Consider the following 55,450-nt stretch of genomic DNA (forward strand, 5'->3'; position numbering starts at 1 on the left):
TCAGGGTGTTCACCAACAGTTCAGACCTCAGAGCGGAAGCGCAGGCCTGATGGTAACTCGTGCTGAGTTGAGGGTGGAGGGGGGGTTGTCAAAGGAGGGGGGTTGCAAGTTGGATGTGGTGCAACACTGAAACAGGAAGTCAAAGCTGCAGAAGGAAGAGGTGTTCACTAATTTTATAGACTAGTTTTACTGACACACAGCAGGCACGAAAATATGTTATTTCCTGTTTGCATCTTAATGTTTATCTTAAAATACTGCAGAATGAACTAGTGGTCTTGTCAGTCAGAAGTCTTTTTATTTTCAAGATGACATGTATTCCAAATAGCCGAAATATCTTTAAATTCCTCACCTAGTAGACAGAAGTTTGATTTAAACAGACAGACATTACAGCATGATAGTAAATGAGCACACACACTGCACACAAGAGGGCTGAATTGCTTCTTTTAATGTAGTCTTCATTTGAACTGTTACAAACGACACGTTTCACCCACGGCTTCATCGAGTTTGTTCCAATGCACAGGTGTTTTTAACAAGGCTCCAGCTGCACTGAATCCAATCAGCCGCAGGGTGGATCATGTGCTGTGCATACTCAATATATGTTACTGTACACATGCCCACCACCCGAGAACACCCCATATTTGGTGTGGACACATTGCAGTGCAGACACCCCACAACAGACAATTTAATTTAATTATATCTCCAATTGTATCTGTCTACATTAAGGGGAAGGTAAGGTGCAGTGTAAGGTATTCTGACATGTATTTAAAGGTGTGGATGGGATCTTTACACAATGCAGGTTCAATGGAAATGTTTTATACAGAAATAAGTTTTGAGCCTAGACAATAAACACAATAGATTTTTAACTGAACACTGGGTGTGGGATAAATATAGTTTTAACAGTATTAAGTTGATTGTTTTCAGTGCATTGCCCCCAGCACACTAGTGTCATGTTAACTAGATCTAAATAAATAACTCAATAAATAGCCAGATTTTAAGTATGTTTTAATACATCAAGAATAAGTTGCTATATTTTAACTGTATGTGAGGATTTCTCAAATGAAGAAGGCCAGAGGAGGCTGCACAGAGCATGTGTCAGTGTGACAAAATTAATCAAATTTGATGTTTTCTAAACCTGTACATGTGATAGTGCATAAAACCACAAATGTGGTTTAGGTGCTTCACTCTTCAAGAAGCACATGGAAGGATACAAACTGAACATGTCAACACACACACACACACACACACACACAGACGTAAACATGAGAAACTGAGGTGTGGTCTCATGGTTTCAGAGTGCGTTCACCCGAAAACACAGCTGTCAATTTGCTCCTTAAATCAAAAACAGGATCCAGCCTTACATGTCAACAGGCAATGGAATACTTTTTATTAAATAATTCACAAGAACATAACATGCAATAATTACAGTGATGCAAAATATTAGGTACAGCTAACAGATTTCTTTCACATATTACAGTGTACACATTGCAATTAAATCAAATAAAGACAGAATGCAGGCTGCACTTATTGCACTGTGCTAAGAAGGTACAGTACGTAAAATAGAAGAAAATGCAGGGTTGGACTGATTGGAACAAGTTCTCTGCATTTTAAGGCATATACCATCCCACTCTATAAAGTACTAGAAATTGTCATTATTTATAAAAAAAAAAAGAAAAAAAAAAGAATTTCCTTAAATGTTTGAAAATTTATCTGTATTTACAAAATGAAGAATAAGCAACCGTCCTTAAATGACACCTAACCAGAACAGTACCGTATGATCTAGAGCTCTGGTGATCTACTGAGCAGTAAAGTAGTTTACTGTTACTTTACTTTCTGAGCCTTTTGAGAACTGTTAGGAAGCTGAGAAACGTCTTCCCTTTTTATATCATGCATACAGTTGATCTGACATCACATGCTTAATTTGTCCTCTTGATCCTAGAAACGTAATCTTGCGGAGCACAGATATCAACTAAAAAATCAACTTCTTGGACAGACACATTGACAAGTTCTACGTAGCTTGTTGTGCTGACAGTGAGAGCAACAAATATGAGTCAACATGTTCACCTTTGACACTGTTTTGTTCAGTCTGTAAAAAAGAGAAGTGGAAAGAGAAGTCCATCTTTTAGTCAAAGATCACAGACCAGAATCAGTGTCTAGTCTCCAGTGTCCCCTGCTCAGTTGTGTTGCGGGGTGTTAAATACAACTTAAAGTGGGGCTGAATCCCACTGTGGTGCAGTACTGTAAACGTCCATAGGGGGCGCTGGACAGTTCAGTCTTGAGGAGCTTGGTTTATCACCTTCTTCTTACGGACTGAAACCAAGTCGTAGAATGGATCCTTGGTGATACTCGCTCTGTTTAAAGTAAAGAAGAGCATCATTATAGAGAGGACCATTTCTTAGCTTTAAACCATCATAGTGAGGTCATGTCTGCATTGTGAGGACATTTTAGTTGGTCGTACTACAATAAAGGACTGTTTGAAGACTTGGTTTTGATATCGAAGAGGGCTAGGTTAGGTTTAGGTTAAGGTAAGGGTTAAGGGGGATTTATACTTGTGTGGCAGACCCTACGCCGTAGCCTACGTTGTTTTGAGCATTTATACATTAGCAGTGTTGTGTCTGTGTCGCTCTGCAGTTACACCTCCACAACACTAGTCGGCAGCGGAGGTTTCTGTGAAGTGCTGTAAAGTTTTGTTAATTCAAAACACACCCAAAACATACATTAAACATGGCTTAATAGAGAGAGATTTCAAACACACAGGGATCTCAAGTACACAAATCAGCTCCACTGCATCCACTCGCAGCATTCACAGACAAAACACTTATCTTATGCTGGACACATTTTCCCAACAAATATAACACGCTAACGTGATTAGCACAAGCCTATGGCATTTTACATTGTATAAATTAGCCTAGCAATGAGTGGAGATTTCCTCTGCTCATATGAAGCCAGGATAAATCCTGAAGTATAAATCTTTATTGTCTTTACAATTTAGTGTTTCTTATCTATGAAATTAAAGTAAACTAGTCCATACCCACTGGTAGCTTTGTCACTTTCTACCTATGCCAGTCCTCAATGCCTATGTGCAGTTTCACATAGATTGACCACGTCAGTGAGTAGAAAAACGTGGGACAGACAGAATAACTGACTGACAGTTTCCGTGATTATGTACAGCATACCATACCATGACTTAGTCATACCAAAAATTATGTTCACCCAGTTTCATGCAGATCGCTCAAACTTCCTAGGAAGAGATCAACTTTAAGTGTTTTTCAAAAAATTCAAAATGGCGGAAAATCTATGCAACCGGAAGTTATAGGTTCTTGAGGCAAATGTGTTCCTCGTGAGGAGAGGCATCTCTGTGCAAAGTTTCATGTCTCTACGACATACGGGGCATGAGATATGCCCATTCAAATTTTGCAATTTCAATCGGTTGCTATAGCGCCCCCCTTTGGCCAATTGATGTAATATTGCTTCATTCACATCCTCCCATGACCCTCTACCACTGTGCCAGGTTTCACATGGATTGACCAAGTCAGTGAGGAGAAAAACGTGGAACAGACACCCACACACACCCACAGACAGAGTTTTCGTCATTATATATTAAGATAAAAGCTTTGTTTCCACTGAGGGAAATGGTTTCAGCTTACAAGGTCCCCCTGCAGCCATGCCCATAGCTAACCCCCAGTGGGCCGCAGGCAAATTTTAACATCTTTTTATAGTGAGGATACTTGTCTTATTTTAAGCTCACAACAGGGGTATACTTTACGGGCCAGTAAGTTTTTTCTGTCCTGGGGACTTTCACTGCTATCTGTGGATCTGTGCATGCATTGTTACACAGTGTATTCTACTGAGTCTGGTTATGTACGTGATGCTGAATGTGTGGGCGTTTGCAAAACCATCCACATATTGGTGTACATGTGCGTGTGTTATCTGACCTGATGGCCTCGATCCAGGAGTCTCTCTCCTCTGCACTGGCAGCACAGATGGTGTAGGACTGGTGCTTCCCCTCCACCACTCTGCCGTCCGTCTCTGTTTTACATGCTTTGATCTTCTGTCCTCGACTGTTGGGGTTGTACAGCTCCAGACAGTACTAGATGACACGAGAACCGTGCGACAATCAGTCTATAAATCTAAAATCTACTGACCAAATGTAAGAATTAAGCTGGAGATATACTTTTAACTGCGCATTTGGATGTGCATGATTGTTGCCTCGCATATCCTGCTTCCATTTGGTGTGTTGGTCACGCATCACCTGAAATTGCTACACCGATTGTCCGACCGATAGGGATGGTGTTGGCAAGAGAATCATAGATAGATGGAAATTTGTCTTTGGCTTCTTTCAAACACATAAATTGTACAAACAGAGTATCGCCCTATTCGCACAAATCCAGAAGTTCTATACAATCTGAGTTCTCTAGTGTGCCCTCTAGTGGAATCCTCAAGTAACGCGTGTAATACATAGGCAAGTATGCTAAAAATCAAGTACATCTCCAGCCTCCGCAGGACGCCCCTTATTCAATACAATACACTATACCTTTAAACATGTCAGTGCTGACACAAATCACTGCTGACAATATCTTACCGGTTTGCGGGGATATGGCACTTCTCTCACACAGAGGTTCTCTAGAGGGATGATGCCTCTGGGCTCTTTGTCCTGCAGACAGATTTAAAAGACAGGGACTGAGTCAGGTGATGTATCAGGAGGGCAAGAAGGAAGAGCTCAGAATAAAAATGTCACTGGCGTCACAAAAAGATGGAAAGCGGAAGAGATAGAGAATCCCATATTGTAAATAAAACGTGAGCAGAGGAATGCTGAGGCTGGAAAGACTTTCAGATATACTGTGTCAAGGTAAAAGAAGCAGCGCGGGAGCCTTACAGTGGTGAACTCAAAGTAGTAGAGACAGTTGTCAGTCAGGATGAACCATCGCCTCTTCCATGTCTTAACCCGCCCTCCTGAAATACACAGAAAGCAAAAAAATGGAGATCTTTATATGTTCAGGTATTTGCTGTGCTGAAAACTAACAAGCATTAAAAAGTCTTACAACGTTACAACATGCTGACCAAGGTAATTTTTTTTTAGGTCATTTGAAGTTAAACTTCTGCATAACCTGAGGTTATGAGGTTTGCACGCAAACACGCAAGGGAATACTCCATCATTGGGTCATTGTCTGACTGCTTCCTCTGTACTTTCCTGTTTTTAGCATTAAGTAGCAGCTCATACGTAATGTTGCACGACAGCGTCAAGCTCACTTAAACCTTCCTTTTTTTGCTTTAGAAATTTTGGTGTTTAAATCTGTTTAACATCCAAAAATTAATCATAAAAACTACATATTGTGGAGAGGTGTTTTACCAAGTTTGAGGAGCCAGCCTTCTCTGTCAGGGTTGAAGAAGGTGTGAGTCAGATCATTTCCATCATCCTCTGGGATTTTGAAAGGCTCGTTGCGAATGCTCTCGTACAGTTTCTGAGTAGAGAGGAGTTGAACAGGTAAGGACAAAGAAGAAGGCTAGCATTTAACTCTTGAACCATCCCCCTGAACATAAATTTGAGCTAAAGCCTCCAACCAGAGAAATCACATTAAAAATATGACACAAATGTCTAAACAGGTCCAAATGTGTGGTCTTCTATTGACATATCAACGTCACAAATCACCAGCTAAAATGCATATTATTCCATACACTCAAACTGAGGCACCAAAGAACAAACATATCTCTACAGTATGTGTCTGCAGTTATGAGTGACACTGAATCGGTGGTTTTTGGTGAGACTGGGACGTTGTTATGTTCACACATCTTTTATCTAACACCAGCCCACAGTCTGTAGCACTGTAAAATGCCACCACCTCCTGCAGACTACTGTTAGTTATGACTGACCTGCAGCAGGGCCTGAGAACAACCTGAGGGTGGTTACCTAGGCGAGTTTCTGTTCCACAGGAGGTGGTGATTGTCAGGCAGTGAGGGTTATTTTACAAGCAGCGAAAGCACTGCATTGGTTTACAAAGTGCAGCAACATCCCGCGTTCCTATTTTTAACTTAATTTTCATTTTCATATTGGCATCTAACATCCCACAAAGAGTGATGTGTATGGCATGTATAAGCTCTTCTTGCGGTCCTGTATTGTACGGTAGGAAGAGATACCGTAAAGACCAGTCTGAAAAGGAGAAATCTGTTACAATGTACATGTGGGCACTGGAGTATTGTTCAAGATGGACTTGAAAAATACTAAACATATCCTTTAAAATACAGTTGTCCTTATACCGTGTATTATATTTCTAAAAAGAAAATCCACTGTATGTTGCAATGTTTTTAGGCTTTTTTTTACAATGAAGCTGTGGAGGTAAATAAATATTGCAAAAAAATCGTCTCAGATTTGGAGCCTAATATTATGAACATTCAGTGTGTCCCACAGAATTAAAGTCTAGTTGAGATAGTTGGGGGCAGGAACAGCTCAACACCGATGCTGCTATTTGAAGCAGGGCTGAAGCACCTTCTCCATCAGCTGTTCTCGTCCTGTCATCCTTCCACGGTTAGCACAAGCTAACACAGCAGCAGCGACTAACATCCAACACAGAGCTGACTTCTAACGGCCCCAACAACCTCACACCAACACTGAAACAGCTCGACTCCGTCTTAACCAATTAATAAATATTGGAGCTCACTCACTGAGGAGCGGTATCGTTCTGATTTAAGGGCTGGCTGCAGTAATCAAAGTCAAAGAGAGGGCCAATTTCAACCAGATAAAAAGTTCAGCTGTATTGGCATTTGGGATATTACTTCCTGGTGTCTCGTTTGAACAATGTGATTGGCCAGTTGTTCTCACCGAGAGCAGGTCATTGGGTAGATCCTCTCCGTTGTTGATGCCTCTGTTCATGGAGATGAATCGCTCCAGAGTGGTCTTGTCTTTCACATTGGGGTTGTGGAGGCTGGTGTTGAGCATGATGATGGCAAATGACAGGATGTAGCATGTGTCTGGTGTTACAGAGGAAGACGCACACACAAAGAATAAGAGACAGCAACATAATGTCATCCAGGTCATGGTAATCCTAAGTACTATGTCGTAGGCAACTGGACTTGCTTGAGTTTCTTGAATACATTGGAACTGAAGAAGCCTCTTGGATGAGATGAAACATCTTCAAGAAACTCAAGCAAGTCCAGTTGCCTATGATATAGCACTTAGTAATGCTCAGTGAAGAAGAGAAAGGTCTGGAAAGAAAACAGAGAGAGGTGATGTGGTCATTTAAACACATCCCCATACACACATATTCACACACATACACATGGCCCAGACAGGAAGTGGACAGATGTATATTCAGTGAAGCTCACCAGTGGACTGGAAGACATGAGTGTTGCAGTCACAGTAGCGCGTGGCGAAGGCCTCCATCATGCGGTCGATTTTCTGGGCTTCACCAGGCAGACGGAAACTCCACAGGAACTGTCTGTCACATAAAGACCACGCTCACGTTAACCTCTGTCTGTAAGGTGTGCATGTTCGTTTAGGTTTGTGACCTGCATGTGAATGGCAGATGAACCTCACATCTGGAGGGCGAGTGTGTGTTGGCGGCAGGTGCACAGTTTCCAAAGTGACAATCAAGACACAGACTGTTAGTCATTAGTGTGACCTTATGTGAGAATGCTAACATTATCCGTACTACTTACAGTTTTGACCTCCGTGCACTTAAACACGGATTTAGTGCTACCTGCTTCTACTTCACTATTGTTCCACTGTCCTCTGCATTCGGCTGTGTTGATTAAGGCGGCTATAGTTACTAGTTACTCTGCAAATTAATAATTTACATGCAAAGCATATGATCCGCTTATAAAATGACTCTTTTCAGAAAATACTTCTGTACTTTTTCCTTGACTCAGCAATTTAGAATTGCACTGCCATAAAGTTGGAGGACTTACAAGAAACTAAAGCTCAAAACACACTGGTGTCACTGTGATGCCTCATGATGTGAGTCAGGTTTTGCCCCCAGCAAGTGTCATACTGCAGCATGTCAACAGAAGACCACACACAGTCATTACTACCTTTAGTAAAGGAGCTGTGGGCCTACTTCTCCCACCTCTGATGTGTGGACACCCATTAATGATCTTCTCTGCCGCTGTTTCTATAATGACAGGATTGTGGCTCTTGTAGCTCGTGATATTTCTCAACTGCAACAAGTAGTCTCACTTTTAAGACACAGCAACAGCAACAAGTGAGGAGAGGAGTTGAGCTGCCATGGTAGCAGAGAAGAGCTGCTACGGGAGCTGGGAGCAGGGAGCAGGGAGTGTGTGGGGGCAGTGGGGAAAAAATGTGTTTGATTCAGAGGCGGTGAAGTCCCCCCAGCCCCCAGAGCCACAAACACCATCAAACAACTGTTTTCACAGGCTGAGTGGGACCCTCCATGACAAGTTAACAGATTTTTTTTTGTTTAAAATAGGTGAGACTGACTTCTGACTTCTTCCTTCTCTGCACCTTTCTGTCAGATAGTGCCACACTCAAACATGCCTCTGCCAGTCACTGACGCAGGCAGCAGTGTCACTTTCCACAGATGTGGCTGCTGATATTACAGTGCAAACAGCAGCCCCTCTCATACTCTGTCGGGAAACTCATTGTCACAAGTGTTGTGGCTGCTGGTTAGTCTGTTCAGTGTCGGTTAGTAACGCTAACGTAATATGGATTATGTTATACCACCTTTATAAAACCATGGTAGAATGGTTAGTTGGATAGTAGTTACATTTTGGTGATGATGTGAAGACTTTTAAGTTAACCATAACTGTTTTCCTTTTTAGCCACAAAAAGGCAAGTCAGTGGTGTCAAATTGTGTCTCTAAACTGTGCATCCAAAAAGCTGTACAATAACTAGAGTTACCGCGTCGCAGTTGTATGCCTCCGCAAGTTAGTTAAGCTACAGTTACTGTTTACATCCATGTATGTTCAGACACACATCTTCAACCCAGCAGCACAGAAGATCTGTACAATCACCACAGTTTAAAGGTGAAAGGATTAGTGTCACCAGTACAGCACTGACCAAATGTCTCCCCTCCTGTTCCTGAGTTAGTGGGTTTAATTATTATGATGTCACACTGATACTTAACCATCATAACTAATGTATGAATACTTGAGTTACGGCCAAAAACATGTTTTGTGAGGTCACAGTGACCTTTGACTTTTGATGACCAAAATCTAATCACTGTTTGTTTAGGTCAAGTGGACGTTTGTGCCAAATTTAAAGAAATTCCCCCTGAAGGTTCTTGAAATATTGCGTTCACAAGAAGGAGACAGACGAAAGGACACAGTGACCTTGACCTTTGACCACCAAAATCTAATCAGTTCATCCTCGAGTGCAAGTGGATGTTTGTGCCAAATTTGAAGAAATTTCCAAAAGGCATTCTTGAGATATCATGTTAACAAGAACAGAACGAAACGTTTTGTAAAACTTGTGAAATTTAAAAGTGCTGCAATTCTAAATGTATTCATAAACAAGTGAGACAATTTCCTGTCCAGCGTTAATCTAAGTCATTACTAATTTAATTGACAGTAAGTATAGTAACTGCATATTGCCATCTTTATCCAGATTAAGGCTATTATCACTTTCTCCTTTGCGCTTTGTCTTCTTAGCAGTCTTTTTCAATTATTGTCCGGGTTTCCACAGATATAAACATGGCAACCTAACCTTTTAAATTAGTGAAAATATACTGTTGATGCTCTTATAGAAAGAGCTACACGTGCATGTGTTGATGTGTGAGAGCAGTGTAGATGAGGCAGGAATGAGGACAAAGGGAACTGACCTGAGGGCCTGGACCAGGTTGAGGTCGGAGAATTCGTGCAGCTCCACGAAGGCCTTCAGGGTCTGGAGGTGAAGCTCCTCCCTGTGGGACAAAAGGGGGGAGGGAGGCACTTAAAACCAGAGGAAGGTATTAACTTTCTCTGTTGGAACCTGCCCTCAAATCTCTCGCTCCTCCTTCTGCTATTACGTGTATCCTTTTTGGCTCCTTCTTCCCCTCTTCCCCTCTTTTTTCTGTACAAGATGCCCCCTTTTACCACATCTTCCATCTGCCATGGCTGTTTTTCTTTTCTCCTTCCTTCCTTTCCATGTCTCTGTCATGAGTTTTACCTTTGTTTTTCCTTTGTCCCATCATTAACGTCCTCCTCCTTCTCCCTTCTCTACCTAATACCGTCTTTCTCTCTTCCTTGTACCCTTTTGTCTTAGTTCCCTCCTCATCCCTTTTACCTTACCTTCCCTTTTTCCTTCTCTATTGCTCTTGACCCCCTTGTCTTCCATCCTCATTCTGTTTTCCTACTGTACGTCCACTCCTCCTCACCTCTCTCCAAGAAATTCTCCAATGGCTGTCTTGTTGAGTCCCTCCTCCTTGTACAGGAACTCAGCGATGGACTGTGCACATCTATTTAGCAGTTTATTCTCCACCAGGTAATTGATACCCTGCACACACACACACAAAGTAGATAGTTTACAGGATGTACACATTTGTACGTTCGCATTATTTTCTGTTTATGACTTGTTATATTGCACCAATGGCTAAACTTGCATTTGTAAGAAGCACTTTTAGTTTATGACATAGTGCTTTAAACATATACACTAAACACACTAAACACACACACACACACACACACACACACACACACACACAAATGCCCACTGAGCTGGTGGCTAAATGTATTTAGTTTCATAATGATCTCATCTCCGGTTGGTAAGGCCGAGCAAGTTTGCAGTTTCTGTAATTCCGATTCCTTAAAACTAATTTCTCTTCCCCTTTCTCCTCCATCAGAGGTGTTAGAGAGGAAAAGGGGTGATTAAAAATACATTTGCAATGGAAGTAAACTAAACACAAACCATCTCCAAAAGTAGAAATCTCTAACGCAGCATATTTGCTTGTGCCAACCTAGGTTAAAAAGACACTTCTGTGGCAAATAAGGCACGCGAGTCAGTTTTCGAAATACTGAAATTGCTGTATGTTGAAAGCAAATTGCTGAAAAACTCCTGACTAAATATCTCACGACATCTATTTTCAATATCACACTTTAATGTTGGTTCTAAAACGTGTTATTTCCCTGTAATCTTGGTCTAGGAGTCTAATATAATGTATACATTACACATAAAAAGTTCATCTCTAAAGTCCATTTGCAGTTCAGCTAACTTCACTAACTACAGTTCAGAGCTGACTTATTCCAGTAAGCAGAAAAGGTCTAACTTTTATTGGTATTTACTGTTGCAAACATTTGCGTTCACCGCAGTGAGAAGCATGAAGTGCTATTGAAACCACAGAAACTGTGCTGTGGACCTGCATCAGTGTCAGTTCACAGACTCAAAGCAGCTCCACTGTGGTTAAAATAGAGGAAGTCCACGCAGTGACAAGCAAGAGCTGCTCGCTGGAGGTGTTAAAGCTCACACACACAAAGAGACATGTATAAGGTTTTTTTTTTTATAAACCATTCAAGAATAGCAAGGAGTCATTACTGACCAAATATTATGCTAATCATGCTTAAACATGTTCACTTCATGATAAGATCAACAGACACACACACTCCTGAGGTCACCTTTTTGGGGTCCATGTTGAATTTCTTCTTCCCATTTGAGAACTGTTTGCTCTTCTCTATGGTTTTGCTGCAGGGAAAGCAACATTGAAGAAAAAAAAATCAATTATGTTCAAAAGCAGTCTCACAAAACCAAATGGTTTGTATGGAAAAGTCTTAAGTTCACTCTTTATTATTTAAGTTATACTGTATTGTGGACTAGCCTCAACCCAACATACTTTGTCATTGAGGGTTTCTTTTATCTCTAATTTATGCCTTGACGAAAAGCTGCAACATTATACTATGGTTTTCAGTCTGTATTCTTAGTAGCCCATACTGTTATATACTGTGCTCAAGTAACGTAGGACCTGTTAAACGTAAATAAAACCAACAAAACAATGTACAAATGTGCAAAAACTTTTCCTCCCACGAGTTTTTGATAGTAGCCCATATACTCATGGGAGCTGCAGGTACTGGATCCCAACAAAATAATAGTTGCTCTATCTTTGCTGAAACATTGAGGAGCTCAAATGTAACTATCCAGTCCAGTCACAGCTTTGGCTTAAAGAATTAGTTCCTCGTTTTGAGAAACATGCTTATACGCTTTCTTTGTAAGGGTTAGATGAGATAATCAGCACCACTCAAGATACAACTAGCAGCCATGTAGCTTAGTTTAGCATAGCGTACAGACTGTGGTCGGGGAAACAACTAGCCTGGCTTTGTACACATGTAACAAAATCTACAAGCACCCCTTGAGCTCACGAATTAAAGGTTCAGTGGGTAGGATTTTGAGGGATATATTGGCAGTAATATCACAAGTATGTTTTCTTTGGTTTATAATCACCTAAAAATAAGAATTGTTATGTTTCTCAAGTGAGGGAGTTCAAGTATCTTGGGGTCTTGTTCACGAGTGAGGGTAGAATGGAGCGTGAGATGGATCAGCAGGTCGGTGTGGCTTCTGCAGTGATCCGGGCGCTTCGCCGGTCCATCGCAGTGAAGAGCGAGCTGAGCCGGAAAGCAAAACTTTAGATTTACTGGTCCATCTACGTCCCAACCCTCACCTATGGTCATGAACTCTGGGTAGCGACCGAAAGAATGAGATCGCGGATACAAGCGGTGGAAATGAGTTTCCTCTGTGGGGTGGCTGGGCTCAGCCTTAGAGATAGCTTAAGGAGCTCGGACATCCGGAGGGAGCTCGGAGTAGAGCTGCTGCTCCTTCGCATCGAAAGGGGTCAGTTAAGGTGGTTCGGGCATCTGACTAAAAAAGTTAAGTACATATTGGTCCCAGGCAATCGGCCTGTCTCCGATGTGCCAAACGGCGTCGCAGAAACACTGATTTGTATCAGAAACTGCTTTATTTCATTGTTTTTACTGGTTTAAATCGCCTGGTCCTTTTGTTTTGGAGAGGAAGAGACCTCTGCAGATAATTCAGTCCTGGTTAAAACCTACTGAATTATAAACACTGAAGCAGTTCTAACAAGGGGTTGGTTTCAGCTGGTTGCAATTTCCAATCCTCACCACTAGATGCCACTACATCCCCCTAAATTTAACACACTGAACTGTTAGCATGCTATATCTTGTTTGTTTAATCCACACAAAACAGGATATTGATAATGAGGCACTCCTCTTAAATGTATTGTAAAGTAATTGACTATTAGGGATCAGGAGGGAGGCAGTCTGATTCAACAGGTAGGAAGGTGGGATTGTTGACAAATTTGAGATCTGCTTTACTGTATGAATTTTTCAGTTACATCCACAATGCAGCATCCTTAAAGCTCAAATTTTAATGGGACCAATACAACAAATACTTTGTGGAAACTGTATTTTCTTTAACAATGTCTTGAGCAACTTGATTGTTATACATTGAGAGCTAACATTTTTTGGGACAGTAGATGACGCAGAGGTGGGTGAAAGTTGTTGAAAAGAAACTGAAACTAAAACATGCGTGACAACGAAAAAATAATTAAGAGTATTAAGTGGGAGTCGGAAAAAGAGGAGTTCTATAAAAAGAACCTTTAGTTTGTAAGGTCGGGGTGGGGGATTTTCCCGGCGCAAAACTCACTTTTCTTCTGCTGACTCAAAGCTGAGGATATCCGCCATGACGTTGTCTATCTGCATCTTCAACTTCTAGATAGATCAGGATGAAAGAAAAGTCTTTAGTATGTTTTTCCTTTATTTTCAAAATCATGATAGTCACTTTCCACAGTGATTTTTAAACTAAAATTGCATTTTTTTTTTGGCTATCATGTGTGTTTTAGGATGACAAAGTGTGTGCATACCTGGATATCATCCAGAAGGTCCTTCTTATACGTCTTAATGCTCTCAATCTCCATCTTCTCATCTGCTGTAAAATCTGAGGAAACTTTACAAAAGAGGAACAAAAACGTTAAATGGATTCTCAGGAATTTTAATGATGTACTTCATATCTAATCAGCCCACTAAACTTATATTACATCAGGATACTCAGTTAAAATGATGACATATCTAGTTTAATCATCCTTTACTGGCTTCTGTTGAGAGAGTATCAGCAGATTTGTGGAAAGAGACGCAAACTCTGTCATCTGGATAAGGAAACGATGACATTTTAATGATCTTGTTTCTTTAGTTTGAAAAATTACTTTCATTCTGTTATGTTTGATTCGAATCCACACAAAGTATCACTCTATTGTATATTCAAAGATAGCCACAGCATGAGGAAGAGAGATTTCTATGGAAGATACAGTATGAGAGACAGCTGGTGTGGTTTTCTCATGAAAGATATCAGTCACCGATAAATATAAACAGAGCCTTCTCTGTTGCAGCCCCCACCCTCCGGAATTCACTCCCCAAATCCATCAGAGACTGTACAGACCCCCACACCTTCAAATCTCTCCTAAAAACCCACCTTTTTAAATTGGCTTTTAATCTGTAAACTAAATATGTCTAATTTTCTGTTCTATCCTATCCCATCATATTCTATCTCTCCCTGATCTTTTACATTGTTTCTGTATTCTAATTGTGTTATTACTCTATACTGTTTTGTATTTTAAACTGTTATTATTTTTATGTAAGCGTCTTTGAGCACTTGTAAAAGCGCGTTATAAATAAAATTTATTATTATAAATTTATTATTTATTAAATACATTTCTTGAAAAACAAGGCATGAGCATAGAAACACATGGATACATATTCAAATACAGCTAACAAGCTCTGTGGATGAAGTCCATTTCCTCTTTGCCAACCACTATCCCTGCCCACTCCCACATTAGAGTTGCACAATGACATACAGAAGTGATGTGGTATGAATCATGAAACCTTACAGTCATTACAAGAAAAAGTTAAATCGTGGCGTTGTGGTTGGTTAGGAATCTATACTTGAGGGTTGCTAGAGAACATATAATGACTCTATTAATAGCCATGTGTCCCTGATCTTTAGTGATAAATTACAGTTTAGGTTTATATCATTAATCCACAGGAGTTATTGTCTTGGTGAACAGTCTAACTATTGTAGTTTAGCCCACTGCATTGCTGGATTCAATTATGAGGTAACCTAGGTTACCTATGGGTAACCTATAGGTCATATATGACTAAAGTAAGAATATCAGGAAACATAAGAGTCTACAGCCAAACAAGCAGCTCTGAATGTAGATAAATGTACCGAGCCAAACGCTAATATCCGTATTCCAACGTGTTCACAATGGTAATGACATGCTGATGCTATGCAGGCATAATGTTTGCCATGTTTACCATCTTTGTTTAGTGTTTCAGCATGCTAACATTAGCTAATTAGCACTAAGCGCAAAGTACAGCTGAGGTCGAAGGGATGTGATCAGTTTTGCAGGTACTTCGTCAAGAAGAAAAAGTTGAGGGTAACCAGAGTCATAAGGATACATCCTCAGGTCACGATAGGTATCTGTACCAAATTCTGTGCCAGTCTGTTACAAAGATCTTGAGATATTTCAAATGATTACTGACAATTTTGACCCTCTGGTGGCATAAGAGGAAAAGTCAATGGGTCACAAACAACACTAGGATTCATCCTCTGGGCACCATGACTGTCTCTTTGAAAAGCATTCATAGCAATCCATCCAGTCATCACTTGTTCAGATAATCCTCTTTTACATTAGGTTTTTCTTACTTTGTTGCCTGAATTTGGATGTTTTTCCCCTTCAAAATTACTGTTTGTCTCATAGAATTCTAACTTTCTCTTCAGAATATTAAAATCAACATCAGTACTTCTTCTTTTTTTGTTTGTTTGTACGGAAGTGGTAAAAGACACAGATTCACCTGGCATTAAAAAGTATAACCACATGACTTGTCAGTTCAAGATACCTTTCTCTGGCACCTGCAAAGCTCGTTTGTATTTCTGCAAAAGTGTCTTCTGATGCACAGGCTAATTTAAAAACATTTAATATCTTATACACATAAACACTGATGACTCTCTCTTGATTTTTCTTAAAAACCACTAGACATAAGAATCTCATAACCTTGTGTCTGGTGTATTTGGTTGTTGCATTGTTAATATTGGAACAGAGGAATTGGATAAAATGTGGTGTGTTCACTGAACATGCCCGTATTTTTGATGAATGGTGAACTGAACTCATCTGTTTGCAACTTAAGAACTTGAACATAAGCACTGTTCACTTTTGCGGCAGTGAGCAATGCTTGGCTTACACCATCCAGGGATTTACAATACCCTGCATGCTGACACAACACTAAGGACAACACTGGCAGACAGCGCAGCTACCGGCACTGCTGAAGCCAGTTCATGTGGATATTTTATGGACTTTTTTGAACAAGTCAGTCAGTTGCAGAATCCAACAGAAGAATAATCACAAGTTCAAATGTCATCGGCGACAAATTTGGAGCAACACATCTAGTTGAACCATTCAACCAGCCTTGGGAAATATATGTAAGTGAATGATGATCACAAGATTTTATTTCATTTAAATGGACGGGAGACATAAAACTTAACTAGTCCATTTTTGTCGGACCAGCTTAGTTATAAATTCGGAGTCTGAAATACAAACGTGAATTAGTTCATTTTTAACTGTGTGAACAGAACTTAGAGCGAGCTATTTCGCAGTGTAAACACGCACAACCTTCTTTCTCGCTACTTTTTTGGGGAGGATGATCAGCTGCAAATACTGCATGTAGTGAGGGACCTTTAGAAAAAATCAGCGTGCAGATGGCGACTCCCACGAGATAAAAACAGAAGTAATGTAAATGTCTTTCCCATCTCCGTAAAAGATTTCATGATAAACACAGCAGAGTGTATTCGATATGCTGCCGGTGGTACTACACATGAGAGCATGAGCTCTGTGGTGCCGCCGCATTTGTCCCACACAGTAAGAGACACCAACATCTAAGTAAAAGATTGCATCTTCAGTGAGAAACAATCCTTGCACAACATAAAGTTAACAAAACCCTAACTACCAACACTTCCTGTAGATATTATGTGAGCTGTTTTGAGCTAATGATCTCAACCACAGGACTTCCACATCCCCACCCTTCCTTTACACACCTTGTGCAACAACGCTGACAGACACAAGTCATCTAACTCTTCATTTGCATAATTTAGACTGAGAAGTAACTGTGGACATAAAGTGGATATCTTGACACCATGGCTTTAGAGGTAGATTGTTTAGATGTCTAACTAAAGATAGCAACTTCTGTTTTTATATTATTATCAGTGGTGTGTGGTCCTGTGAGTTCTGAGTGTGACAGCCTCTTCCCCATTTCAGCTGAGACAACACTGTCCGCCCTGTGCATCGTTTTACCACAGGGTGGACATTGCGATCAGCAGTATACCAACAACTATTCCCCAATAACCTAAATATCTAAAAAAAAAAAAAAAAAAAAAAAACTGGTTTCACGGATCGATCGCTCCAGAGTGACTGAATATTATTTTGTAATGTATTTCTACTGTAATATAGAAGGGTGTGAGGAGATGGAAGTTGCCACTAAACAGCTGGGACATTATTTAAATGTCATTGTTTCTTGTCTATTTTGTGTCATGAAACCCAGTGTATTGACAAATTACAGCTCTAGTATTACAAATATCGAGTGCATCGACTCCGACAGGATAGCACAATATCTCATCATATGTAGGAATAAATTAAAAGACAACTGATACATGTGAAAAGCAAAACACAGTTGATAATGTATCACTTTTGCCTCAAAGTGAAATATCATACAACACATTTTTAGCCACACATTTGACAATAGAATACTAGCAAATGCTTCAAAGTCTTTGTGGATATGTGAGATGAAATATGAAATATGAGACCCAGCAATAAAAGTGAGAAGAGAGCAAATCAGGTCTTACCCATTTGGCTATCAGTCATTTATATCCAAGTAGAAAAACGAAAATTGGCAATGCCAAAACAGTGACATGCAGTCAAACTGAGATATCAAGACAGACAGACTACCACGGCACACAGTGCAGTGACACTTGAATGAAGTAGTTGATCTTTTTAACCCCTCCTCTTCCCTATACATGACAACCAATGTCAGACAAAAAAAAAAACGTGTAGAACTTCCTTCAAATTAAAACCCCAACTGAAGAGTCCATGAAGTAAAGGAATCAAGGAGGGTTAGATTTTAGAAATTATTTGGGGGGGTGTAAGACCTCAACAACACAGACAGAGCTTGTGTTATATTGACCTGTCACTGACAGTATGATTAGAACAAATAAAACTGTAGATACAAAAGAGACTTGTAGAAAAGGGGAGGCAGCATTCAACCATGTGAAACAGTGTTAACACAGCCCTGTAATTTGCTTTTTTGTGGCTTGAATATAACATTTTGTAGAGACTTGTAGAGACTAGAGTGTTTTGAAATTTGGTTGGACAGTGAAACTCAGTTGCAAAACACAGTCCAAGCCAGGAAGTGAGTTTTGAAAGCCAGGAATATCGTCACATGGTGAGGTAACCGTTGCAGCACTGACACTTCAGCAGTGACAGAAATTGTTGGGTCATCCAGAGCTATATGTTAACAGATGAATTCAGTTCCAGTTTATTCTCTTTTAACTGCAAATGAGACACTTTTATTTTGAAGATCAGATCATCTTCCTTCTTGTGTTGTTATGGTGTTCTAACCAGGCTGCCTTGACAGTTAGAACCTTTATTTAGCACAGAAGTCATGAGTGGTTAACCATGTGAAAAACTATCTGACTGCAGACTTCTCTTCATCAGGTGGTTTTTTATACTGATGTTGAAATAAATGACTAAGATATAAAGACAGCCTCACTAAAAACAAATATCTGCAATCTTACATTAAATTGTAAAGTCCTCTTAGGACATAATTACTATAAGGATATTTTTATCTTTATAGTTTATCATAATTAATCTGTTACACTTCTCAACTGTTTGCCTACAGTCAAAAACATTTTCCTACTTAAGAAAGATTAAATGAAGATGCAAATGTAAATTGGTCTCATAGTTGAACAAACAGCTCATCTACTGTATGTACTGAGTTTTGGACATAATAAGTAATGAGGAAAATGATGCAGAAGTGCCATCTAGTGATAGTAGAGGAATATCACAGGCATTGTCATTTGCAGTGTATGATCAGGAGTGTGTGGAGATGTGTGTATTGCTTATTTGATTACATTAATTTCCATTTTCTACCGCTTTACAAATTTAAATCAAACTAAAACTGTGTTTGTAGTGGCAGTAGTAGCAGCAGCAGTGGAGGTGTTTGTGAATTACTATGGTTATTTTATATGAAATCCTCTGTTGCATCACTTTATAATTGAAATACTGTATATGTAGGTGTGTACTTATACGCTACATATGCTACTTATGCTACATAGTGAGGACCAAAAGCTGTATTTTAGCAACAGAGTGAGGACGTTTTTGGAAAGTGAGGACATTTTGGCCAGTGCTAACATCTTCAAAGGCCTGTGTGAGGATTAAGACTTGGTTTTAAGATTCAGGTTAAGGTAAGGATTAGGGTAAGGATTGGTGTTAGGCATTTAGCTGTGATGGTTAAGGTCAGGGTAAGGGGCTGGGGAATGCATTTTGTCAACAAGAGTTCTCACAAAGGTAGAAGTACAAGAATGTGTGTGTGTGTGTGTGTGTGTGTGTGTGTGTGTGTGTGTGTGTGTGTGTGTGTGCAGCAGAGGTGTGACCAAGTTATTGTTATGTAAGTCACAAGTACTTCTCAAGATCATCCAGACTGACGAGCCCCAAGTTAAATTCCAAATTCGAGTCCTAAACGAGTCATAATGCACTCTTCACCACATGTAATGCCATTTTAACAACGTAGCTATAATATTTAAAATTTAGTAAAATTATGGATGCTTTATAAAATGTGTGTTAATTTGTTGAATGTTGTTGTGTCTCTGTCTGATATTCTTATATAGTTTTGCATACTGCAATTTGTCTTTTGTTGAGCACCACATAGTTTTTGCGCACACATGAAATGATCATTGGTTTCATTTTTTCCAACTGCCGCTCAGTAACAGCATTATTTCTTTATGGTTCTCTTCTGCAATTTGATTGGATGCGGTCCAATTGGCGTCAACTTGCATACTTTTTCATCTTTAAGCTTGGGGGAAGGTATCATGTATTTTCAAGTCAAAAGGCTCAAGTCCAAGTGAAGTCAAAATTCGGTGATGTTACAGTACAGGTCGAGTCACAAGTCACGAGTTAAAGTCCAGGTCCAGTTACATATCAAAGCTGTTATGAGTCTTTTGATTGAGTCGAGTCTGAAATCATCACATTTGTGACCTGGGTTTGACACAAGTTACAAAACTTGACTTGACTTGACACCTGTGGGGTGTGGTAAAGTAGCAGTAGTAGAGTTTTTTTTTCTAATATTCTGATATATTGCTGTTATTTTCCTTCTTTTTTATGACATTATAAATTAAAATTAAACAAACTACTTTAACTATATTGAAAGTAAATTTTAAAGTAAACATTAATGTGTGTGTGTGTGCGTGTGCGTGCATGCACAGACATGCGTGACTGCAAACCAAAGAGGAAGTTTTAAATAAAGCTCATTGTTATAGTTGCTGCATTGTCAACCTTTCAAAACGCTTCATGTCACAGTTCTTATTTATTGACTGTCCTCTGACAACATCCAACACATTTAATCTGTATTGTAAACCATTTGTGCACTGCACTTGCACAACTTCTGTTGTTTAGAAGAAGAAAAAACACAACAAAGCCGGAAGGTGAGATTGGTGCAAAAATGAAGGAAGAGAGACTGAGAAAGAAAGGGAGGGGAGTGAGGGAGGTGTGTAACAATTTCCTGTAGTTGCATGCTGATCTGCGTCTCTGAACCTTCCTCTCTGAGTCTGTTTCTGTCACAGTGAAGAGCGGAGACGAAGCTGAGCGGAACAGGATGCAGGCTATCAAATGTGTGGTCGTGGGAGATGGGTACGCCATTATTTTTCTTTACCATACATTTACATTGTTAAAACTTTAGCTGCCTTCAAGTGTTGAATCAAGCAGTGTTAACCCAGCTGATGCATGATGGAGAGGTTCAGCCCTCAGGCACAGAATTTAAGGTTGTTTGATAAAAATGTCAAAGCTTTACACATGGCCTGAACAGCCTCGACTAACAGTTTTGTCAACTTCCGCAGTGATGTGGCTGAGTGATAAGGTGTTCACTCAAAAAAACTTAAAGCTGCTGTTCTCTTAAACTTGTTCTAGAACACAGTCCGCCCAGTGTTATGTGAAGATCTTTAGGTGTGTGTGTTTGACAGCGCTGATTCAGAGTGAGCGTGCTGGATGGTACAGGCCACAACATGCAGGAAAATGCTGAAATGCAGCAAGCTCAGAGCAGAGACTCCTCACTGTAGATGGAAATCCAAGAAATGATTGAAAACTGTGGCTCTTACAGCGAAGCACAGAAAAGCTAGAAAAGAAGACAATACAAGAGCTTCTGTTTGCACCCTGTAGTCTTAGAAAACCTGCTGGTTTTCTTCACTTTTAAGACTTAACTGTCGTCTCAGAACAAGTTTGGACATTGTGTCTTCAACCAAATTAGAAAGACTAACTTCTACTCTTCTCTTTGGGGCTGGGGCAAAAGGGCTGGCTGTCATGATGGGGGAAATTGTAAAGCGGAAGTACTGTAGCTGTTGCTGCAAGAGCACAGTTACACACAATTAAACATTTACAGGTACTTGACAGATGCCATAGCTCCATTTCCTTGTGTGTTGAGCTTCCTGGTTTGTGTTGAGTGTGACTCTGATTTGAACTTAAAACAATGAGCAGGGAGACTGAACCCTGTCATTACTTGAGAAGAGAGACATTTTGTGATTTAATTTAGCACACTGAATATGAAATGGAACAGCATCTAGGATGCTAAAGTGCAGACTTTTAGCTTTGTTTTGGAGCTGAAACACCATTAAAAATGTCACTGTCGCCTCAGAAGCAGCAAAGGACAGATAGTGGGAACATTGTGATCGAATGGTGGACCAAGGTGGACGAATCATGAAGGATGGTAAACTTCCCTGTAATTTACTAGTGCCTAGATCTCCCTGTTCATCTCCCAGCTCAAGTCCGCTGGCTCTGTGGCTGTTGCTCCAACTACAGGTCGTATTTCAGCATTTTCATTGCCCACTACTACAGACACAAATAGTATAGAAGTGGACACCTCTTTCTCTAAAACGCAGACCAAACTCAGCTCAAACTGTAAAACCAGGCAGTGCCGATCAAACATAAACCAAGATTCTGTTACTGTATTGCCTATTTCTTGCCCAGAATGCTTATAGAAATATATTTTGGTGCATTGTTTGGCTGAAATACGAGAATTTGTGAAAAGGCACACATTCTCACTCCGACCTTGTCACATATCGCCATGTCAACATATGATGTGGAAGGTAGCCTGGATGCATCGGTTGTTGACGTCCTGGGATGCTGTGTCAACTTCAACCTGTTACATTCATTGTGTCTTTTCAGAATAGACTTCCGTTTTCCAGGAAATGTACAGTTTGCATACAGTCTCTTTCAAAGTAAACGTATTATGCAGCGAATTGACGTTTTATTCCTTCAACAACAAACGCACGTGGTTACATTTAGCCCATACTGTATATGCACGTGGTTAGGTTTAGGCAACAAGAGCACGTAGTTGCATTCAGAAAAAAATAACTGGTTTTGGCTTTACATTTACATGGGAAGTGAACACTGGCCTCTTGGGTGAAGGTTAGTGATTGTCTGACCCCTCTCACCCACCCTACTGGCACTGTTCACCCCCTTAACTTACACTGTTTTACAGCCACACTTCCCCGACACCGTTAAGGCCCATTTATGCTCAACGTTAAATACGGATCCGGATACGGACGGAGCCTTCTGTCCGTGCTCCATGTTCATTTCTTCCGTATTTCTGCACATTTCCATAAAGCTTACAGATATGGGCCAAACGGAGCAGTATCACCGGAAACCGTGGGGGCAGTGTTGCTGTCACTACCCGATACGCAGCTCTAGTGAGACACGAAGAAGAAATAACAATAGCAGAACTTTTTGAGGAAAGGTTGTGCGAGTTAGTTAGAAACTATAAACATCTCTATGATGTTTGACGGCCTCACAGACCACCGCCTCCTACAATGCTGCCTCTGTTTTTGTCTTTAATACAAGAGGTACATTATCAATATCTCCTCCACAGTCGCCATGTTTGTTTTTGAGTTTGTTGTTGTCATAAACTTTTGACTCTGGGCTGCCCCCTGGTGGATATATTGGTTAACATCCATGCCAACTTAAAGGACGCATGGAAGTATGTGGACAGTGACGGTAACATCATTTGAAACGGACGTATACATTTTTGTATGTAAAGGGAGCATAAATGGGTCTTTAGGCAACATTACACACTGACCGCACCTGGCTGCGTATCATGCTGACATGAAAAGACAGCTTTTTCATCAGTGTCTGAGGCGGTAGTCACTGCCCAAGCACTGGTATTCCACAACTTCCAAATGAGACCAGGTTGGAACAGGGAGTGGGCGCCATACTGTTTCCTGTATATGAAAAACAGAAGCTGAAAATAATAGGATCAAATGGTAATACTAAGCAGTGCTGATCAAACATAAACCAAGATTCGGTTACTTTGTTGCCTATTTCTCACCTAAAATGTTTCCAGAAACATATTTTAGCTGAACATTTAACTGTAATTCGAGACTGATTGATACCAGCTCGCCACCATATTGCTTTCTGTAGGAAATCGGCCAAGCTCACATTACATTACCCACCAGCAGTAGCATTTATTGTTCCGGTGCAGCAGAGAACATTCTGGTAGGTGTGGGTTTTATACCTCTTGATATAGGATAGACAGACTCATTTTATGAAAAGACCATCTTTACAGTTGTGAATTACTTTAATCTTTACATCAATACCTGTACCGTACAAAGACAAAAACAAAAGAACATGTATCATGTCCAAAAACATTGTATCTTGGCGTTTCGTGGGATTGTGTTTTACTGTGCTCATAAAGTTCAGGGGTTATTTTGATAAAAAATATTTCTTTTATTCTTTAAAAGCTTTTATTTTGAAAATACAACCTTGTGGTATCTATTTAATCACAGCATCTGCCATGGTTGCTGTCCAGAACTTGACCCAGATTGTATCATAATCCTCCCATTGCTTCCTTGAAAACACACCAACACAAAGCTAATAGGTGCAGGCCTGCAGAGAACACCAACCATGGAGGAGTTAATGTCAGGAATGTGAAGAAAAGAATGTGCAGACAGCTTGGAGCTCTGTCAAGTTTTACACATGTGAACACCTGGCCAATAACTGCAGAAAGTATTGATTTGTTGGTTATTAAAAACTGCAAAAACTGGGTGAAAATAATTCAGAATAACCCTGCAGTAACGTCTGAGAGGAGCTGTATAGATAGTCCAAACAGCACTAAGAGAGTACTGGTATACTCATGAGAGCTGGGATGCTGCCAGTTGAAGCTGGTGGTGGTATGAGTAATTTCTGCCATGATTTTTTATGTTTTGATCAATTCTGGTTGGAGCTAACGAAGCACCATGCCGCAACCTCTGCAAACACCCTTTGCTGCAGCAGCAGTTTGACATTGGGGCTCCACCAGTTTCACAGATGTTGGTGCAGGTGGACCTTGTGGGGACAGTTCAGTCTTTTAAAAGAAACTCAGCAGCTTCATTGTCTGGGTGGTGTATGTGAACACGTGTTTGTGACTAAACCAGACGTCAAAAATGGGATTTAAAGCTTCTGTTTACAGAGAGAGAAGAGGAAGTTGGTCTCAGGTTGTACGGAAGTCTGCTGTTTCTCAGCCAGTCACTGAGTTCATACAAGCTGCTGATATATGGCCCTATTATAATGTTGGCCTGTTAGATGGGTGAATGGATGGACTGTTTCGACAACAGTTTAGTTTAATTAAAATTTATGGAATTCAGAAATTCTTCATATACAATTTAATAGCATTAAACACTAATTCTAAATCCCCTTAAAGGCTCACTGAGGAGTTTTCTTGCTAACACATAAAGGTTAACATTCAGCGTTACTCACCAAAACACACTGTGTGTATTCTTGAGGTCTATCAAACAGTCCTAGTGCATTTCCTTCCTCATAGTATTTGTGCACAATCATGTTGACTAGCTTGCAGTATTCCTCTACCCTGCCTTTGCTGGCACATTGCTGGCGCCTTGGCATGTTGCCGCCACCTGTTGATCAGAGGAATAGTGGGACACCATTGGTTAGGCTGTGTATTTTGTCACCCATGTGCACTAGGACAAAATGGGTACCAAAAAAACAGTTAATAGAGGTCTAAAACTCCACAGGGAACCAATGACAAGCAGCAGCCTGTTGGTCTTTGAGAAATTACAAACCCTCATAAATTTACCATATTTCAAATTCTAGTGGAGATCCCAAATTTCTTGAATTTTTTTCCCGTTAGATGAGTTTTTCCTTATCTGCTGGGTGTTGTATGCTGACATTGAGTTGTATAAATAAAATTAATTTGACTATCAAATATGGCAGGCTGAATTTAATGAAATATGTAAAAAAAAAAAAATAGAGTCAATCGAGTCTTGAGTTTGATTATTTCACTCAGTGTAAATAGTACTAGTTATAGAATGAAGAAGTAAAGAAGAATGATAATATTTTAACAGCCTTGAAGGTCCAGTGTGTAGGATATAGGGGGATATATTGACAGAAATGGAAAATGATATTCAAACTATGTTTTCCTTAGTGTATAATCACCTGAAACTAAGAATTGTTGATTTTTTTGTTACCCTAGAATGAGCTGTTTATATCTTCACAGGGAGAGGGGTCTCTTCCAATGGAGTCTGCCATGTTGTTTCTACAGTGGCCCAGAACAGACAAAACAACCACTAGCTCTAGAAAGGGCCATTTGCGTTTTTACGTCCGCCACTGTAGTTCTCCTAAATGCTTGGCACACAGTAGTTTCAGTTGGTTGCAATCTGCAACCTCACCACTAGATGGCACTACATCCTACACACTAGACTTTTAAAGTCTTGGAATATAAACTTCTCCACAAATGAAGAATGTCTTGCAGATAATTTTGAGAGTTGATTATGGGCCTAGATAAATGTCTGCTGTAATAGTGGCCAAGCTAACTCACACTAATGCCGCATTCACATGGAATCAGGCAGACGGCAGGCGGCAGACGGGAGACATCTGCTAGACGGAGCGGGAGAAATAAACAAGTGGTCCGACGGAACGGCACGACGGCAAAATGAGACACACATGACTCGTGACACATGATTGTTGCTTTGGCGATGTTATGGCCAGATAGCTCGCTAAGCTAATAAAGCAATTCATAACGTTATGTTTCATATTACATACCTGGTATTCCACCAGCTCTGTGCTAATTGTGTCCAATATGTACGCCTTCTTGGAAGCATCACGGTAGGCTTTTAAAGTTTGGTCATATAATTCTGGGTGCTGCTGCACAAAAAGCACTAGCTTTTCGTTGTCGAGTTCAGCCATGTTTTCTGTTCTGTTTTGGAACTACGTCACATCCAATTGAACGGTAAAAGTTAAAATATTTTAACTTTGGACGGCATTGCCGTCTACTGTTGCCGTGGACGGTATTCTCTGCCGGCCTCGCCCAAGTTTTACCGTCCTTCCTTCATGTTAATGCAGCATAACTCACAGCCACTAGCCCAGAGAAATTTTATCCCTCTTAAACACTTTAATTAATAAATTGGGTGTACAATCCTGAGAGCAAAATGCCAGAGTGGAGTGAATGACAGTACAAACAGCTACAGCTACTCTCCAGCTATAGTAGTTCACCAAGTCGCCCTGCAACTTTGTCTCCAAGATCCAGCACTGTTTGCTGTTGGATGAATTTCGCTGTTCCACTTGAACTGGAGTGAGCAGGTTTAAACTACTTCATAAAATTATAGGTTTGAAAGTTAAAAAAAACAAAAATATTTAAAATCTCATGTAAAACTCAACTAATAGAAACTGAGCCTGACTGCCTCTTGTATAGACATTAAAGCTTTCCTCTCATACCCTCAGCCTTAGAAACAGACTTGTGGTTAACTACTTGACAGCTTTTTGCTTCGATGTAGTCGAAGCCATTTGACTAATTTTTGCGGCTTGTGCTTTGTGGACTGAACCAAGTAGAGGGAGACGGGGGTTTCACAAACTAAGATGGAAGAAATGATAGAAAGTCAGTTGTTGCGATGGTTACGAGATTCTAACCAGCAGGCGGACATGAAATAAGAGAAAAAGAGAGTAAGAAACAGAGGAGGAAATACAAGCAAGATCTAATGATCTTGTTTCTCTGGGGAAAAGGGTGAAGAATAGAAAGACAGACACAGAGTGAAAATTAATCTCCTTTGAGAAGTTTGCAAGCTAAAACCAAATGATGTAGGATGGCGTCAACAGGGGACAGAAAAGTTGATGGAAAACCAGATTAAGAACAGAGAGACAGAGACAGAACAGGGGTTGAAGTCTTTCTCTTTTTTTTTTTTTCTTGTGAGATGAGTTTGGTTGGTTCCTGTTTTCAGTAGCCTAACTGATGCTTCTGAAACAGATCAGTTCCTATTTGACTCACTCACAACCACAAAACACACAAGTGCTGGCGCTTCTAAACTTCTGAGGGCCTTTACTGACATAACACACTCCTTCACCCACACTCCCAACCTTAACTATCGCAACTGCATGCCTTACCCAAACTTAAACATCTCACCTAAGCCTTAACTGTAAAACCAAGTCTGAATCCTTCAACAACTTGACAACATGTCATCAAACTCAATGTCTAAAACTCAAACTGGTCCTCACTAAGATAGAAGTACCCACACAGACACGCAAAGCTTTTCTTAGTTGACAGCTGGGCTGCTCATACCACCACTGAGTCATCTTGTTCCTGGGCTGGCCTTATTTAAAATGCTACCTTATGATGACAGACTGATCTATACGCACACAGCATTTTTTTTTTTTTTGTTACAAAATCTTCAAGAGATCTTTGGTGTACCCATTTTTATAAAGTTAACTAAGTTTTTTCAGCTTCTCTCTATAGGGTCACATCAGATTATAGATATAGTATATGTATAAGACATATTTTTTTCTGATATCTCTAGTGGTATCAAAACATGCATACAATTTAGCTTTATGAACACAGATCAAAATATCCTCCACTGAGTCTAGCTAATGTTTCTGCCACTACCCGAATATAACGGGGAGGAGGGAAATTTCCCTTTTTGTGCTCAAAGACTGTGTCTGACATCACTTCCCATATTCTCAATGGTTTGTATGATATGCAAAAAAAAAAAAAAAAAAAAAAAAAAAAAGTAGTGCCCCTGCAGGTTAGGGTAGGTTTAGTCTAGTCTGAGTGAGCGGAAGTTCGCTACACAGATCAGCCTCTCACTTGGCAGAACGAGCCACCCGCTGAAGTCCCGCCCTACCACCTCCGGTTGCAGTTTTCAACACGTCCTTTACTAACTTTTGTGGTGTTTGATCTTGCGGGGATGTAGCCATTTTTCTGCCATAGTTCGTGTCCTGTAGGCGATATTTTTGTGGGCGTGTTACACCAAAACCTGTTTCCCCCCAGCAATATTTTTGCAAGCGCACCGTTGCTGTGGCACCGCCCAGAATGATTGTGATTGGTTGAAAGAAATACAAGCAGCCGGAGGGTTTTTTCCTCCAATCTTGAAGTGAGAGTCGGCCCAGCCAGACCTTTCTTTTCTTGAGAAAGGTCTTGTGAGCGAGACTAGGGTAGATTTAGGAAAGGCATCTTTGTTGGGCGACATCACGTTATGAAAGTAAAGTTACGTAGGTTAGGTTCAGAAAAATAATCATGGTTGGACGTTGTCACATTACATACTTAACATTAAGATACGTAGGTTAGATTAAGAAAATTATCATTGCTGGGTGTCATCATGTTAAGTTTAGGAAAGTAAAGTTATGTAGGCTAGGTTTATGAAAACAATCATGGTTGGATGTCGTCGTGTTAGGTACTTAATGTAAACGTTCGTAGGTTAGGTTAAGGAAACTCAAGTTATGGAGGTTAGGTTTGGGTTAAAAAAAACATGGTGAAGATGTACCTTAGAAAGCTTTTACAATTACGTGGGTCATAAATGAATTACTGGCTGAAGACTACATGGGTTTTATATGAATTCTGGTGCATTACTTTTCATAGGTATAAGTACAAAACTGATTCACCATCCCCCACATAATAGCCACTCAGTGGTTTAGCATTTGTTTGTTATTACAAATCAAAAATGTTAAAATGCTATGGAGACTACTCTTTTTAAATCAATGTTGTATTTTTTGAGGGCAATGTGCACACAAATAAAATGAATATGTTGTGTAAGACAAAGTGCGTTTAGACACAGCCAGAATCCTCTGTTGAGGAAAAACACACATATATATACAGATCTCCCCGTGTCCATTGGGAACATCTTCCCATCAAAAATACTGCAAACTGTCCACAGTTTTTCTAAAGAGGTGGGACTTTTTAGTGTTGCACCACAAACTAAATTTCCAGCCACCTTCATTGCCTGGCAGCAGGAGTTGTCCAAGGGAAATTTTTATCTGGCATGATTGTGTACCATGGCAACTAGAAGTGAAACTATCTGCATGGCTAAACATCAAGAAAGACAAGTGTTTTTTGTGTGTGTATCTGTGATATGCATGAACTAACACAAAACAGTCCCAACCCCAAACTTACTCAGAAAGTCACACCATTTTATCGGTGCTAGGTAAAGAGACACATACTCATCTCTGTAACCTTCCTGGTTGTTACCCATGGTGCTGAACAGATCTGGCTACTGTACCTCAGCTACTGTGTAATGCACCTTTCCTGGGCCCCCTCATCTCTACCGTAGTCTCAAACAATGCATGCTTGAGCTGCTAATCCAATTAGGCTGTTTGTCTGTACACCCTTCAGAGCTGACGCCTTTTCTGATCTGATAAGATTTAACCCGATGTTTCTAAAAAGAGCTTTAACTACTGAAAATCCCCCTGACTTGTTGCTCAGCTGACGCTGATGATGATGCCTGAATCATGCATCAATAATAGCTGTGATTATGAATGGACTGCAGCATTTAGATTCCACTTTTCAAACGCTCCTACTTGTGTGGGGATGTGAAAGCACTCAGATCTTTAATATTTGTAGGTCGTGAGGTCCACTTGCGAGCCGTTCCCGCTGCTTTTCTCCCCATCTCTCATCAGTGGATGGAGTTTTAACTGACAAACAAGGCAAACAGCAAGCAAACGAGCAGCTAAGATTATTTTGTCAGGTCTTCCAAGTCTAGAATGAGCTTTGATGCTTGGTTTATGTAGTCTTTGACTTTAAAACCAAATGCTCTCTTTCAACAAAGAAACTTCAACAGAAAAATAACACAATACCGAAATCTCTCATGTGATATGTCCTGTATCGTTCTAACTCTGTCAGTTAATTGAGGCTGATTGGAAAAATGGGTTTCGGGATCTTTAAATGCTGGTGGTGATGAACTACAGGAGGGACTGTGATTGTGGGTAATGAGCAAAGACTGTTTAAAATAATGGACGTAGCTACACTGACATCACCCATTGGTTCGTGGACTGTTCTGAAGCCTTGAGTTTGGCATTTCGGCCAGTGCCATCTTGGATTTTTGGAACCAGAAATGACCATATTTGGACCAGAGGGTGGAGTTGTGAAGAAGTGAGGGGTGGATCTGGCTCAGACTGCAGCCACACCTCATAAACAGCCTGTAAACATGTTTATTTCTACTGTAAAGTTGGTCACTTTAACATGGGGGTCTATGGGGACTGACTCACTCTTGGTGCTGGCCTCAAGTGGCCATTCAAGGAACTGCAGTTTTTGTCACTTCTGTGTTGCCTTCCATTTTTTAGCGCCGGAGGTTGCCTCTTATGAGCTGATAAGTTCCTTATTAATTGGGCGCAGTCTTGCCAAGACATGCCTGCTTATAGCTTGTATGTGAGCAAAAGTGTGATCATCCTTAAAGGCAAACCACAGATTGAACATTTAGGCCTGGAGCAGCAGATCACTTGGTTTCATGACAGGCTCTTTCTCGCTTTGCAACATCTGTTTAATTTAAAAAAAAAAAAAAGAAAAGAAAAGAAATCAGAAGAAACTCGTCGAAACTTCTCACCTTCTCACAGATTCATCCAGAATGCTATGTGCTCCGTGTGTCAGTGCCTTGGTGAAGACAGGCCACGAGTTCTGGTGTTATTGTTGAACTACTGAGAGCAGAACTCTGGAACAAAATAAGAACAGAGCCAGTTTGTACTTGTTTGATCACCTCCTGCGTGCATCCATGCTATTTCATCACTGTGGAAGTTCAGACAAGCTGCTAACTGCGATCCAAAAATGAACATGTTACAGGATGTAATGTTTCAATATCCATTAAAAAATGTGGCATAAAGTGAATACTGTGCAGAATAAAGTTGTGACACTGTACATGTGATGACTGTAAGATCAGTCTATTAGCTCACCCATCCCTCATCCTCTTCCTCTTCTATGATATTACTGTGTCCTAAATCCATGCTACACACTAAATCCAACTATGGTTTGAATTCACACTGATGATATACAGTGGTGCAGTTGTCCCACAGTGCAATGCTAAATTAAAATATAGGAGCTACAATCTTTGGAAATACAGTTTGCTCTCCTCGTGTGACGTTTTATTGGCATCACAAAGTTGCAGAGTGAATGATATAAGTGTGCTGACTTTGTGTACTAATTCTAAGAAAAGGATACTATGAAAATGAAGGGACTGTACTTTCTCTCTGCTGTTGTCAGTGTGTAGTATGGGCTCAGGACAAAGCTTACATCTCCTAATAAATACCTGCCTGTTATCAGTCTTTCTCTCACTGTCTTCGTCTCTTTTAGCCTGAAACATTGATATTGCCTGTTCATAATGTCTCACTGTATGTGTTTTTACTTGTGTGATCTAGAGCGGTGGGAAAAACATGTCTTCTCATCAGCTACACAACCAATGCCTTCCCCGGGGAGTACATTCCTACAGTGTGAGTATGACGCAAAAAGACACATTCTCTCTCTCTCTGAAGGTACATAAAAAAACATACAAAATAATAAAGTTTATCAAATAGCACCTTTCACAAAAGTTACTAGGTATTTTACATAGAAACTATGGATGCCCTGATTGTTAACTTCTAGGCCGATACTGATACCGAAGTTTAAAATAACTATTGGCCAATCGCCAGTATCAATGTGTTTTAATTGTTGTCGTTTATTCTGTGGTTGTACCATGGTCTTGATAAATACTCGATCCTGATCGGCTGAATGGGGTCCGTTGAAAACTGTTAATGGACACCTACTAAGTAGCTGCGGTTAAACAGTCTGTTCACTGCCTTAAATGAATCTAATATGAGTTAGGGACGCAGCCAAATCCTCTGTTTACAATTGATTTACAACACTGAGTGTCGCCTTCAGTGCTTCATCCTCTGAACACCACAGGTAGTTATGTCCAAATGAAGCTTCATGAACCACCAGTTGTATTGACTGAACCCACTAGATGGCGCTCTTGGTGTAATCAAAAAGGCTCAAGGGATGGCAATGCAGTTTGGTTTCAACTAGCAATGGCCAAATAACGCTTCATGAACCATTTCCTTTCCTTTCCCTTGAGCCTTTTTTCATTACACCAAGAACGCCATCTAGTGGGTTCTGCAAATACAACTGGTGCTTCATGAAGCTTCATTTGCACATCACTAACAGGAGGGAGACTGTAACACACACTGCAGGTACGGCATTGCCCTACTGAGCATAATCATTTCACATCCCATCCACTACTCGATACTTCAGGCTGCAGTCGACAGTAACATTACACGTGGTGCATCGTTTGTGAAAATCTTGTTATTAACTGGGGGATGCAATGTTATTGACTCTGAATCTTGCTAGCATAATGTTAGCTTCCTGGCTAATAGCTAGTGCCAAAGTGTTCTATAAGCTAAAGGAACTAGAAATATCTCCCGCTGCCAGGTCTACATTTCCATCGCATAAGTACCTTAAGGGGTGGTAATGATTGTTCCAGGTGTAAGGTAAACTCCCAAGTCATAGCTTGTCAAAAACTTTTGAGTTTGACTGCAAAAAGTATAAAAATAGAAATGAATGTTCTTACTTCTTATTTCTTTGGTAAGTGACCAAACGCTCAAACAATGCGCGTAGGACCATTCACGCCTCCACGTTGGCACCAAAACTGATAATGGAGACCTCGTCATTCCTTACTTGTTGTTATTTATTCCCTTTTGTGCAAGAGAAATAAAGAAATCTTCATTACAATAAAACAACTGAACTGCTTTAAAGTCATTCAATCCTGCGTAACACAACCTTCGAATGAGCACACATTCAGTCATACACAATGAAACAACCTTTTAATTACCTTTGTTCACATGAAAAACATTTATTATCAACTTCAAAAGCCTTTATACTACATATAATACATCATAATCCCCTCTCTAAAATCTATTTTATGTTGCTATGAAAACATCAAGGGATTTATTCTTCAAATGAACAGATTTATTCAAGTTTCTCACCAAAAACTACATTTTAAATTACATTCGAACACATCATCAGGACCTATTAAATTTGCTGAAAAGTCCTTTATACTGATAAGAGCTTGAACGCATCATAATGTAACTCAATGCAACCTCCATCAGCAGTTACTTCCGGCCATTGGCCGCAAACAGCTAATTTTAACTAACTCTTCTCCTGCTGATTTCAACATGGATTTGTTGCTTACAATGTAGCACCAGAGAAACAATCGGTTGTGTCCCCATGACGCATCCATATCGAGTTTACTGTGTTCTCTTACCCTGACGACTTCTCAGGGTTAAAGAACACAAGCATTTTTTTTTATTGCCCCTGGGACAATGGGACATTGTTAGTCTCAAGACCTGCTTTTTAGCCTGCACAAAATTGATGCAACACAACAGAAACATATCAGCCACTGCCACAGGAGATTGCCATCTTATTTGCAGATAGGCCAGTGGCAGTGAACAAGGCGAATACTGGACGATATTAATGATTGGCTGATAAACCTTTACAATATTCTAGGACTACAAAATGCAACCAAGAGACAAGTAAAGTCAGGTAATACATGTGAGAGAAAATGTATAAATGTGACACAATAATGTCTTTAAACAGGATTTAGGCCCATGAAGTGCTCTAAAACTAACCAGTGAAGTGAGGAAAGAACACGAGTGATATCATATCTCTTGATCTCTTAAAACAGGGATGTCTGAACCCTTTTGAATGGGGGCCAGATTCCCTCCCTTTATGTAGGTTATTAAAAAAAACATAACACTTGCTATCAGCTTTGCGCCTCTTTGTCGTGGCCATCTCTGTTACCTAGCAGGAAATGTCTGCTGTTGGGTAACTCTTTGTGTGCTCGTTTATCATCTGTTTATGAAAACAAACTAGTTCCGCTTGCATAGTTCCTTCTTGATGCGTGTCTACAAAATGTATAAAAGTCCTGCACCATGAGGTTAACAGAAAAAAGCATATTGATGTTGTTTGTTTGAGCAATATTGTGCAGGGGACCACATTGTATATTTGGAACGATAAGCATGGGCCATTTAAAATTGGTCTGCAAGCCACAACTGGCCGCACTTGGCCGCATTTGGACATGCCTTTCTCAAAAGCCTCAAGCAGCTGTTGTTTTTTTTTTTTTTAATTTTATTTATGAGGCAGGATGTTGCTTAAACAGTGTTGAAAGTGTCCATCGAAGTTGCATAAGGGAAAACAGAAATTATCATTATGACGACCCACGGAAGGGTTCATTTACAACATCTGTTTTTATTCATATCTAATCATCTTTTTTTTTTTTTTTTACCTTTTTTTTTTTTACATTTTCATTAATGCACTCATTGTTTTTTAGTACTGAAACTATTTGGTAATTGTGCTTGTCTCTGTAGCAACATGTGCACATGCAGGAGGCCCAGGGGAAGGTGTATGACTGTGACTGACAAAGCTGACAAATTAGTCTGTAGTGTGTCTATATGACCACATGAGGGCATTGTTGCTTACATATTACAGTCTATAACACTGGCCATTACCATAAACACACAGTAATATATTATACATTTTAATGGCAGACAAACACAGCAAGGGAATCCAAATCCTTCCAGTCTAAGGACCAGTCTAGTGCTCATTAACTGGGCAGGTTTAATGAGCTACTTACTGTACTAAGCAACACATTTTTCTTATATCTCTAATGCTGTAAAAACAAAGGCATGCTTATTATCATGAAAGCTGTATTACTGGTCATACCAAACTCTATATGCCCAAATGAACTCCTTTATTTCCTGTAAGCTTCGCCTGTCAGATGTGTAATTATGCAATGCTTCCTTGTTGTGATGGCATTTCTGTGGCATTTATAAATCAAATGATTGATTGTTTAAATAATCTATTAAAGGACAGACCAGCTCAGTGACTGACTGATTGATGCCGTGCTCCCCACAGATTTGACAACTACTCAGCTAATGTGATGGTGGACAGCAAGCCAGTCAATCTGGGACTCTGGGATACAGCTGGACAGGAAGACTATGACAGGCTCCGCCCACTGTCCTACCCACAGACGGTACATCTTCACACACACACACACACACACACACACACACACACACACACACACACACACACACGCACGCACACACAAAGAGCACACAGTCGTGTTTCCATCACTTCAGAGAACATTACATTGACTTCATTTCCTGGGGACTAACCCTAACCCTATCAACTACTTGCCTAACCCCCAACCTCAAAGGTTTCGCCCTAAATTGTATTGATTTATGTCGTGGGGACTTGCATTTTGTCCCTAAAAGGAAAGCGAGTCCCCACAACATGAGTAATACATGCCCACACACTTGCACAGTTCATTAGTAAAGATAACATCTACTTTGTCTCCCGCTGTGAAACCCATGAGATTTGAGATTGCGGCTTCCAGATCCATTTACAACCTGCACAAGCTACATTAATTTGACAGGCAAAATAGGTTGGGGGAAAAAGATGATGTCACAAGTTGAGTTTCCATCCAAATGTAACTGAAATGTTGGAACAAGAAAATATAATTATGCACGTTTCCATTCCACTACTGTTACTGGGAGGTGGTTCATCAGAATAAGCAGTAGATGATCTTATTTTCCAGTCAGGTGCCACTGCAGAAGAAGACAGTGCAATGAAATGATGTAATTAAAAGAGCACCAGTCATATAATGATAGTAAAACTGCGTCATCATTTATTTGCTAAATCTTTTTCCATTGTACTTTGTCGCATTTATCCATTTTTTGATACACCAACTTTTCCACCTCCCCAAAGCTAAACATTTTTTTTGTGATATCTCCAGATTTGTATGAATTTTTGGCATTTGCACGCTATCCAAACAAACAAGACAAAGATAAAAAAGGAGTGGGTAGAAGTCTTCTTTTAACTCAATTTATTATTTCAACAAATTCCCGAATTTATTCGCAGTAAACAACTTTCCCCAGTCTATTGACCACCCAATTAAATAAAGGTCACCAATTAAATACAGTTCTGTGATTAATATCAGAAAGAAAAAAATCTACGTAGAAATTCCTAGAAATAATGTTTATCTTATACTGTGGGACTTAATTGGCAATTAAGTACATTTATTAAATAGAAAAGAAAAACAGAACACACACTGTATACACCTACATAAGGATAGTGTGACTAGCTTTGGCCAAAATGACTGCTATATTTAGTTGTACTGAGGATGTTATTTGGATTAAGATGTTCCTTTTTTTTGAGACCAAATAAGCAAAATTTAATTTGACTTTGAATAAATTAAAGCAGTTATTGTGCCAGAAAAGAAACTGTTTTTTTTCTGGTTTGTTTGTTTTTTTACATTGGCTTCAAGCATTTCTCTGAACAGAGCTCCCTCTTTCAAAACACTTGACACAGTCAGCACAACAGCAGTTCCATTGCTTCGACACAAAATACACCCACTGACTACATCTTTCAAAATTCATGAACTGTTTCTGACTCAAACTCAACCACCAACAAAATCACAGCTGATTTCCACTTCAGCAGAGCAGCCACTGGGTGATTAAACTTTTCAATCTAAGGCCATGTCCACACTGCAAAAGGGTAGATATGTGGACTGCGTTCTTCTCAGTAAAAACAGACCAAGTCAGACACAGAAGAATTCTTTTCCTAGTGGAGGTGGATTGTTAATAACCACCTGCTAGGTCATGATTAGATGTCCCCCTTGAACACAGTGATTGCTGGATGTCAGGACATACCTGCAGAAGATTTCCAGGGATGAATCAGACATGCAAGAAGACAGGGTTGACTAGCACTGATAGATAGATAGAAGATAATTCCTCTATGGGGGTGTGGACCCTGAATGGTTTCTCTCTGTGTCTGGCTGGGTTCACGTTTGTTGAGACAACCTCATTCCAAAGTTTTGCCCTCCTACAGTGCATACATTGCATCAAACTGAAAAGCTTTACCAGCTGTGGTTGGTGGTTGATTTATTTTACAGTATTTTATTTACATGTAGCAAACTGCAATCTAATTTAAGATAAACTCTCAGATTGAAACTAAGATTTTTTGGTCAAATTACCAGAACTTTTGGACCCATTTTAAATCGAGCATCAACTACTTGTTCAACAACATAACACACAGTTAACGCAGAGCAAGTCTCTCCACAATAGAAAAAGGCTAATAATGTCCTTTGCAATAAAATGAGTCAAGGACCTATCATTCCCCATAGGTAGCCTACAGAGAAACATAAATATTTTACCATGAACTATATAAATTTGCAGTAGACATGTAGTCAGAGTCCCAGTGGGGTCAAATCAATCCTCTAATCTACTCTCTCTCATCTCATTGTCTGTCTAGGATGTTTTCCTGATCTGTTTCTCCCTGGTGAGCCCAGCGTCCTATGAGAACGTCAGAGCTAAGGTGAGTCTCCAATCTGTGGTATGTTATAGGCCCGTTTCCAACGCAGGAACTTCGGGTTAATTTTACGGGGCCAGGGCCGTTGGTGCGTGTCTTCACCACAGGAACCACCCCTGAAGGACAGAATTGCGGAACGTTTACAGGAGCTAAACAAGTCCCTGCCTCGGAGTAGGCACTCAGAACAGCCCTGAAAAACTCCTGGGTGGGGCTGGGGGTTTACTTGGTGCTGATTGGATATACTCAAGGCGGGATGTGACGTCAACAGAAAGCGACAAAATAGCCGGCATTTTTAAAACTCAGCAGATGAGGGTTAGCGCGTTCATAGCTTCCATCGCCATGTAAACGAAGAGACATGCCAGAAACCCAGCAACCACCTCAGCTCCTTCCATGTTGATTATCGTCTTTCTTATGTCTGCTTTCTTCTTCTTACTTCTGCTTCGTACTTCTGCTTCTTCTTCTTTGTTGTTGTTCTTCTTTGTTTGTTTCTTTGCCGCGTCACCCCGGTCAATCGCGGAACGATTACATCACATCCAGAGCCCGGTAACTTGACAGGAACCTTCCTCCTACTCCGCCCTCTCAGTGGAGACACGGCGGTTGAGAGGGCCGAGCGAGAGGACGTTCCTGTAAAGTTCCTGCCCCCCAGATAGTACCAGGAACTTCTTCAGCGGAAGCGGGCCTTATTATTTGGACCTTTTTATATGTCACCTGAAAAAACAGTCACCCACTTTAAATATATACTTTGAGTTTAGGGAATCAAGCAGTCCTAAAATAAGCAAAAGTGGTTATACAGTATATAAATAAAAGAAAAACAATCTTGTCGCTGCCTCTTCTGCTACACTTGCTGAATTATATGTTTGGGAAGTGATTTGCATGTGTATGCAAGGCCTAAAACAATGAAGAATGGAGGAGCAATTAACCATAATTAGTAGGTGAAACAGCAGACTTTACAAAGCAGGCTCAGCTCCCAACTGCGCTCTCGTAAGACAATAACAAAACAAAGATTTTTGATAACGAAAGACAGAATGACAGTGACACAGGGGGGATTTAAGTCGGGAGTGTTTGACATTTTGTCTGACAGATAATTGGATTCTGGGCTCTCGCAGATCATTAAAATAATCAAATTTAAGGAGGCAACTCCATCAGACAACAGTGATGTGAAGAGGAGTGTGTCATAAGCCAATATGTGCGGTGGCCCTGAGAGCTTAACACACTGCAAATTAAGAACACACATGCAAATAGACACCACACAAACAAATGAGCAAACATCTTAACCACCTGACGATATATGCACAGCATTTTCATAAGCCACAAACCATGGCAACAGCAAACATATCCCAGCCGAACGCATCAATCCCAATCGTCCCCTTGAAACAGTGTCCGTTATGCTTGGAGCTTCTTGCAGCATGTTTCTCTATTTGCGGCAAGAAGGTCCAAACATAACAGAAATGGTTTCAAGGGGACACTAAAGATTGATGCGCACAGCTGGGACACGTTTGTTGTTGCCATGGTTTGTGGCTCATGAAATTGAATTGAGCTATCCATCAGTGGTGTTGGAAAATGAGAGTATTTTTGCCTTAATTTTGTGATCTTATGATTCCGATATTATTGCAGATATCTAATGCTAACCTAGTGTTAGCCTTTTGCTTATAATAATAATAATAAGCAAATAATTATTATATCATAGTAATTAGAGAAAAACAGCACAAACGTACAAAAAACAGCACATCTTCAAGTTGAAGAAGCTGGAACCAATGAATGTCTGGTATTTCCTTTACTGAATACATGGCATAAATGTGCCAATCAATTAATCAACTAATCATTTCAGTTCTAGATTTAAATCTCCATCCATCCCTCTGTCCATATTCTATCCCTGCTTATTTCTATTCAGGGTCATGTAGGTTAAATCATTCAACCCCTTTAACCTCGACACACTGAAAGGAACACCAGAATGTATTTGCAGCATTGTGAGATTAAAAGCCTTCATGCATGGCATACTCATCTAAAGTGCTCTCTCGGTTCTATAGTAGTTCATGCGCTCTCCATTTCCTGTTCCTCGATGACACAAGGACAAGTACCGCAGCAAAAGGGGAGTCTCTCTCAAAGCCACTCGCTGCCTCCCAACCCTATAAATATCCTATAAGAACATCGACACAATATAACAAATGAAATAACATCATGAATATTGATTAGATCCGTTTGAATACGATTCACCTCTGCCTTGCTCTTCATTTTGAATTCCATGCGAGTCACCATAGTAACAAGGGACTGGAGCGGTGCCATCAAAGTGGTTCCCACTAGATTAGTTGGTATGTAGGGAAATTAAAGAGGAAGAGTGCTTGGTGGTAAAAGCAGGGATTCTATAAAGTGAAACTTCAGAAGCAGAAAGACGGCTTTGGTTATAATTTTACACTCAGAAAACAGACTGTATTTGGCCTAACGTACAAATGATTACTGCATTACCTGTGTGTGAATAAGATAATGAGATTTACATGTATTTCCCACATGTACGATCATGACAGACACACAGAGACTAAATGTTTTGGCTGGCATTGTTTGCACTATACAAACATCATTTAGTCATTTCTGAGATATACTGTATGGCTAATTCTTCGCAGGACGAACTTTTTATGATTCTGGACCTTTTAGACTCTTCCTGTCTTCAAACTAACCTTTTCCTCCCTTCACATTCCTTCCTTCATTTGAATCTGAATTTTAGAAGAGAGTAGTGATACTTAACTTACGGCGACAAAGTGCCGAGTGGCCCACCAACCATTTCTATTTCATAATGGAAATAAACCTTTTTGTATTTTAAATTTAAATAATATGCCGGAATTCATAAAAAGCATCAAAACAGGGTTTAATTTAAATCAAAAAGTCCCACAGTCCCAGGCTAAGCCCCAAATGTCCTCCAATCCTAGAAATGTGCCCCTGGCCTCCTGCCCTTTTGCAAAACTGACCCTCAGGCAAAGCAGGTTGAATATCCTTTGTGCAGAGGTGGATAACTATTGACAGCAAGGCACCTGTGCAGCTAAATGTCAAGCAAATCAAAGCATAATGACATGGTGGAGTATAGATTGTCTGGCCTCCTGTTCACTCACTCTTCATCCATCACCAATCAGATAGCATTCACTCTGTGCTACATTACAAGACTCAATCATCTGGACAGAAAGGTCAGAAAGATTGCTGTAGGCAGCACAGGGCCCACCTTTGAGCCTGTGATCATGAAGAGGCAGAGAGTGCAGCAGGTAACCCGCTTAAAATATCTGGGAACAAATCACTGATAATAAACTTATCCAACAAAGCAAGGCAGCAGCTCTGTCTCCTCAGGAAATTGAGGAGTTTCATCGCCAGCAAACACACCCTGTAATATTCTCATTATATTCTATATTTCTTCTGGCATGGAAACCAATCACCTGGACACAGATACAAGCTCACCGAAGGGGTTAACCAGGCCATTGAGATAACTGGAAATAAACAGTTGCAACTCCAGAACTTGTACAACCAGCCTACAATCACAAAGGTAACCCAGGTCTATAAAGACACCACCTGACCTCTTCGCTCGTCAATACAGCTGTTGCCATCTGGCAGGAGATTAAAAGTCCCATTGGCCAAGACAAGTAGGTACAAGTCTAATTTGTGCCCTGTGCTCTGGCCATCCTAAAGACAGACAAGTCATTCAAGACAAGTCCAAGTTTTAAGTCATTCAAGAAAAGTCACAGTCACAATACAATCTAAAGTCTTTCAGAGCAAGTCTCAAAACTCAAGTAAGACAAGTCAAAGTCAAGTCCTAACTCAACTGATATAGGTCCAACACAAGTCGTAAAGCATTCAAGACAAGTCAAAGTCTAAGGTCCTTTGGAGCAAGCTTCAAGTCAAATCTTAAGTCAAACAAGACAGTTAACTCTGAAAGCTTTTAAGCAAATTTAGTGTCAAGTCAACTCAAACATGTCGAAATCAAGTCTCAAAATTGCAATGGACCTTTATTAGAATGGAATTTTTTACAGATCAAACCTTGAAACTTGAATTGTTTTGCTTCCGCATCTCAAGTCAAGTACACTCGTTAAGGAGTCAATTTTCAAGTAAGACAAGCCCTCTTTTCTTTTACTTAACTCCTAACCTAAAAGTCTAAGGCTCTAGTATATGTTAAGTGGACCTGCTGAAAAGAACAGGCCAAGTTCAGGGAATACTCACTTGAAAGTCAAGTTTAAAAAACAATACAAGACAATTTCCTTATTGGCTGCGACCAAGATAGAATTTACTGTGGCAGAATTTAATTTAAATTTGTTTTACTGAGACCTCAAAAGAAGATTGAGCTGCTGAATGAGGAGGAGATTCAACGAGTCCATGAATCTGTATTACACAGAGGTTTAGAATTTCAGACACACACAGTAAAACATTTAAAAAGGAGCGGCTAAAAGAAGCAGCAGTACAACCCATCAGGTAATACCCATAATCCCCATGTCAACAGGTTGGCCTGTGAGCAGACTCTCTCACTAAGCAGGCTGGATGTGCCAATCAAAAACTACAACCGTCACTGTGTGCACTAACAGAATCTTATTTCTAACTTAATTATTTTAGCAGATAGCATCTCTCATTTCCTCACTGAGGAAAACGAAGAGAGAGACAGGGAGAAGTCGGGAAAAGGAGATACGAGGTGAGGAGGAAAAAGCAAACTTGAGATCAGAGGGAAAGGCCTGAAGAAAAGAAGGGAAACTAGTGGGGACCTGGCTGAGAGATAGAGCAAACGCTATAATTTTGAGGGAAATTGTAAGAGGAGAGTGGAGGCAGCTGGGAGAGGTCTGAAAATGAAAACCTCAATCATGTTGTGAAATTATTTGCAAGTTCAGGCTGAAACTTGGATTTCATACCTTCAGCATGTCATTTGCATTTTAAGACTTATTTCACAAGAATTTAAGGAACCAGGCTGACTCCTTCACCCAGCTTTTTGTACCTTTTGGCTTCCAACCTTTTTGTCTCCCTTCACCTCCTGTCGTTTTCTTCATCTCCGACACTTACCTCCATTTTGTGTCTTCTTCTTTGTCTCTTCTCTTTTTGTTTGCCTTTAACTCTGTCCAGTGGTACCCTGAAGTTCGCCACCACTGCCCCTCCACACCCATCATCCTGGTGGGCACCAAGCTGGATCTGAGGGACGAGAAGGATACCATTGAGAAGCTGAAGGAAAAGAAGCTGGCACCAATCACCTACCCTCAGGGTCTGGCTCTGGCCAAGGAGATAGGTGAGTAATACTCACAGGGTCCTCTCAGGTCTAGTGTGACAGAACTGTGTAGCCTCCTTGGCTGATGAAACAAAGCAGTCACTATTGCTCAGTAAGTGATAAGATAAATGAAAATGTAGTCAATGTATCAAGGCCCAGACACACCCATCAAAGAATCAGGTGTGATGAAGGCCAACAGTTGCATCGTCTCATGTTGCCTGTGTCTCAGTCAAAAAGTTGCACTTGAACACACCACAAAGGCTACAACCAATGGCCAGTGAGCACTTATGTTCTGCACCTGTGTGAAAGTAAATAACCCTCCATACCAGAAGGCAGTGGTAGTCTGGATTTGCCATTCAAAATGGAAACAGGAAGACCGAGGATGGATTCAAGATGCTAGTTAGCCAGTTAGCACATTAACCACACAATCCCATGTTGAATGGACAAATTACTGTGCACCAACGAACAATAACACAATTACACACTGGTTCTGCTATAGTGCTCAGTGGCTAAAAAAAAAAGTACCTAATATAACAATTGTGTTCCGATCTCACACCCTCTTGACTTTAGCTATTTGATTCCTCATGTTTGTTTCTAATTTAATTTACTGACCGTCTCCATCGTCTCCGACACTGATTCAACAAACTGACTTGGCCACTAACAAGCCGACAACTGCCAACAGTGTGGGACAGACCGAAAAGACTGGGGCGACGTACGCTCACTGACAGCCCAACATTGACCAACAGTCAACTGCCTGCTTGGTGTGTCAGGGACTTATAGTTAACCTATGATGTGTTGCCTGCGATTACTGCCCTAACTGAGGTAGTATATTGAATTCAGTGACAGTAAAATCATGAACAGTCTCCATTATAGTTAGTTGCCGTGACATCAGCCTTGAGAGAAAAATAATACCTCTAGCCTTTTTGACCAGCACCTTACTTGAGTCACCATGTAGCCAGCCTGAATGCATTTCAGATGCATCATTTTGTGTCCATGGAGCTTGCCATATGTGCCCAACTGATTCTGGAGAAACACTGCAATGTCCAGCAGATCTGAATGGGCTTTTTGTCTGAACAACCGCAAAGTCTTAAGGTGCCTGCGTAAAGTTGACTAACTAATAGTAACACCATCTATATGACTTAAAGACAAGAGTATCTCCCAGTGTCTCAAACCCAAAACAAAGTAAAACTGGATTAAACTAAACAAGCGGGTCATGTTTGCTTCCATTATATCGAGCTCTCAAGAAAGGAATGAAAGTGTCTGTTGTTCTATTGCTCTCTTAACTCAGAAAAAAATACTCAGAAAAACAGAAAAATAAAAAAATTACTCCGAAAAACAGAAAAAATTACTCAACAAAACAGATTTTTTTTTATTTGTCAAGTGAATGCAATACGCTTCCATATTATTCAATAGCGGAAGTATGTGGCATACAGTCGATCAACTTTAAGAGTCAAATGATGAACTGAATACATCATTTGACTCATTTTATGGGAACACACACTGAGAAAGCTTAACAACAAGCTAATACCTGTTGACTGGGGGCTGTGGGGTTTGTCAAGCCAGCTAAGGCAAAGAAAGCCTGGCGTTGTCGAACTAGCTTTGTGTTACAGCCCTGTGGGAGTTGGTGGTGACCTAAGAAGAGCATAAAGGCTGAATCATAACTAGAACCCCCTCCATGGATCATATCACTCCTGTTCTTCAGCGACTTCATTAGGTTTAGGTTACCTGCCCTGATGATGACTTTATGATGATGATTTTATACCTTTTTTCTAGTCATTTTATTAATTTTTATTGTATATTACAGAATCTATGGATATATTGCTGCTTGTTTTGTTTTTTGTTTTTTTCACGTAAGGTGTCCTTGAGTGCTCTGAAAGGAGCTTATAAATAAAATGCAGTATTATTATCATTAAAGTAAAATAAATACTCTGAGTAGCAATATTAGAAATGATTGAGAAATTTAGCCATTAGAACCCCAGCTGACATGTTCCTTATGTCTCAGTGGCTTTAACATTACTGTATTTCAGCATGCAGGTTATAGCCTATAGGATTGCCAGTCTTTCTTGAAAAGTATGGTTAAAAAATGCAGTTTACATATACTGGATACGTACATGGCGTTACATAATGCTGCTTGTTTACTTCAGCCTACTTAACACACTTATTCTTTATGTTTCAAAGTGTAGTTTTATCAATGTGTGTTTTTCTGTGTCCTTGTTTATATGTTTAGACGCAGTGAAGTACCTGGAGTGCTCGGCCTTGACCCAGCGCGGTCTGAAGACTGTGTTTGATGAGGCCATCCGGGCCGTGCTCTGCCCCCAGCCCACCAAAGTCAAGAAGAAGCCCTGCTCACTGCTGTAAATGGTAAGACTGAAGCAAACACAGAGGGAGAGAGGGAGAGTGGTCAGTGAAGAAAGGAACAATCGAAAGATGTAGTGAACAAGTGAGAGAGAGTAGGAGGGGTCAGGATGACTCATTCATTTGTGTGCTTTTCCTGGATCGTAACGCTGAACACATCCTACACAACTTGTGAGGAATCTTGATCGCGTACTGGGCAGTGAGAACTGGCTGATCACCGATAGATGATTCAAAGGCTTCTTCTTCACCAAGCATACAGTTTCACACACTTGACAAAGAGAATAAGAAAACTAGCCAAAGAGAATCAACTGAAAAAACATGGTAGTTTTTACACAAAGAGACACACTAAAGACAATTAGAAAAACATGATAATGCATGCACAGAGAATATAGCTACGTTGTTTCTTCTGAAACGATTTACCTAATGTCACATTTGATATGAAAAAAAAAAAAAATCCTATCACAGTACTCGGGTAATTATTTCCCACCCTTCAGGGCAGATTTCCAATTTGCCAGGAGGAGGACAGACACATAATGCAGTGAGCTAGAAAATACAGCAGTAATATGACTGACAATGATCCAAGCCTTTTCTCTGCAGGAGATACATTAGCAACTGAATAACACAAAGTCCAAGAAAAAGAGAAGTTAATTTTTATTTTTTTTATTATAATAATTATTGTAGAACTGAAAGCATCCCGCTGGCATTTCAATATGCCAAGGTACAAAGAGAATTTGGAGACATGTGACAGAGAAATTATTTTCACAAAATTGCATGTGGACTAATGAGACACTTCTTTGCTGAGAGGAAGAATCCTTTATGTTCTTAACACTGAAGCAGGATTACATTTTCTCAGACATCCTACACGCATTGCCATTTGAACCTGTGTGTGTGTTTTAATCAAGTTGTGACACATTCATGTGGTCGTCATTGTCTTCAATTCTTGCAGGACCAGGAAGAGGAAAAGGAGAGATTCAGACTGATGACCTGAGGTTGAAGAAGATTTTAAAGTTCTGTTAATGTTTCCAGTAGAAAACTACAATTAGATTTCCACTGGTTAAAAAAACAATGCTTGTGCAGTTATAACAAAATGGTAGCAAACCTTTGTACAGCTTACTTAGAGACTGATTTTTGAAGTGCATTATAAAAACTGCACTAAATTTCCTCTGTAAAATACACCAATTTATCAGAAGAAATCACTATATGTGGATGCAACAGACTGCCCCAGTTGACACACTATAGACTCACCCTGTTAGCTTAAATGTACTGTAAGACCAGGAGCAGAATGTACCAAATTCCTGCACACCAGATCACACCTCACTGCTCTCAGGTGTCTTGTGTAGCTTCAAATAATGATAATATTTCTTACTGAGTGCAAAGATGCAATAAGATTGCTTCATAATGTCTTACAAGTGTTGTATTGAGAGTGACGAACAACGACAAAACATAAGGATCAGGAATGTAGTTTTTGTATGAGCAGGGAGCAGAACAATGTTGTATTTGAATAAAGGTTATTAACAAATGTTTTATTTGTTGTGATATTAAAATAAAAGACATTTTATCAAGTAAGACATCAGCAGAGAGAATATTATTTCTTCAGAGTTGACATGACTATTTTAACTTTGATAAAACGCATGGCTGATTACTACATAGTCTGTACAGCTTCCTGCAGGATCAGACACGCACCATCATCTACAGGACCCGGGCAATAAAATAAAAGAGCTCTGTGAGGAGGGTCTGTCTAAGGTAACACTGATATATCCGACTGCTTTCTACCAGCTGCTACAGGCATCATCTGTCTTACTTTGCTTCCCCAGAGGGCAAGACATCAGGACGGTGATATCAATTTGATTTATTTGTTTGTGTTGATTAACAGAGGCTAACTGATTAATGGTGTTGTGGGAGAGAGGTTATACTCATCACCCCGCCAGGTGGGAAACATTGCTCATTATTTGTCTAAGTGTATGTGAGTGTGTCATTGTGTGTTGGTAAGGGAACAAATAATCCTGTGTAGCTCAAAAGGAATCACATTGCATCAGGACCACTGGGGTAAAACTCAAACGCAGACCAAACTCTTAATAATCGGTAAAACTAGGCAGCGGTGAGCAAATATAAACCATTGCCTATTTTTTTTTTCCTAAAATGTCTTCAGAAATTATAGTGCACTTTCACTGTAATAAACACATTTCTGAAAGATGAATGGGCGCCATGCTGTTTTGTGTATTGTAAAAATGGAGGTTAAAGAAAATGTTAAAAGTACGTAGTGCTGATAAAATATAAACCAAGATTCTGTTACTGCATTGCCTATTTTTCGCCTAAAAGGTCTTCCAAACCGTATTTTATCTTACCTTTTAACTGCAGTGCATGGTCTTTTGCTTCTGCCTGCTGCCATTTTGTTTCCTGTAGAAAACGAAGCAAAGCTCCCATTACCTCATCCAAATATGAGCCGAGGAGCAACCGTTGTAGAGGTGCGCATGCGCGTTCGCGAGTTCTATTGCTGTTTTAGATGGGCGCATGCGCAAGTTTGAGGGGGCGGGGTATGTGTCAATCATTTTTTTAATGTGGCCAATCAGAGGCTCACAATCCCCTGTCGGTGAAAAATGTATCAGTTTTAAATTCAGCCAATCACTTCCCAGTAGAGGGAGTACTCAACTGGTGTGTCTGAAATCACACACTTCCCTTAGTACACTTCCATGTAGTATACTATGTTCACTATGTACTCAATGGCGTAGTGTGCAAATTTCGACAGGGTGGTGTTGTCTCAAACCAAACACGGCCGTTGTGCACTCACCGGAAATGACAACCGCAAATTAGCTAGTTAGCAAACTAGCATTAGCATTCGTGTAATCGTTCGCAGTACCAAATCATTACAGACTGCTAAATTAACCCAACAAACATACTGCTGGCTCATACCCGACAACAGTATAGTGGTGCTTAGTGCAAAAACACATGTATTTATACAATGCAGCGACGTCCATGGTCGCACAGTCCTTGGCCGCTATTTCCAGTTTGAAAAGTGGTCCCTCCCCTTCTGCTACGTAGCCAAGATGGCGACCATTGAGGGCGAGAAGTGTCCATAGTTCCACACTCAATGTCTTGACCGTTTTGAGTGCACCATCCAGGCACTGCATTTTCCATACTTCTCAGTGTAAACGCACTTATGCACTCAAAATATTAAGTGTAAGTACAGAAGTATGCGATTTGAGACACAGCAAACATTTCAACTAACTCGTTATGCTGGCGCTAGCTAGCGTTCTCGTATCAACTCCCTGATCACAATGCAATGCCGTAACTTCAACCACTGCTCATTTTAGAAGGACCACCGCGTGAAAATGTGTCTCTCTGGCTCTACAGGGGCAACATCTGTCTTTTTCATCGTTAATGGCGGTTGGCAAACCAGCTGTTGGGTGCATTACCGCCACCTACTGGACTGGAGTGTGGAGCAGTAGATTGGCAGGACACAAAGCAAAAATAAATAAATAAAAATAAAATAAGAGTAGGACTAAATTCTCTCTGTTTTATGGAAGCGAATCGTGACTAATATTTAAATGTATTTGCAGAAATGCTTTTTCATTTTAAGAATGTGGCTGCATTATTTGACTCATAAATAAAATTAATCATCAATCATCCTATTTGCATTTTAATTTTCTTCTTCAAGACTGCTCATTCTTTTACTTAATTAAAATGAAAAAGAAAAAGTCATTTGAGATTTAATTTTCAAAATATGCCCCAGCAAATAGATTCCAAAATTAAATTTGAAATGTAAAATTTGAAAATTAAAATGCATTTACAGAAATGCTTTTTCATTTTAAGAATGTGGCTGCATTATTTCACTCATAAATAAAATGAATAATCAATCAACCTATTGCATTTGCATTTTCTTCTTCAAGACTGCACATTTTATGTCATAATCAAAAAGAAAAAACAAAGAAGACATTGCTATTTCATTTTCGTGGTCTGCCCTGCAAAATAGTGACCATAATTCGAAAATGATTTGGCAATCTGAGCGGCGCAGGAGAGTGACGTCAGGAGCCGCTCTTCTTCAGCTGACCATGGTGCTACCCATCTAATACAGTAGGGGGCGGTGTGCACATTTGATATATGGATGCATCACAGATCATGGCGCTCCCTGAGATTGTGCTTTCTAAACATCGGAATTTCCCAAAACTGAATAAATACCACACATAGCAACACAAAACTGCTTTGCTAGCTCAATCATGTTGTGACTAAGATATCTGCTGGAAAAAATACTTTTTTCATGGACTGTTCATTGAGGATACGGAGTTAATACGTCTGCTGACTTGACAGTCATTTAAACTGGTAGCAGGTGCCGTGTCAGTGTTGGTAGGCACTAGGGTTGCTACGGGTTACCTGCACAGCTGTGGGCGTAGGTGGTGATCAGTCACATGTAGGTTAGATAGGGGAGTTGATCAGTGTTATGGAATGAGAGTCAGGGGAGGCCACACAGTTTTTCAACCATGTCTGTGTGTGTGTCGAGTGAATGGGTTTTCGTTATAATCGTAGTATTTTTGTCCTTTTGCACGAGCTCGTTTTAAGTCTTTTTTACACTCGGCTTTTTGTAGGTGTTTTTAACGTTTTGTAAGTCAATAAAGCGTACCATGGAGGACCTCGTGTTTGCACACCAACATGAGTTAAAAATGGCTTCGGATTCCCTCAACTGGCATTTTTGTAGTTGGATACACTCATCTTGAGCTTATACTCTGTGGAAATTGTGATTTCCCAAAACTAAATAATAGTCCAGCAACTTTTCCGGAGGAAACCCTGTGACATTGACACGTTAAATAATTTTCATACATACTGCCTTGGTTTGATTCTAACCCATACAATATGGTTGTCAAATATTGAATCTGCTCGTGAAATTAATAAATTCTGCACAGCTAAGATTAACTGATATGATATGGAGTACCTATTGACATCAGTGTGTAATAAGCCTGGAGGCCATAGCTAACAAGCTGCAGTCAACAAAGACCCTTGTAAACTTGTATACGTTTCATAGATATATTTACACTACTATTAATTCAGCTTTCAGCATGATCTTGATCATGATAGAAATTAAATTGCATCATGCCATCTTGCTGTTCTGCATTAAATTGTTAAGCAAAAAATATCCATTGATCAAAGGAATTGTTGGACTGTATGTTTATCTATATTATCTATATATATTTAATATCAACAAATTATTGCATACATAAGTAATCATCTTAAATATTTAGGCTAATATAATTTAGATCTGCCCTGTAAAAGTGTGTGTATAGCGCACTGAATGAGTGTTTGGTGCGAAGATGTTATTACCGCTTGTCATAAGAAAACACAATGCGCTCACTTGTAAGGTCGTCTTCACACCTAACACTCATCCAGTGCGCTATACACACACTTTTACAGGGCAGATCTAAATTATATTAGCCAGCTTTGTATGTATGAAAATTATTTAACGTGTCAATATCACAGGGTTTCCCCCGGAAAGGTTGCTGGACTGTGTGGTATTTATTCAGTTTTGGGAAATCACGATGTCTACAAAGTATAAGCTGTAAGTACAAGTATAAGCTGCTACCAGTTTAAATGACTGTCAAGTCAGCAGACGTATTAACTCCGTATCCTCAATGAACAGTCCATGAAAAAAGTATTTTTTCCAGCAGATATCTTAGTTACAACATGATTGAGCTAGCAAAGCAGTTTTGTGTTGCTGTGTGTGGTATTTATTCAGTTTTGGGAAATTCCGATGTTTAGAAAGCACAATCTCAGGGAGCGCCATGATCTGTGATGCATCCATATATCAAATGTGCACACCGCCCCCTACTGTATTAGATGGGTAGCACCATGGTCAGCTGAAGAAGAGCGGCTCCTGACGTCACTCTCCTGCGCCGCTCAGATTGCCAAATCATTTTCGAATTATGGTCACTATTTTGCAGGGCGGACCACGAAAATGAAATAGCAATGTCTTCTTTGTTTTATTATTCATTTTATTTATGAGTGAAATAATGCAGCCACATTCTTAAAATGAAAAAGCATTTCTGTAAATGCATTTTAATTTTCAAATTTTACATTTCAAATTGAATTTTGGAATCTATTTGCTGGGGCATATTTTGAAAATTTAATCTCAAATGACTTTTTCTTTTTCATTTTAATTAAGTAAAAGAATGAACAGTCTTGAAGAAGAAAATTAAAATGCAAATAGGATGATTGATGATTAATTTTATTTATGAGTCAAATAATGCAGCCACATTCTTAAAATGAAAAAGCATTTCTGGAAATACATTTTAATTTAAATATTAGTCACGATTCGCTTCCATACTGTTTGTCCTGTTGCTCTTAAATAATTAAATAGAAGCTTACATGTATTCCTTGATGTCTTTCAAAGTAGATTCCCTTATGTAATACTGTGCTTACCTTCAGTTAGTCCTGTTATGACCTCCCGTCTTTCTTCTTCATACCTGTTGCAATCTATTAGTAGTCTACATGTTTGACTGTTTCCAGTGTGTTACAGTGTGAACACAGTCCAGCAGGATGCTTCCCTTTTCTATGGAGGCTGTCATTTAATCCAGTATGTATCCTCAGACAGGTAATGATCATCTCTTTGTCTTTGTCTCTCTGTAAAGATGTCTCCCTGTGTCACTTAAGTCCAAATACTCCTGCCAGGTTTTGTGCATATGATCCTCTATGATAGTTTTGACCCCTGATGTACTCAGTGGCACTTGCAAGTCAATTAAGTGTCGTTTTAATGATTGATGAGCCAATATGTCTACTTTTTCATTTCCTCCCACCCCTACATGAGCAGGAACCCAGAGGAAGGGGATATCCAGTCCCCTGCAATGTTATCTGAGCAGCACATGATAAATTTCATACATAGTATCCTATCTGCATGATGATTTTCCAGATTTAATGCTCAAAACCACTGACAATTAATTCAGCTGTATACACTGACAGGTGGTTTGATATTCTCCTTTTAACTGCTACCTCACAAGGAGGCACAAAGAATGCGGCACCCACATGCCAATCTCACGACCTTTCTTCTCTGTTTTTCCTACTCATATAAAACCAATTTCAAAAATATTGCGTCCTTTTAACTCCATGGACAGCTTAGTTTTATGAAAGAAACCATCTGTCCAGCAATAAAATACCTTTTTTGAATTATTTCGTTCTATCATGATATAAGTAGGTGAATGCCACAAACTAGTTTCTTTATAAATCTTATGACTGTTGCTCAATGAATAAAATATATTAATTATGAGGCATCAGAAAGCAAGGCATAAATAAAAATTCAAACTGATGTTAAGGTTTTGTAAATAACAAAAACTTTTTTTGGTGTGCATCCTCAGTCCCACGTTGATACGATCATGGTTTTCGTCAGATGATAATAACTCTGTATCTCCTGCTTCAAGCCACATTTTAATTTTTCAATATCTAACCAAGACCACAGTCTTTTCTCAACCAAGCAGTACGGTTCAGTTCAGTTCGGTGCACTTTTTTTCCCACTGTGAAAAGTTGTGGATGGTCCCAGTGGAACCGCTCCAGACTGTTCCCATGTTTGGTCCCCCTCTGTTGGGGTACCTAGCACACAGATCTGGTACTAAAAGGTGGAGCTGTGAACACTGCAGTCTGATTGGTCAGTAGAGGACGGTCACTCTGCTCAGGGCTGAGTTGTGGCTGGTTTTGAGGCTCATGTAACCACTGTTCATACTGTGGAGAGTTTGACTATATTAGTCAACTGTAACTATAAAATGAAAGGACGTTTTGCTGTCTCTAGCTGCAGCCGGAGTCAGAGAAAAAAAAAAATTCACTGGGCCATCTGGTGGCGACTTTTATGGTGGAACGTTAACATGTCATATTACTCAATGGCTGAGCCAATGACATGAATCCGTCAACGCACCTTAGATTTCAGTATGACAACTTTGACCATCAGTTTAGTTTTTATATGACATACACTTTTAGTAATGAGTGGATCTTTAAGCGTTTAAGTTAAAGTTTAAGTTTAAGTTTATTTCCTTTATTAATCCCCCTGAGGGGAAATTCAATGTTTTCACTCTTGCTTGTCAATTACACACAGGTCCGAAAGACACACACATGCACAAACAGGACCTATACATGCACAAATTGGAGAGAGAGATGGAGAGAGAGATTGGAGAGATTGGAGAGGGGTTTGGTGCCTATTACTTCGGTATATATTACTTTCGACCGGATTATGTAAACTGCATATATCCCAGTCCTCACTCGGAGAAAAAAAGAAAAAAAAAGCATTGCAGAGCGCTGTTACTGTGGGCTACAGCAACATCTGGGAGTAAGGACGTGGTAGTTAGGAGTGTGGTTCCAAATCCAACCAAGGGGAGGAAGTGGAATCCAAGATCGGCAGTTCAGGAGGCAGAGGCAGCTCTTAGGCATGCAGAGATTGTAGGTAATGTTCAGTTTGGCCGGGGAGGCCTGCGGCTTGGCTCAGGCAAACCGATATGGAATAAAGCAGGTCCCAAAGATAAAAGAAAGCTAGTTGTGGAACAGATACGTAGACAGGAGAAGATATTATGGGGTGCAAAGGTAGTGGCCCAGGCTGATCCTTTATAGAGCACAAATTTCTTGTGTTTATTTGAACCCAAGTGGTAACAGTGTGTGTCTTCGACCACAGAGAGGATCTGCAGAGGCTCTGAACATTTATAAACATGCAAATGTGCACAGGGTGTTGTACACCAAGCAGGAATCCTGATTGGTTTGAATAGTGATGTACAAATTACATGAAAAACATGTCATCCCTTCTACCACTGAATTGATGGGCTAAGACTTGAAAAATATTAGTACAGAGTTCACTGACAGCAGCATCTCTACGACCTATTTCACTGAAGAAATTACAAAATATTTTCAAAGAACTCTGTTGCAATGCATTATTAAACGTCTGCAATCTGATACTGAAGAATACATTTCATATAAAGTGCAAAACAATTGTCAGAACCTTGATGAAAGGGATGATTTAAACTGTTAGTGCACTGCAAAGAGCAGTACCTGCTTTCCAAACCTCAAAGGGTGCGATAATAGAAATGATATCTTCACATGAGAGTGAGTGTGCAAGGGCTGTAAATTCAGCAATTGTTATGCATAAGGTAGAAAACCTACAGGTCACTAAAGGCATTGATACAGGACCTGTTAACAGCCATAAAGAGATTAAACTTGCTGAGAAACTATACTCATTAAGAGCTGACGTAAATGAAACACAGCATTTATAATAAATGTAGAATTTACAGCAGTAAACCTGACTGCAGTCGACAGACAACTCAGTTTGTGCGCAAAGTGCAAACTAAATGTCATACAGTGGGTGTGTGGATAGATAGCTTTGTGCATCAGAGAAGCATGTCTCTGCAATAAATCAATTTCTCTTTCTTCCACCCTAAAGCCTCTCCAGAGGCTTAGCCATTTGTCAAACAACAGCCAGCAAAAAGGCTTCTGGTGTGCAGGAGTGAGGTAGGCAGCCTTTTCAAACCAGATTATCCTTGACTTGATGATTACGGAGAACTTGGGCCTGACAGCTCAGATTAGGATCAATAGCGACACTCTTCACTTGATGAGGCATTTAAGTGTTCTACCGTTGCAGGTTTCCCTTTAAATGTGCAGTCAAGTTACAACAGCAACAACAACAACAACAACAACAACAGGGTGTTCTAGAGAAAACACAGGGCACACAGACAGATTAACATTGCTGGAACGTGATTTTCATAACAAACTGCACGACACCCTTGATCACTGTGATCGCTATAAAACTACAACTGAGAAAAGAGACAAGAAAATGACTTGTTTTGCCTTCTGAATAAATCTTCCTCACCTAAGTCTTAGCCTAAGCATCAGAGCCGTCTCTTTATCTTTCACAAAACAATCACATTCATTGGCAGCTGAGACAGCTGATATTTTTACTCGTCAAAGCAGAGACAAAGCAGGTGGAGCCGACATTAATAATGGCTCTGTGCCAGCGGTTACAGCTATGTTTGACAGACAGTCTTGTAAGATAAATAAAATTTACTTTCAGTCCACACTTACACTCCCTAGTTGAGAAACCACTGACTTTATTGA

At 40.0% G+C, this 55,450-nt stretch overlaps 2 protein-coding genes and 1 long non-coding RNA gene across 3 annotated transcripts; 1 reads left to right on the forward strand and 2 right to left on the reverse strand.

The window, feature by feature from the left end:
• Window positions 1-1,365: 1,365 nt before the first annotated feature.
• Window positions 1,366-17,954, reverse strand: cyth4b (cytohesin 4b). Its single transcript, XM_049570953.1, has 13 exons — window positions 17,819-17,954; window positions 13,791-13,873; window positions 13,574-13,638; window positions 11,536-11,602; window positions 10,302-10,420; window positions 9,768-9,848; window positions 7,318-7,430; window positions 6,815-6,963; window positions 5,348-5,459; window positions 4,874-4,950; window positions 4,580-4,651; window positions 3,933-4,087; window positions 1,366-2,348 (listed from the first exon to the last, which is right to left on the reverse strand). The coding sequence occupies exons 1-13, from the start codon at window positions 17,835-17,837 to the stop codon at window positions 2,267-2,269; spliced, it is 1,194 nt and encodes a 397-aa protein (XP_049426910.1). The 5' UTR covers window positions 17,838-17,954; the 3' UTR covers window positions 1,366-2,266.
• A 2,788-nt stretch (window positions 17,955-20,742) lies between these two features.
• Window positions 20,743-46,954, forward strand: rac2 (Rac family small GTPase 2). Its single transcript, XM_049570984.1, has 7 exons — window positions 20,743-20,876; window positions 31,833-31,904; window positions 35,359-35,476; window positions 37,759-37,821; window positions 42,895-43,054; window positions 45,261-45,394; window positions 46,335-46,954. The coding sequence occupies exons 1-6, from the start codon at window positions 20,842-20,844 to the stop codon at window positions 45,389-45,391; spliced, it is 579 nt and encodes a 192-aa protein (XP_049426941.1). The 5' UTR covers window positions 20,743-20,841; the 3' UTR covers window positions 45,392-45,394; window positions 46,335-46,954.
• On the reverse strand, window positions 25,036-42,918 carry LOC125885452 (uncharacterized). The gene is made up of 3 exons (XR_007448902.1): window positions 42,835-42,918; window positions 31,028-31,132; window positions 25,036-25,123 (listed from the first exon to the last, which is right to left on the reverse strand). It is a non-coding gene; the product is annotated as an uncharacterized LOC125885452 (long non-coding RNA).
• Window positions 46,955-55,450: the final 8,496 nt, after the last annotated feature.

Source organism: Epinephelus fuscoguttatus, linkage group LG3 (assembly GCF_011397635.1).
Source record: "Epinephelus fuscoguttatus linkage group LG3, E.fuscoguttatus.final_Chr_v1".
Taxonomy (NCBI): domain Eukaryota; kingdom Metazoa; phylum Chordata; class Actinopteri; order Perciformes; family Serranidae; genus Epinephelus; species Epinephelus fuscoguttatus.

What these genes read in the sequence shown, in the direction of transcription:
- rac2 (XM_049570984.1), top strand. Translation starts at nt 20,842, where the DNA reads ATGCAGGCTATCAAATGTGTGGTCGTGGGAGATGG. An exon ending in GGGGAGTACATTCCTACAGT is followed by an intron (nt 31,905 to 35,358) that starts GTGAGTATGACG and finishes TGCTCCCCACAG; the next exon opens with ATTTGACAACTACTCAGCTA. An exon ending in ATGAGAACGTCAGAGCTAAG is followed by an intron (nt 37,822 to 42,894) that starts GTGAGTCTCCAA and finishes AACTCTGTCCAG; the next exon opens with TGGTACCCTGAAGTTCGCCA.
- cyth4b (XM_049570953.1), bottom strand. An exon ending in TTTGAGTCAGCAGAAGAAAA is followed by an intron (nt 11,603 to 13,573) that starts GTGAGTTTTGCG and finishes CTTTCCCTGCAG; the next exon opens with CAAAACCATAGAGAAGAGCA. An exon ending in TCAACATGGACCCCAAAAAG is followed by an intron (nt 10,421 to 11,535) that starts GTGACCTCAGGA and finishes GTGTGTGTGCAG; the next exon opens with GGTATCAATTACCTGGTGGA.